Genomic DNA, 72,089 nt, shown 5'->3' on the forward strand with positions numbered 1-72,089 from the left:
ATTTTTCAACCACTGCAGAATTAACCCACAGTTAAAAATAATTAGAAAATATTTTCAACATTAATAAAAACACAGAATATCAAAACTTGGAAAAATGCAGCTAAATCTCAGGGAAATGTCTTAAACATACATATTGGGGTGGGGGCAAGTTGAAAAGTAGTGATTTAATTCGTATTTCAAGAAGCTAGCAACAGAGGACAGCTTTAAACTCAGAAAAATAAGGGACACCTGGGGACTCCATCTGTTAAGCCTCTGCCTTTAGCTCAGGTCACATAATCCCAGGGTCCTAGAATCGAGCCCCACTTTAGGCTTCCTACTTGGTGGAGAGCCTGCTTCTCCCTCTCCTTCTGCTCCTTTCCCTTGCTCTTGTATTCAGTCTCTCTCTATCTCAAATAAATAAAATCTTAAAAAAATAGACGCAGAAAAACAAAAGAAGAAAATCATCAAAATAAGAGGAGAAACCACCCACGTCTACATGGCTTAACTGGTAAAATCTTCTGAGTATCTGAGAAAGAATAACATCAATCTTACACAAAGTTATCCAGAAACTACAAGAGAAGAAACACTCTACAAATACTTTTCCGAGTCCATCATAGTCTTGATAAAAACTGACAAGAATGTCATAGGAAAAAAAAATTATAGATTCTTTCATCAATTACATATAAATATTCTAAACAACATATAAGCTCATTAATTCTGGCGATATATAAAATAATGAAATGCCTTCATCAAGGAGGATTTGTTACAGAAATGCAAGAAGAGGAGAAGTTTAATATTCTAATGTTAATAAACAATATGGATCGTCATATTTATAGGAAAAAACAAGATGAGTTTAAATAGATAGAAAAAAACTAACAAAATTTAACACCTATTTGTGATACATGGCAAATCCTTAACAAATGAGAAACAGAAGATAATTCACAAAACTGTATGAAAAATAACTACAGAAACCTCATAACAAACATCATACTTAATGTTGAAATACTGAACACTTTTCCTTAAGATGATAAATGAGAAAAGGATGCCCCTTCTATTAAACACATACTAGAGGTCCAACACAATATAATAAGAGAAGAATATTCTTTTAAAATCACAGAATTGCAAAAAAAATAAAATAAAATCACAAGATTGCAATAAAAAGAATAAAACAGTGCATACAAAGAATATCAAAAGCAAATCTATAAATACCCCTGTTGGGATATTACAATGTGAATATGTTCAATTCTTTGAATGGTCAGAGCTTTCAGAGCAAAAATCACTGGCTTTAAAGGAAGACTGAATGGCAAATAAGCCTTGGAAATTAGAAATACTGAATGAACCCAGAGGGATTTGCAGGTTTATCTCCCTGGAGACATTTATTTACTTTCAAACTATGATTGTATAAAGGACATCCGCCTCCTTGGGGTGCCTGGGTGGCTCAGTGGGTTAAAGCTTCTGCCTTTGGCTTAGGTCATGATCCCAGGTTCCTCAGATAGAGCCCCGCATCGGGCTCTCTGCTCAGTGGGGAGCCTGCTTCCTTCTCTCTCTCTCTGCCTGCCTCTCTATTTGTGCTCTCCATCTGTCAAATAAATAAATAAGATCTTAAAAAAAAAAAAAAGGACATCTCCCTCCTCATCCTGGAGAGATTCCATAAACTCTATATACTCTCTATAGAGATCCTGTAAATTCTATAAAGATAAATGCCCATGTTCCCTTGAAGGCTCAGTCTCTCCCAATCTCTGTCTCCCTCTCCTTCTTTGTTCCTTCTCCCATGTCCCCCTTTCCTTTTCTCTTGAGGAAAGGAGGTATAGCTATACAAACTGCCTTATATAAGCTCCAAGATTCATAATTCTGGAGTTTCTCTCCCATATAGCAGACCCACACCCATACATGCAGAGTCTATTCAATGCTTGCCGGGTTACCTTTGGGGGGAAATGTGGTATAAAAAATTGTCACTAAAATATTCTGCAAGTAAATAATTACTTACTTCTGATCGAGAAACCTCATATTTACTGCCAGGAATAATAAAAAAAAAAAAAAAAGAAGGAAGGAAAGAAAGGAGGGAGGGAGGGAAAGAAAGAGGAGAGGGGAGGGAAGGAGAGGGGAGGAGAGAGGAGAGGAGAGGAAAGGAGAAGAGAGGAGGAAAGGAAAAGAAGAAGGAAGGGAGAGAGAGAGGGAAAGAAAGAAAGGGGGAAGGGAGGGAGAAAGGAAGGAAGGATTTTATCTGAATAACTGAATTTAACAAGATTGTTGAATATATCATCAATATCCAAAAAACAATTGGCATTTCTACATAATAATAGTAATGTGATATACGGCAAAGTGATATACAGTAAAGTGAAAGTTAAGAAAATATAGCATCAAAATTATTGAAAACAAAATATATGCAAGATATCTATACTTATATACAGATATAACAAAAGATATGCAAGAATTCTATATTGAAGACAATAAAACAATTTTAAGAGAAATATTGTAAGATCCAAATGAATGAAACAGGAATAGAGCATGCTCATGTTCTAAAAGATTCAATATAGTAGTTATCTAAACTCTTTTCAAATTAATGTATGGATTCATTGCAATCCTAGCCAAAATTCAAGTTCTGGCCAAATCTGATAAATGGATTCTTAAATTTACATGGAAATTCAGAGGGCCAAATAGTCTAGGTAACCCTGAAGAGCTAGAACAAAACTAGAGTAACTTTACTACAATGTATGCTAATATATTGTAGTAAATATAAATAATAGATACAATATACTAAACACATAAAATATATTAAATATATGTGCTATATTAAATATATACACTGTACTAAATATATATATGTTAAAAATAAAAATTGCAAGAATGCAATGTAGAACTGCAAGGATCTGAAAAATAAATATAAAATGGAATATAGTATAGAGTACAAGTGAAGAATGCAGGCTTTGGGACACAATGCCCAGCCTTTGAATTTAGATTCTATCATTTACTAATTTTGTGACACCAGACAAATTATTAACCCCTCCAGGACTTAAATTCATTTCACATAAAGTGATGTTAAAAATAGTAGCTCTTTCTTAGGATGGATTACATAAATTCAATCATGTAGAGTGTTTTGAGCAGTGTTTGTAACATATTTAGCACCCAATAATTAGATATCAATACTCTAGAGGAAATAAGATACACGGGAAATAAAGGGAGTGGAGGAGGCTAATGTAATTGGAAGACTGATCACAGGAGAGAGTGCTACAAAATGATGCAGTGGAGGAGGCAGACAAATGATAATGACTAGTCCTGCTAACCATGATGAATATTTAGGAATTCAATATAATTGTAATTGGAAACAGAAACAATGGTATGCATATGTTCTCTGGGGGCACCTGGTTGGCTCAGTTGGTTAAGTGCCCCACCCTTCATTTCAGCTCAGGTCATGATCTGAGGGTCGTGAGATGGAACCCCATTTAGGGCTCCGTACTTAGCATGGAGTCTGCTTAGGATTCTCTCTTTCCTTTGCCCTCTGCCCATCCCCACTGGCACTCCTGTACAGACTCTCTCTATAAAAATGAATAAGCAAATAAAAAAAAAATCTCTGGCTTCTGTGTGGAAACAAAATGTGGTTGTGAATCAGAGAGAAGAGCATCAATTATGGAATTGTTTAGGTTGATACAAAAGAGACTGGATTAGTGTTTTTCAGTTGAAATGGTGAGAACTAGATTGATACAAGTTATAGTTTGGAAACAGAGCTAATAGGATTTGCTAACACTGCATCTGAATGATGAAAAGAAGAAAAAGATCAAGGACAGATCTGAAGTTTTTGGACTCAGCAACATGTGGAATGGTGGTACTGTTCAGCAAAATGGGAAGAAGGATCTCCTCCTCAGCAGATTAGGCAGAAGTGGTAATTTAACGCTTTAGATATACTTAATATGAATTGTATATTTTGTACACAAGTGGGCATTTTGAAAAGATAGCTGGACACTGAAGTCTATATATAGCTCAAGGGAAAGATTAGGTATAAAGATTTGTGTGTGCAATTAATAGTATTTAAAATAATGGGGTGCCTGGAGGGCTCAGCCAGTTAAGTGTCTGATCCCCCCCTGGGATCAGGCCCCATGTCAGGCTCCCTGCTCAGCAGAGAGCCTGGATCTCCCTCTCCCTCTGCCTGCTGCTCCCCCTGCTTGTGCACTCTCTCTCTCCCTCTGTCAAATAAATAAAATCTTTAAAAATGATAATAACATAATGACAATAATTATTATAAATGTTTAGCTATTTATATCTTCTTGCCAGATTCTGTGCCAGAAGCATTTTATGTATCATCTCATTTATCTCCCAGAAATGACGCTAAGGGAATGTATCCTCTTTAAATAAGAAAATTAAACCTAGAGCTAGAGTAATTTGCACATGATCACGAATAGGAAGTAATAGAGCTATGACCTGAACAAATGACAGTCTGACTAAAAGCTTTCTTTTCCAATTATGTTACATTTTTTTAAAATCAAGTTACTTCCTTAAGTTAGAGAATAAAAATGTGGCTAAAAGCATATAATTGTTTGTCACTATGTTGTCTCTCATACATTTATGCTTCATCTTACAGAAATTGTAAATCTTTATCTGAATTATTTTGTATTAAGAGAGCAATAGTTCCTTCTCATATGTTTTTATATTTTAATTTAAAACTGGTATTTTATAGCCTTGTAATGCAGTAACCATGATCTGTCCTTAAAGAAGAAATGTGAAATGGAACTACGTCTTTTTTTAAAGAGTCTAAAATAAGGAGGCAAAGCACCATCACTGGGGAAAAACAAAAATCATATTACACTTACTAGAAGTTTTTTTTTTCTTTTTCCTTTTTTTTTTTTTTTTTTACATTATAAAATACTTAAGATTTGAGCCAATTGTATACTGAATATAAATTACTTCCTGTGAATCCATCAGCTTCCCATTTCAAACAATCTTCCATATATTCCCTTAGCAGATTCTCTTTTGTGGTCTCTTTGATACACAAGTTTCTTTCTTTCTTTTTCTTTTCTTTTTTTTTTTTTTTTTGAAGTTTTTATTTTAGAGAGAGAGGGAGAGAGAACATGCACAAGAGGAGGAGAGGCAGAGAGAGAAAGAGAATCTTCAAGCAGACTCCTGGCTGAGTGTGGAGCCTGATGCAGGGCTAATATCATGAGACACTCAACTGACTGAGACACCCAGGTGCCCCAACACACATACTTACTATAGCTTAATCTCCCCTAAATCTGATATTTTTCCTCTGCATAACCAAACTTCTCAACTGTACCTAATTAAATAGCTGAATTTATATGTTCCACCAAAAATACTGACCAACCCTTACAAGCTGCTAAGTGTTTGAGGAGAAATAAACTTCACACAACACAGCTAAAAGATAGACATTTTTCTCTATCTTGCTCCTTTACCCCCGTCCTCTTTCCCCTGATTTTTGTTTATTTTTTCCCTTTCCTTAATTGTTCAGTAAAAAAGAATTTATCTATGTCTTGGAGGTAATAGCATGTAGCCAGGGCAAGTTATGGTGAATAATTAGCATCTGGGCAGAGTTTCCTTTTACTGAAAGATCCCACTGGGAGCAGTGGGATATAAGCCGACATGGTTCTGCTAACCTGGAGGAATGATTGCAACCTGGCTACAAGGCTGCAGTTCTAAATCTTAAATCCTTTAGATAAATGCTGCTGTAAGGAGAAGTAGCCAGGATACAGAGCCTTGTAAACATAATGCTTTTCTTTTGAAACCTGAAGGACCCCTGAGTCTTTCAGATTTGGGAGCTCTTATCTAAGTGGGAGTATTGCTTTTTTTAGGATATTTTCTTGTATATTTTGATGGGTCTAATGTAGCCATTTCTTGGCAGTTCTTATACATACTAAGCTGAATAAATGAAACATCTCCTAAAGTACAAAGTGCTTAAATACAAAATATTGTGCAATTAATTATCTTTCCATTCTGAGATTTTTTTTTATTAATGAAAGATTTCATGGAATGAGTGAATATTTCTTTTGAGAATAAGGTACACACTTTCAAACAGCAAGATAAACAATATGATGTCAAAAATGGTTTCCATTTATCATATTGCAAAGAAATTACCTTTATTTCAGTTTATTTAGGAAAAAGTATTTCAGCTCTAGCTTTAGAATTTCATCATGCAATTCACTTGTATAAGACTTTTATAAGCAATGCATAGGTCATTAAGTTATTTTTCAGAAAGATATTGTCATACAGTTTGTTAAATGTAGAAAAAGAAAATTTAAAAATCACCACCCATTTGGAGTATGAAAAACCAGCACAGTATTAGGAAAATATTGTAGGCTTATAGCTAGACATACCTGAGTTGAAATTTTATCTCTGTCATTTATAACTAGTTCTAGGTGAATCCCTTAACACCTCAGTTTCCTTAATTCTAAATTATAAGAACACATATATCTAAACATCAGGAGATAATAATGGTAAATGTTATAGACTGAATGCTTGTTTCCACCTCAAAATTCGTGTGTTGAAATCTTCCCTACTGTGTTGGTATTTGAAGATAAGGCCTTTGGAAAAGAGGGCAAAGTCCTCAGGAAAAAGATTATAGAGTTCTTACACTGAGGCTCCAAGGAGCTCACTTGTTCCTTCCACTATGTGAAGAACCAGAAAAAACCTTTCATCTGCTGGTGCCCTGGTCTTAAACTCCCCAGCCTCCAGAACTATGAAACATGAATGTTTGTTTTTTTTATAAGCCACCCAGTCTACGGTGGTTTGTTATAACAACCTAAGTAGACTAAGGCAGAAATTGGTACCAGAAGAGAGGTGCTACTCAGACAAATACCTAGAAATGTGGAAGAAGATTTGGAACTGGGTAACAGGTAAAGCCTGGAAGAATCTGGAGGTACATGCTAGTAAACCCCTACATTGTCAAGAATACCATTAAGGAGTGATTCTGCTAAGGGGCACCTGGCTGACTCAGTTGGTTGGACGTACAACTCTTGATTTCGAGGTTGTGGGTTCAAGCTCCACCATAGGTGTAGGAATTATTTAAAAATAAAATCTTAACAAGAGAAAAGATTACAAGAGTGATTCTGGTGACAGCTTAGAAAAAAAAGAAAGAAAGAAAGAAAGAGATACAGAGAAAGTTTCAATTGTTTCAGAGAATACCTAAGTAGTCCTGAACATAATATTGGTAGGAGTATGGATGGTAAAGGCTATTCTGATTAAGTCAAAGGTGAATTTGAGGAATATGTTTTTGCACAATGGAGGAAAGGTCAACCTTGTTATAAAGTAACAAAGAGCTTGGATGAATTCTCATGTTCTAGTGTTTTATAGATTGCAGAATTTGAGATCAATGAACCTGGATATTTAGGATATTTAGCTGAAGCAATTTCTAAGCAAAGATGTGAAAGCACAGCCTGTTTCTTCCTTATGGCTTACAGTAAATTTTGAGAAAAGAAATGACTTAAGGTAGTACTGTTAACCAAAAAGGAAGCAGAATGTGCAGATTTTAGAAATTCTTAGCCTATGCACATTATAAAATACAAGGATGTGACCAAACATCCATTTGATAAGATTAGTCGACCAACTCCATTAAAGCCATCAGAATTGTTCAAGTCATTTTTTTTGTAATTTAATACTAATTTATTAACATGATCTTTATTTTTTTAACATTTCAAGTTTTTGTTTAAATTCTAGTTAGTTAATGTTCAGCACAGTACTGGTTTCAGAAGAATTCAATGGTTCATCACTTACACAAAATACCTAGCGCTTATCATAACAAGTGGCCTTCCTAATACCTATCACCCATTTGGCCCATCCTCCACCCACCTCCCCTCCGGCAACCCTAAGTTTGATCTCTGTAGCTTAACAGTGTCTTTTATGGGTTGCCTCCCTTTCTTTTTTCCCCCATAATCATCTGTTTTGTTTCCTAAATTCCACATATGACTGAAATCACATGGTATTTATCTTTCTCTGACTGACTGATTTCCCTTAGAATAATGCACGCTAGTTCCATCCAAATCATTGCAAATGGCACAATGTCATTCTTTTTGGTGGCTGAGCAATATTCTACTGTGTGTGTGTGTGTGTGTGTGTGTGTGCATGCGCGCATACACACATGTGTATATATGTATACACACACCATTTATATACCACATATACACATATATATGCCACATATGTACACATATGAATACCATCTATATGTGTGTTATTATAGTTTATTATAATATAATATTTAAATATAAATATATAATAATACATAAAATATAATAATAAATAATAAACATAAATCAAAGAAAATATAAAACACAGCAATAGAAAAAAGTAAACATCTATGAAACATTTCACAATGGAGGAAACTTTATTCTCTTAAATTAGTAGGTTTATTGTTTTGCTTCTTTACATATTCGATGTTTACACACTTCGCAGTTTCAATTAAATTCATTTTCTTATGTTTATTAGTCAACATGAAGTATATTCACTATTGAAATCATTATAATGACAAACCAATTATTTCTAATAAACTTCCTTCATAAGTGACTAGAATAGTAGCAATTTGCCCCATATGTCCAAAATGAGGTTTTACTTAAATACCAGCCATTTGGGACTGACAAAATTCTCTACTCAACAGCTTTACCTTCAAACATTATTTGAAATAGTTACGACTTTTTTTTTTCTTCCCATCTCAACTATTCATCAGAACATACTAAACCATTCATAGATGGTTTATTACATATAGGACTTTGCTTGACAATACTTTAGAAATTGAATATGTGTACTAATTTAATTTCAAGAACTTGAATTTTGAAGGAAGGGCAAGAGAAAAAAAAGAGCCAATATCAAATATTTTATCTGACCCTATTTAGCCTTTTGGATAAATTAAAATAATTCACCAAATAATTTCAACTTACATTTTATCATCATCAATATCATTATCATTGTCATCATTATCATAGTATTTCCTTTTGTCTATATAGCTCTTAAGGAATAATAATTTTTAAAAAATACCCTTTCATTTAACCTTAAAATGACACTGTAAAAATAATTATCTTACAAAGCAACTAAACCCAAGAAAGTTCTTTAAAAAAGCAATTGTGCAAGATAATATAAGTAGGAAGTAATAATGTTGTTTCAAGACCACAATTTCTAATTTTAATGCAGAGAATATTTGTCACACTAGGTGTTAGCTTTTTATTTTTATTTATTTATTTATTTTTAAGTAGGCTCCACACTCAGCGTGGAGCTCAACACAGGGCTTGAATTCAAGACCGTAAGATGAAGAACTGAGCTGAGATCAAGAATCAGACACCTAACCCTAACCAACTGAGCCCACCTAGGTGCCCTTAGGTGTTAGCTTTATAATATGTGCATTTATTATTATTATCCTAGATATGTGCATAAAGTTTCTTGAGCACAGTAGATTATTATTACTTACATCTAACAAATAATAACTGACTCTTCTGTACCCCAATTTTTACTACTGATGTGGTACAATGAAAACCAGATGTCACCATATACACACAGGGTATATATTGTAAGTGAGGGACCAAGAAAAAAAAAATCTGAACTTTATATAGGAAGAGACCACAAAAAGGTATATCTGGATATTTACATAGGAAAGTTCCCCTATCCCCTTCAGAGGGTTTGGTTTTTTGTGTGTGCATTTATTTTATTTTGTTTTGTTTTGTTTTTTATTTTTTTAATATAAGGGGGAGGATCCTGGATCCTCACTCTTTGGAATCCAAGTGTACCTCTTCAGCAAAGTTGTAATACCAGTGTTTCTAACTTCATAAGCCAGGGAATGGCTTCTGTTCCAGGTTCATATCCCCCTTGAAATACAGATTCATATTTTTGAATAAGTAAATACCTCTATATTTCTTATTAGCTAATGAGTTATAAATTAACTTCTATGCCTTATCGTCTAGCATAGGTCTGAAGTTTCAGTAAGACTTGCTCAAAAAGTCCTACTGTTCATAAACATATTTCCTAAACCACTTCACAGTAGGAGTATTTTTGAACCTTTATGGTAAAAGTGTACCATGTATTAAAAAGAGTAGCAATTTCACAGGGTTAAGTCTCTTACATCTTGCACAAGAAAATGTCTTTTTTAAAATTTTAAATAGAGCAACTGAATTTGCTATTTTTAATTGATATTAAATTATTGACTTATAATTAATATAATTATACATAAATGAATGATAAGTAAGGACAAGGTTGGAGGAAAAACAGAATAGGAAAGATACACATGGGATGTATCAACAAGTTTCCAAACATTTATTCTCTCCAAGGTATCTTTTTTCTCTTAGAGACCAAAGCTACCGAAGGGGATAATGTCATGCGGAGAGGAAAATGAGACACTAATAAATAACTTAAGAAAAAGTAGTCCTCATGATTTGAACAACTATAAGAATTTCATCAGATTGTTCGTCCTGAAAAATAACCTCTTAGGTTGAAAAGTCATCTAGCATTATTTCTTGATAATAATTATCTGATCTCTTGTTACTGGGATTAGTTCTTACATTCATTAGATTTTCCATGTGAGCATAAACTCAAATCACATGGTTTAACTTAATGTGAAATTAAGTGCTGACGTAAGCATCTTCTCTTTTAGGTGTAAACTTTTTACTCTCTGTGAACAAAAATAAGCAGCAATAATAAAACAGTAACTTCTAACATTTCAATAGAAATCATTTAAAAGTAATGTTGAAAGCATTTCAAACTGTATTTTATAAAATTTCTGTATCCTCATATATAATCTGATGAATACATTTTGTTATAATACCTCATTATTATTTTTAAAAATAACATCTAGATTTCCATAAACATTTCTTGATTTCAAAGTGAATGACTGTTGAATATCTACTGTTCTTATATTATAAAGAATTATGTTCAGAAAGACACATTTAAGTTTTCAGGGAATTAATTTTAAGATACTGTAGAAAAAATTTTTATTTTACTAAAACTACAACTCTACTAACAAATTATTCATTATATTTTTTTTCTTTAATTCATCTGTTACATGAGATATGCCATTCACTTACTAGGCAGTTTCACCTCTACAGGAGGGAAAAAAAAAAAAACAAACTACTGCTTTATATTGACTCAGGATTTCCTTTATAGAGTACAGTACTATCTAAACAGTTAGTATCTCAGCCACTCTTGCTTTATCCCAAAATATTACCTGTTTCTTTTTTCTTTTTTGAAGAAAGGCAGACTGCCATATGCAGCACTTTATCTGGTTGTGTCTGGAGACTTGGAAGCTCCACTACCCTACATTCTCCTACAGATCAATCTTGCAAGTTTGTCTGGAGGTTCTAGTAGGAAGCACAGCCACTTGTATACCCTTGACAGAAGAATAGTCTTCCTTTATCAGGGAAGGTTGTCCTCTTCGAAAGGGGTACAGCTTGGAGGGGGAAACAAATGGAGTTGTGGGGGAAGAAGGGGACTCCCACCTAACCAGCCAGATCAACCAAATCATTGGGGTGACAGATGTGGCGACTAGATTGCCTCACATCCCAAAATACTACCTATTTTATAAAGTCTTTTTTAGTAAATACTCAAAACAGTTTTACCTAGTCTAATTCCTTTTCTTCCTGTTTTTTAAAAGATTTATTTATTTGAGAGAGAGAGAGTACAAGCAGTGAGGGACAAAGGCAGAGGGAGAGTCTTAAGGGGACCGGGAGCTGAGCATGGGGCTCCATGTCAAAACTTTGAGAATATTACCTGAGCTGAAACCAAGAGTCTGATGCTTAATCAACTGAACCACCCAGGTGCTCCTAATCTAATTCCTTTTCATATTAAGTAGGAAAGTAACAGTTTGTTCATGTTAATAGAGAATGGGGTATTTTCTTGTCAGTAGCAAAATGAATTATTCACTTTTTTTTTTTTTTTTCTAACTTTCTTCCCCCTTTCTTCTCCCCCTGGTTTTGGATCTCTTCTGATTTTGTTAGTGTACATTTTCCTGGGCTCTTCGCCACCCTTTTAGTATTTTTTTTTTTAAGATTCTATTTATTTAATTGACAGAGATCACAAGTAGGCAGAGAGGCAGGCACAGAGAGAGAGAGAGGAGGAAGCAGGCTCCCTGCTGAGAAGAAAGCCTGAGTGGGCTCAATCCCAGGACCCTGGGATCATGACCTGAGCCAAAGGCAGAGGCTTTAACCCACTGAGCCGCCCAGGAGCCCCTCCACCCTTTTTAGTATTTGATTCTTTTGTTCATATATTCTTATTTAGATGAAATGACAAGGCAGAAAAACTCACCACAAAAACAAACAAACAAACAAAACCAAGTGGCAGGGATCTAATCAATATGGGCTTTAGTAATATGTCAGAACTAGAGTTCAGAATGAAGATTATCACGGTACTAGCTGGGCTCGAAAAAAACCATGGAATATATTAGAGAATCCTTTTCTGGAGAAATAAAAGAACTAAAATCTAACCAAGTTGAAATAAAAAAAGATATTAATGAGGTGCAATAAAAAATGGAGGCCATTATTGCTAGGATAAATGAGGCAGAAGAGAGAATAAGTGATACAGAAGACTAAATTATGGTGAATAAAGAAGCTGAGTGGGGCACCAGGGTGGCTCAGTGGGTTAAGCCTCTGCCTTCAGCTCAGGTCATAGTCTCAGGGTCCTGAGATTGACCCACGCATGAGGCTCTACTCAGCAGGGAGCCTGCTTTTCCCTGTTCCTCTGCCTGACTCTCTGCCTACTTGTGATCTCTCTGTCAAATAAATAAATGAATAAATAAAACTTTAAAAATAAATAAATAAATAAATAAGCTAAGCAAAAGAGAAACAAACAACTACTGGACCACAAGGGGAGAAATAAAGAGATAAGTGATACCATAAGACGAAATAATATTAGAATAATTGGGATCCCAGAAGAAGAAGAAAGAGAGAGGGGGACAGAGGTATATTGAGCAAATTTTAGCACAGAATTTCCCTAATTGGCAAAAGGAACAAGCAACAAAATCCAGGAAGCACAGAGAATCTCCTCAAAATCAATAAAAATAGGCCCACACATCGTCATGCAATAGTAAAACTTACAAGTCTCAGTGACAAAGAGAAAATCCTGAAAGCAGTTTGGCACAAGAGGTCTGTAACATATAATGGTAGAAACATGAGATTGGCAGCAGACCTATCCACATAAACCTGGCATGCCAGAAAGGACCAGCACGATATATTCAGAGCACTTAATGAGAAAAATATGCAACCAAGAATACTATATCCAGGTAGGCTGTCATTGAAAATAGAAGGAGAGATAAAACGCTTCTAGGAAAAACAAAAAGGAAAGGAATTTGCAAACATCAAACCAGCTCTATAGAAAATATTAAAAGGGGTTCTCTAAGCAAAGAGAAAGCCTTAAAATAACAGACCAGAAAGGAACAGAGATAATATACAATAACAGTCACCTTACAGGCAATACAATGGCACTAAATTCATATTGTTCAATAGTTACCCTGAATGTAGATGGGCTAACAAAGCAAAAGACACAGGGTATCAGAATGGATTAAAAAAAACAAGACCCATTGATATGCTGTCCTCAAGAAACTCATTTTAAACCCAAAGACATCTCCATATTTAAAGTGATGGGGTGGAATATATTTTCCATGTTAATGGACATCAAAAGAAAACTGGGGTGGCAATTATTTTAACAGATCAATTAGATTTTTTTTTTAGATTTTATTTATTTATTTGACAGAGATAAATCACAAGTAGATGGAGAGGCAGGCAAGAGAGAGAGGGAAGCAGGCTCCCTGCTGAGCAGAGAACCTGATGCGGGACTCGATCCCAGGACCCTGAGATCATGACCCGAGCCGAAGGGAGCGGCTTAACTCACTGAGCCACCCAGGCATCCCAGATCAATTAGATTTTAAGCCTAAGACTATAGGATGCTATATCGTACTTAAAGGGTCTGTCCAACAAGATGATCTAACAATTTTAAATATCTATGCCTCTAATGTGGAGCAGCCAACTATATAAACCAATTAATAACAAAATCAAAGAAACAGATCGACAATAATACAATAATAGTAGGGGACTTTAACACCCTCCCTCACTGTAATGGACAGATCAACAAGGAAATAAAGGCCTTAAATGATACACTGGACCAGCTGGACATCACAGATATATTCAGAACATTCCATCCCAACGCAACAGAATACACATTCTTCTCTAGGGCACATGGAACATTCTTCAGAATAGATCACATCCTGGGTCACAAATCAGGTCTCAACTGGTACCAAAACACTGGGATCATTCCCTGCATATTTTCAGACCACAGTGCTCTGAAGCTAGAACTCAATCACAAGAGAAAAGTTGGAAAGAACTCAAATACATGGAGGCTAAAGAGCCTTTTACTAAAGAATGAACCCGTCAACCAGGAAATTTAAAAAGAATTGAAAAAATGGAAACAAATAAAAATGAAACACAACTGTTCAAAAATCTGTGGGACACAGCAAAGGCAGTCCTGAGAGGCAAGTATATAGTTATACAAGTCTTTTGTATTATTTCCTTCAGTAACTTCACATTCAAAGATTTAGATAAGTAGGTAAGAGAAACACCAAGGGACTTGTATCAGTACCATGACTGAGTGTCTATAAAAATGGATGGGGTACAATAGAGGAGATAGACTTTGGACTCATAGGAAATAAAGAAAATTCACTTTTAATATTTCCTTTGTCATATTTCCCCTTCTATATATCTCCCATTTGTTTCCTAACCACTTCATTAAAAAACAAGCTTATTATTTTTCAAATGAATTCATCAAAATACCAACAAATATTTGACAAGGCAGCCAAGAACACTTAATGCATAAAAGATAGTTTTTCCAATAAATGATATTGCAAAAACTTGGTAGCCACATGAAAAGAATGAAACTGGACCCCTATCTTATACCACTTAGAAAAATTAACTCAAATTAGATTAAAGACTTAAGTGTAAGAGCTGAAACTGTAAAACTTCTAGAAGAAAACATAGGGAAAAGCTCTTTGATATTGAACTTGGTAATGATTATTTTTGATGTGACACCAACAGCACAAGCAACAAAATAAAAAAATAAAGAAATGGGACTACATCTAACTGAAAAATTTCTGTGAAGCAAAAGAAAAAAATTAACAAAATTAAAAGGCAACATATACAGAAAGAACATATTTGCAAACCATATATTTGATAAGTAGTTAATATCTAAAATATGTAAGGAATTCATACAACTCAATAACAAAAACCCATGAATAATTAGATTAAAAAATAAGTAGAAAACCTACAAATCAGAGATATAAATGATCATCAGGTACATCTTTTTATCAATGATCATCAAGGAAATGCAAATACAAACCAAAATGACATATCACTTCATACTTGTTAGAATGGCTATTATCAAGAAGACAAAAGATAACAAAAGTTCACAAGAATAAGGAAAAAAGGGAACCACTGTGTACTGTTAGTGGGAATATAAATTTGTTTAGCCACTTTGAAAAACAGTATGGAAATTCATAAAAAAAAATAGAGAGCTACCATACAATCCAGCAATTCCCCTTGATATATAGCTGAAGGCAACAAAATCACTCTCGAAATATCTGCACCTCCATGTTTACTGCAGCATTTTCACAACAGCTAAGACATGGAAACAACCTAAATGCCCAGCAATGAACCAATGGAAACAAAAAAAAACTAAACAAAACACAAACTGCAGTATATACAAATAATGGAATATAATCCAGCCCGCAAAAAGTAGAAAATTCTGGGGTGCCTGGGTGGCTCAGTCTGTTAAGCACCTGACTCTTGATTTTGGCTCAGGTTGTGATCTCGGTGTTGTGTGTGTGAGCCCCATGCTAAGCTTTGCACTCAGTGTGGAGTCCGCTTGTCCCTCTCCCTCTGCTCACTCCCCAACTCACCCAATTGCTTATGAATTACTGACATTTGTTACAGAGAAGCAAATGCAAGCCCTTTCCTTTAAATAAATAAATAAGTAAATAAAATCTTTTTCTAAAAATGTAGAAAATTCTGCCATATGTGGGAACCCAGATGGACCTTGACGGCATCACGCTAAGTGAAATAAATCAGATAAAGACAAATACCATATAATCTCACTTATTCGTGGAATCTAAAAGATGAACTCATAGAAAACAGATAGCAAAATGATGGTTGCCAAGGTCTAGGGATGGGAGAAATGGAGAGGTTTTGGTCAGTGGGTACAATCTTCAAGTTGTAGGATAAATTAGTTCTCAGTATCTGATGTACAACATGGTGACCAAGTAAATAATACTGTATTATGTACTTGAAAATTGCTAGGAGAGTATATCTTAAATGTTCTCATACCATGCCCCCCTCCTAAAAAAGGTAATTATGTGATATGATAGATGCATTAGCTTACTTTACTGTGGTAATCACTTTAGAATACTTCTGTGTATCAAATCACCACACTGTATACCTTCAACTTACAGAAAGTTATGTCATTTATATCTTGGTAGAGTTGGGAATAAATATACCATGATATTGTGTCACCATTATGAGTAGGAACTAGGAAATGTGTAAGGTACAAAAAAAAAAAAAGATATTTCCAGTTTTCTAGCCAAATAATTTGAGCAGACAAATCACCCAATTGCTTATGAATTACTAACATTTGTTACAGAGAAGCAAATGCAAGCCCATTTAAAACTCTCCAGGAGCTATTTAACTGTGGTTAAGATATTAAAATCTGTTAATGACTGGCTTGTCCAGTCCCTGCATTTCAAAAACAGATAATCATGTATAGAGAAGCAAAGATACAGCTAGAGCCAGGTTCAATGTTCCAATAAGATACCATAGCTTCAGTCTATTTAGGATAAATATTATAATGTTTCCACAGTATATATTGTTTGATTTTTAAAACCAATGTTTGGAAAATTTCTCTCTCATTGAAGCGAACATAAAACCAAAAGATTAATTAAAGTATTTTAGACCTACTGGGTTATTTGACTAAAGCAAACAAATAGCAAGGTGACTGTTCGTTTGTTTGAATTTCACAACCTTGTTATTTTCTTCCAAGACCAAATTTTCCTCATGTTTACTAAGGAAGTTTTGTCACTGTATGCATCTATCCCCAAGATACGAATGCTCACTTCCAGTGTTTCCTGGTTAATGATTAGAACAAAAGGGGTGGGAGAGTATATAAATCTATTTTGAAAATTCAAGATTCCACCTGTACATTCTGGGACATGATGCTTCCTTCCCTTTCTTAACCACAACACCCTGTTTCCATGTCAGCCTGGCCAAACGAAGGCCTAAGGCATCCAAATTTAATTCTTGATTCAGCCATCTAGATTATTTTGTTTGCAAGAGTCCTCGATCACAAGGATAATAGTGACTACTTAGCCAGGTATACTGCTTGCCAAATCTTTCTATAATGGGCCAAAGTAAGATCATATTAGAACTCTGTAAATTTTTTTAAAAAACTAAAATTTTAAACATTTTAAAAAATTTCCTTGTCCTTGAACGTACTATCGCAGATCAAATGTCTTCAGTGAGCAGGGAATTACTGAAGAAAAGGGTGAGGGTATACCTATTGGAATGAGACACACTGAACTTTTACGGTAAAGGAGAAGGAAACACTTCAAGGGGTTGTTTCAGACCCAGAGAAGCATCTGATGGATAGAAGAACACAGTGATCTATCTCTTTGAAGTTTACGATAAAATCTTCCTTAAAAAAAGAAAGTATTCTGGAGCAAGTCTCCTAAACCTTGCAGACACTTTAAATTTAAATCTTGTCATCCCCTGACAGATTTCACTGGCCATGATTTGATCGCCATTCTTTTTTTTTTCTTTCTTTCTTTTTTTTTTTTTTTTTTTTTTTTTTACCAGGGAGCAACTGCGGTTAGGGACCTGGATGTGCGGCTGGATCCCAGGATCCTGGGATCATGACCTGAGCCCAAGGCAAACGCTGAACCCACTGGGCCACCCAGACGCCCCATCATCATTCATCATCATCTCACTGAAACATCTGTCAGAAACAGCCAGGGAGGGTTCCCAGCCCCTGTACTTACCACTCAAAACACGTCAAAACGCCCAGATGACATCTCCACACGATTCTCACAGTCATAACTGAGTAGGTCGGCTAGATGGTGGATGGATTCCACTGGGCTAGAGGCAGCGGCAAATAGGCCGGGCTGGATCACGGAAGGCTGTAGGTTCGCAGCCTGCGCCGGTCTACTTTGTTCCCCGGTGTACCCTTGACAGTCACCAGTGTAGCTTTGACGGTCTCCACAGTGCACGCAGCTTTCAGTCAAGGCCACGGCAGGCAGGTTGCCCACACCTAGGCAACCTGCCTAGCCCTCAGGGCGTGGCGCGGCAGCAGTATGACTGATGGTGGAAGGTCCAACAGAAGGTGTGCGCCAAACGCCTCACTGACGCGTGGAGTTAAGGAGAAGGCATTCCGCGCGGCCTCCATCTTGCCTGAGAGCGTTTCTCTTCCGCGCCCTGCGTGTGGGCCCCTGAAGATCTCTCAGGATCCCGCGAGATCAGGCTTCTTCTGGCCAGTGTAGTAGTAGCCGCAGTGCCTAGAACTAGATTCTGCCTTTCTCTGAGCCTTCGCCGAGGCTCGGTGCGCGATCCAGGCCCTCTGCTCTCACGACCAGTATTTTCAAGTCAATTTGAAGTGTACTATTTCCTTCCAGCAATCACATGGGAGGCCCTGTCACCTCGCGCCCTCAATTGATTCAGGTCGCGCTGGACAGACCCTAACGTGGCCTTCAGGTAACCGGAAAGATCTTTCCGAAATGAGGCTATCTTTGGGTACTTGTCCCTGACTTTAGATGAAAATTTCGGGTGAAAGGTCTTGAGCACCAGAAGGCATTCAGGTCAGCTTCAACCTGTTATACGGGGTTGTTATGAATGATGGACTTGCCCTAAACTTAACCTTGTAAGCCGTGACAGATTCCATGCAATTGCTAAAACAACCTTCTCAATGTGGATTAGTACTTTGGGAAAGGTGGAAAGGAAGGTACAGAAATTTAATGAGAAAGTCACGTGGCTTTTTAAGGTAGACTTTACTACTTTATGGGATTTGTTAAGTTTATTTTGTCCAACACATTAAGGGGATAGTTGAGGTCTGTACTTAAATTGACCTCCTGCGACTTGGAGACCTGTTGACAGTCACCTTAATTAAATGTATGACACAGTTGAACGGTCACAGTCTCTGCAGGACAGATTAATCAGAATCATTGATCAAGTGGCATGTTCATTGGAGAGTACTATGTGTATCTCTTATGTTTCATGTTTAGTTATTTCTTGTAAACAAGACATTAATTTGCCTTCTCAATTTTTTTTTTCAGTCTTTTTCCCCCAAGTTCATCTTTTTAAAGATGTTTGCATAGTGCACAACCTTGGAAGATACAGTGTCCCCTTCAGAGGCAAAGGCAAATGTACTTACCCTCCAGTATGATGAAAATGACACCCTCCTTCAGAAAAAAAGGGTAAGCTTGCTTAATATCCATTAAGAGAACCAGTTTTCCTAAGCTCAATATTCTTTTCCTGTACCACAGTCCATTTTATTTGCTGGAATCCTTCTGTGCCTATCCCCATTGACCCTGCAGAAGTTGGGGTCAAGGTGAACTGATAGGTTGATGTTCGTGTTTCTTTCTGTGCCATAAGTAATAAAGTCCTTGGTCTTAGACTAGGAGTCTCATGTCCAACCAGCATCCATGAAAATGTGGTAGACTAACACATTAGTTTGCAAGTGGGGTAAAATCTGAGGCTTTTCACAACTCTTGGCACCCTGGGGTCACTTAAAGCCTACTTATTTTTCTTGAAAAGTATCATGATTAAATTGTTCATTTACTGAATATTCAAATACATTTCATGCTGAGAGTCTCTTACAGCTATGTGTGTGTAAAAATATATAAAGATTGGTAAGATTATCAGACTATGAGTTATAAAGTTACAGAATACTTTCAAAATCCAAGGCCCATCAGTTAGCGATAACAAAAAGTATGCATCGCCCTTAAATGGTGACACAATATTTAGCTACATTGTTAAAACCAAATGTTGATAATAATCTCTAATCTTTCCTCAGGCAACTTCATTTGATATTAGAAGCTTTCTCTAGTTAAAACAACTTGGTGAAATTCCCAAGAAAGGGATAAAGTTGGTATTTAGACATTTCTATTAAAATGAAGGTCAGGTTTTCAGCCAGTCAGAGATTCATTAGGAGCAAGCTGCTAGCCCCTGGAAACCTTCACTGCGTCAGATCCATTATGGAGCTGATTAGTAGCAGAAATTCTATGTAATAAGTCTGTGCAATAAGTCTCATTACCCCATCTGCAGTACATCCTCCTCCACCTCCTCACAATCCACACATTTTGTTTCATAGAAATTGTCATTTTTCTTGGTTGTCTGCCAATTTGCTACTGTAATGGAAATGTTCCAAATTAAATGCCACTACCAGAACAGGATGCCCATATTAAAAAATAGTGACTATAGACTCTGTCTAGTAGTTGGACATCAGAGCTTATAACAAAGTTTTGTATTTCCAGGATTTCAGTGATTAAATCATTTTATATGTAGCAAAGGTTAAAGATAATTTTAGCCCTTTAGATGTTCTGGAAGGGAAAAGGGTGGGAGGAGGGAGGGAGGTGTTTTGTTGACAAGCTTTTATTTATCTTTATATTTCCTGGAAGACCATGAAACATCAACATACACAATAGTCCTTCTGTATTCTTAAGATTAAAGGTGAAAGGTGACTTCTGTGTATGTTTCTGTAGTGTCCTGTGTCCATCATATAATCCAAAGAAAACACTTTATTGTACTATAAAAATTTATTTACTTATTTCTTTGCTCTACTTGACAGTAATTGGCTTGGAAACAGACAATATGTTCTTTTTACCTTTTTATAACCATTTCAAGAGTTTGGCTTATAACATCTGGAAACCTGAGAACTGGTTTATAAATGAATGAAGTTTTGATTTTAGAGAGCTTTGACTTATTTTGTTCCATGATTCCACTGACATTGTACAGCTTCTGTCCATGAGGCTAGATCAGATAGAGAGGGATGCAACAGGACAAAAGGAAGGAAGACTCTCAGTGGTCATATTGAGATGGAAGCACTGTACCCTAGAAGATTTGCTATGGATACACAAAGCCATAATCAAAGAGAAAGACTGAGAACAACAAGAAAAGACAAAAGGAACCAACCAACTAACAAAAATAACAACAAAATGATAGGCATTCCCTCTCCATCCACAATTTTAAAACCAAAAGCTATAGGAATCAAAATTTAAGCTGAAGGATTAAAGCAGTGTATTCGATCATATTTGAGATAGGAGAGAATGAAAATGATACAAAACAGTTAATACCTATTGAGTACTCATGATTTGAATGCCTGTAAATACAGAAATATCCCTGCCTTTTAGGAAAAGCTTCAGGGGAGACTTTCTTAGAATGGACACAATCAGCCTTGTGTGCTAAGCCAAAGAATAGGAAATAATTATGGCTTCTCCCAGCACATTCAGCAGATGAGATCTATCTTTCCTTTGTTCTTTACAAAGAAAATGTGCTTTGAGGGGAAGTGTTTTTTTTTTTTTAAAGATTTTATTTATTTAGTTGACAGAGAGAGAGAGATCACAAGGAGGCAGAGGCAGGCAGAGAGAGAGAGAGGAGGAAGCAGGCTCCCCGCTGAGCAGAGAGCCCGATGTGGGGCTCGATCTCAGGACCCTGAGATCATGACCTGAGCCGAAGGTAGAGGCTTTAACCCGCTGAGCCACCCAGGCACCCCTTTGAGAGGAACTTTAAGAATATAAAATGACTCCAAGGTAAAGAAAATATCAGTTAAAAGAGAAAGTTGTTTTTAGTAATTAAACATAGTTTATTTAAAACAGGTATTAATTAAGTTACAAAAAACATAGGAACAAAAAATTTCTTCTGGAATTTCAGCTATACACATTAAACATTTTCACTCTTGAAAATTCACCAGAATCTCATTCTCTTTATTCACTTTCCATCTTTTTGTTTCTCTATAATTCAGTGCATCTATTGACCTAATTTTCAGTTTACTAGTTCTTAATAGCTCTCCCTTCTGTCTGCTGTTACACACATCCACTGGGATTTTTATTTCAATCAAAGTATTTCTCAGTTCTAGATTGTTCATTTGGTTTTGTAGTATAGATTCCAGTTTACTGAAGAAAATCTCAAACTAGTCATTTATTTCCTTGAAGATAGTGACCAGTCATCTTAAAATCAATGAAGCCAGGTGTATTTGGGCACCTAAGACCAGACTGTCTCTCTCCAATGCAGATGTATATTTACTTTTTGGCAGGCTGTTAAAATCTTAGAATTCTAACACTACAGAATCAGTCTAATGTACAAGCCTAATATATAAGTTAATGTACAAGTCTAATGTACAATGTCTAATGTACAAGTTAAATCACAGATTAAAAAGATTTAACCCTCAACCTCAGTTCCTGAAAAGCTGATTCATTTCCTGTTCACTGTCACTTCCAGAGTATAACTTCTCGGGGTTAAAATTGAAACCCCATGGATATGTCTGTGGGGTGGGGAGGGCAAGGGGAGAGAGGGAAGAGCAAGGGAGTCATAGGGGAGTGGAAATTATTAGGCCTTTCTTTGGCAGTTCCTCCTAACCTTTGTTAAAATCGAAAACTCTACTCAGCATCTCTGTTTTTCAGTTGCCTCTTTGAAAATTTGCCAATGTGTGTAGTATGAAAATGCCACCCAGGGCACCTGGGTGGCTCAGTGGGTTAAGCCGCTGCCTTCGGCTCAGGTCATTATCTCAGGGTCCTGGGATCGAGTCCCACATCGGGCTCTCTGCTCAGCAGGGAGCCTGCTTCCTCCTCTCTCTCTCTCTCTACCTGCCTCTATGCCTACTTGTGATCTCTCTCTGTCAAATAAATAAATAAAATCTTAAAAAAAAAAATGCCACCCAAATCAGAACTCCTCTCTCTGGATTTCTGTCTTCTAGATTCTGTCTAGTAATTTCTCCATTGGCTTGTAAGGCTTTCCAGAATTGTCAGAAGGATTTTTAATTATTGGTCTGTTCTTTAAGTTTTCCTCATAATTACGTGATTTGTTATAATTTATTATAAGTCCTGAATTACATTTAGAAGCTAAATCATTAGAGAGCAAATTGAAGCATCGTAAATCTTATTTACCATTATAATGGCATTATCTTTGGGATATCATAAATGTTTAGGTAAAACTGGGCCACAAACTATATGAAAGTGTACTAATTTTCACTTGTGTCATAAATTTTTTAAAAAATCAAAAGATTTCACAGAGCCCATAAGAAAGGTAGCTTGGAGCAAGATGAATGGATAAAGCTCCCTTGATTCAATAATAATAGCACTTCTTTTACATGTTCATACACATAAAAGTTCCTTTGAAGAAAGGGTTCATCTGCTTAAAAATATGAAAATCAATGATACTTGCAGAGGTGTTAAGAATTCCTAAGCTGCATAATGACAGGAAAATGTTTGTCTATTTCATCAGTGTTATTCTAATATTTCCCATAGTACCTGGCATATTATAGCTTCTCAAACAATGTTCATTGAGTAAATGAATAAATTACTCATGAAATTTGAAATGTCTATTGTATCCACAAAAATAATTATTGAAATAATTTATGATATTTAATTATTTAATGTTTAATTTTTGTTTAAATTGTAAAACTCATATTTTATAGATTTTATTGATATATAACTTATCAAGTTCAGTTTCTTAAAATGTATAATTCAAAGATTTTTAGTGTATTACCATATAGCTTTTATATTTTTCTAAATTTTAATTTTCATTATAGTTAACACAGGATGTTATATTAATTTCAAGTGCACAATATAGTGATTCAGTACTTCCATACAACACCCAGTGTTCCTCAGGGCAAGTGAACTCCTTAATCCCCTTTGCCTATTTAACCCATACCCTCACCCAACTCCCTCTGATAACCATCAGAGTGTTCTCTACATTTAAGTCTTGGTATTTATGGCTTTTAGCCATCACCATATGGTTTTATAGTTTTTATGGTTTTTAGGCTTCACCATAATCTAATTTTAGAACATTTCATCATGCCAAAAACAAACCGTGTACCCCTTAGCAGTCACTCCTTGTTCCCTCTCATCTATACCCCCTTACTCCCTCAACCCTAGCTAACCACTAACCTAATTTTTGGTACCTAGATTTGCTTATTTGGTGGTTTGATACAAATAAAACCATATAATGTGGGATCTTGTGATTGGCTTTTTTTACTTAGTGTAATTCTTTTGAGGTTCATCCATATTGCAGCATTATTACTTCATTCCTTTTTTATTGCTGAATATCTTCCCATTAGGTGGATATGCTGCATTTTGTTTATTTATCAGCTGATGGACATTTGAGGAGTACATATTAAAACTACAGTTAGAGGGGCATCTGAGTGGCTCAGTCGGTTAAAGCGTCTGTCTTGGGCTTGGGTCATGTTCCCAGGGTTCTGGGATCGAGCCCACTTGCTTAGCGGGGAGCCTGCTTCTCCCTCTTCCTCTGCCTGCCTGATGCTCCCCTTGCTTCTGCGGGTGCGCATGCTCGCTCGCTCGCTCTCTCTCTCTGTCAAATAAATAAATAAAACATTAAAAGAAAAAAAAATTAAAAAAATAAAACTACAATTAGATACTGCCTCAGACCCATCAGACAGACTATTAAAAAAAAAATAAAGACAGTTTTGGTGAAGATGTGGAGAAATTAGAACTCTCATATGTTGCTGGTGGGTATATGAAATGGTGTAGGTACTTCGGGAAATAGTTTGGCAATTTCTCAAAATTATATTAAACGTAGAGTTATTACCATATTACTTAAAAAATTTAATCCTAGGTATCTACTCAATAGAAATAAAAATGTCAATGCAAAAATTGTGCACAAATGTTCATTGCAGCATTATTTATAAGAGACAAAAGAGTTGAGACAAACTATTTTTGTTTTTGTAGCAGTTTTATAAGATTCAAAATCTAAGAATCTATTAGGTCATCTATCAGAATGTAGGTATACAGGAGTCACTTAATGAAATTTATTGAATTCATACATAAATTCATAAATAAATATGTAAGTAAATTCATAAATAAATACATAAGCAGCCCATGTATTTAAGGTCTAAAAGATTTATAAAGGCAACTATAAGTATTACACAAAGGAATACACAGGGTGCTATATAGCAACAGTCATTTTAATCATCCTTTCTTTTCTAAGACTTATGGTATTCCTATCAGTGAATATGCTGTTTCATAGGTTGAGATTCTTTTCCAGTTTCACTGTGATTCATAACTAACTTTCTTATTTTTCATGTTTTACTCCTTAGCTTACTGCTTTACATAAGTGCTCATATGATAAAATCAAATTTGAAGGTTGATAATCAAGTATTTAATTATAACAGAAGTATTTGTGCTTATAACTGATACTATTTTTTATTAAACTGATCTACATTTCTTTTTTAGAACACTATCAATGGGTTATTTTCCCTGTAATTTATCCTTTTTGCTCTTCTTATTTCAGTGTAAACAGTAGCACTGAGTTTTTCCACTATATGACATATATTTTTCAATATGATAATTCAAAACTGCAGTTGGCTGAGAGCTTAATTCAAAATGCAGTTCATTTACAAGGGCCACTTTGGTGGGATGAACTGCATATTTAACTTAGATTTTTAAAAATTATAAAGATAAGACATTCACAAGTTAAGGTCTTATATACTCAACCTATAATGTATTGCATAGAAAATAATCTGCTAATTAAAAATAATTTTGCTGGCATTGTAAAATTTTGAATTATAAACCTGATAACAATAATTAATAGTGTTCCTGTTATTCCAAGCATTGTATTATGTACTATTATATATTAATAGATCATACCATTTCATCCTAACAACACTTTGTGGTGTTACTAGTTTTATTCTACCAATGAAGAAATCAAGGCTTAAAGGACTTATGTAATTTTTCAAGGTGAGTGGCAGAACTGAAGGCTAATGATTTGAATTGCATAGTTATGTTGAGAAGAGATTTGATTTTTTTGTTGGAGTAGTTACAGAATAGATTTTTTCCTATGAATGTATTTCCTTGACTATGCTATTATCAACATCAGTCAAATAAATTAATCTTATTTGAATGCCTGAAGGCAGGGGCTACAACTTCTCACCTGTTTTTAGTCTCAAATTCAAGCACAATGTAGACTTTTTTTTTTTTTGGCTTATAACTATTTGATGAATACCTTTTAGATACACGTCTTTTAATATCTTTTTAATATGGGAATTTGCAACCCATCATAAATATCTCCTTTGAAAAAGAGCTTATAATTACTTGGAAAATAAGGAAAGATCATAAGGGCTTGTTTCCAAATATTTGTTCTTATAAATTCACACATTGTTTAATGGATTCTTAATAATTAATTTTATTTGAGACAAAAGGGTAAGATGAGGAAGTGGCTTATAAGAAGACTATTCTTATCACTGTAATCCACTGCTTCCCAGATACCACATTCTATTACTTCAGATCTTCTAAAGTCTAGATTTATTTTCCAGATTCATAAAAAATTAAGTTGCTTTTGATAGGATCCTTCAGTGCAGGTACTAAAGGTTTTAATTAGCATGGAAATTACTTTAGAAATTAAATTGTAACAATGAACCAAAGGTCTTTAAAATTAACTGGAAGCAAGTGTTTATTGCTTTTAGAGACCTTTACATCACAGCCAAATGCATACTAACTAATTGGCTATCTTAAAACTGTAATTATTGTTTTCTGCTAAAATCATCTTCATTAAAATAATCTTCAAAGAGCGGAAAAATAACCATGATATCCAATATTTTCCTTTTTAGTATTTTTTATACTGTAAGCTAATAGAAGCAATCAAATAGTACCCTTCTTTTTCTCTTTTCATCTAGTCTCTAGGGTAAATTTGATATTTAACATTTCCTTGAATTTCTTCTTACTACTTCTACATCAGATTTTTTTCAAGAAAGTTGTACTGGGATCCCTGGATGTCTCAGTAGTTAAACATCTGACTCTTGATTGTGGCCCAGGTCAAGATCTCAGAATTGAGCCCCTGTCCATCTCTGTGCTCAGTGGGTAGTCTGCTGGAGATTCTTGCTCTCCCTCTGTCCTCTCCCCCCAACCCCATGCTCTGTCTGTTTCTGAAATAGATAAATATTTTTAAAAAATTGTTTTTTGCAGAATACTTATGATTCCTGAGTGTAATTTTCCATTCAACATCATGTTTTTGGAATTTATCTATTCTGACAAATTTTGTATATCACTTAAATGCTGTATATGTTTTACTGTAAAATGTATACTTTATTAATCCATTTTCCTGTTGTACTAAATTATTTACAACTTTTGTTTCAACAAACAATGCTCTAATGATCACATTTATGTATGTTGGTTTGGGCAGGTAAGTGAGAATTTCTCTAGGGTGTTTAAGTAGATATGGTTGTTCATCTTTCAATATTATAAACCTCCGATTTCCTACTCAGATAATTTGTACAAATTCTGAATTCCACTAGTATCATCTAAGCATATCTCAAATACTTAGATTTATTTTACATTTTAAAGATTGCTGAAGATTTGAGGTATATGAAATGATTTTTAGGGTTTTGATTTGCATTTTTCTAATTATTTAATGAAGCTAAGCTTCTTTTCATATAAAGCTATCTCTTGGATGAATCATTTGTTCATTTCCTTTATTCATTAATATTTTTGCTTTTTTTTATTTTCTTTTTTTGGTTATATTAATATGTAGCAAAATAGTTTGTTCCATTCCAAGGCTTATAATTTTACTTTCCTTATGGGGATATTTCTGTAAAGAAAATTAAAAATTATTGTGTTTTAATTAATCCATTCTCACCTCAGTAAGTTGTGTTTTTCTCTATATTTTTATTGGGGACATAAGGTACTCTTCTATATTTCTTGTCAGTTTCAAAGAATCTTTTCCTTCCTAAAAGTTCTTCCTCAAAGTCATTTTCTTTTCTCATTTTACTTACTAGAACATTTAATAATGTGCAAAATAGCAGTGATTGAAGCCATGTGTACCTTTTAATTTTTTATGTGAAAGCTTATAAAATGTCATCATTAAGTATTGTAACTAATCTACTTAAAAAAAAAAAAACTTATGTGGTAAGAACATTTCACATAAGACCTACCCCATTAATAGTTATTTAAGTCTACATTATAGATGACAATAGCTACAATGCTGTTTAGCAGATCTGTAGGACTTACTTATCTTTTTTAAACTGAAACTTTATGTTCATTGGTAGTTCCCCATTTCCCCCATTTCATTTGGTGGAAACCACCATTCCAGTCTTTTATCCTGTGGATTTGACTATTTTAATAACTGTATCAGTGAAATCGTGCAGTATTTTTTGTTTTGTGGACTCACTTATTTTAATATCCTCAATGATGTCATGTATTGCAGAATTTCTTTTTTAAGGCTGAATAATGTTATGTTGTATGTATGTATATATGTATATGTGTATATACCACATTTGCTTCATCCATTCATCTGTTGATGAGCATTTAGGTTGTTTCCATATCCTGACTATTGTGGATAGTGCTTCAGTGAACTTAGCTGTGTGCAAATGTATCTTTGAGATCTGGATTTGAATTCTTTTGGACAAATAATCAGAAGTGCAACTGCTGGGGCATATGATAGTTCAATTTTTAATTTTTTAAGGAATCCCCATACTGTTTTTCATAGTGGCTGCACAATTTTACATTCACACCCATAGCATTTGAGGGCTCACTTTCTCCACATTCTAGCCAATACTTGGGGTCTTCTGTTGTTGTTGTCATAGTTGTTGTAGTTGTTGTTAGCCGTCCTGACAACTTTAAGGTGATATATCATTGTAGTTTTGATTTGCATTTCCCTAACAATTAGTGATTTTGAGCATTTTTGCTGTCTTTTGGCCATTTGTATGTCTTCTTTGGAAAATGTCTATTTAAGTCTTTAGCTCATTTTTTAATCAGTTACTAAATTTTTTGTGCTACATGAGTTATAGAAGTTCTTTATATTTTGGAGATTAACCTCTTCCTAGATGTTTCTGATAATCTGGCAGGTTAAGCAATTCTCTTTTATTCTTAGTATCCTGAGAGATTTTTTTTTTTCCCCTGGAATTTAAGCTCCAGGGTAGCAGGAAGATTTTCTTTTATTTCCCATATATAGTGCCAAAAATTGTGATTTCCTGAGATAAAGTTGACCTATACTATATTGATGTTGATTTATTAACTAAATCTTTAAATGGTATTTAATGTGTCCCCATCTATTAAAATAATCATATATTTTTCTCATCTATTAAACTGTTTTTTTAAGGAATTTCCTTTTTTCAGTTGTTGAACCATCTTTAATCTGAACTACTAAAATATATTACTGGTGTGTGTGTGTGTGTGTGTGTGTGTGTGAGTATGTGTGTGTGTTAGTATTTTATTTAGCTTTTTTTTGCATTGCATTTGATTAGATTGGTTTATGTTCCATTTTCTTATATTGTCTATATTGCGTTTTGGTTATAAAAATTTGTATTAGCCCAAAAGAAAAAAAAATGAATAGGTTTTCATCTTCCCTATTTTTAAAAAGAATTTGTATAAGACTGGAATTATCTCTTTCTAGATTTAGCAGGGACTGTTAATGGTCTCCTAATATGCATTCTCTCCCTTTTCCTCAGCAATATAATTTTACCTAGGTATATGATCACTCAGAGTAGGGAGAGCATTTCCTAATCTCTCCTGCAGGTAGGTCTGGCCATGTGCCTGAAGTCTAGCTATGGGATATAAGCAGAAGTAGCCTTTTCTGGCATATTTCCTTTAATAATGACTGAAGACTCTACTCCCCTGCCCTTTCTTTCATTATGCCCCTTTGAATGTGGATGTGATACCTACAACTGCTTTTAATATATGAAGAAGATTGCCATATCCTTATGGATGAATTCGTAGGAAACTGTAAAGCATTATGGGTCCTTAATGACTGAATATTGCCATACCAAACCTGAACTGCCTACAGTTGGAATTTTATGTCACCCTTTATCTTGCTTAAGGTTTTTTACTTAGGGAGTTTGTTCCACGCTATCAAGTATAATAACCTAACTAACCTGGAAATGAGGGGCAACCCTCATGTCAGAACCTTAAGAAGATACACACATACACACATACACACATACATACACATGAGAAACTGATGTTGTCTTAGCAGTCAAACGTTAGGTTTAAAAAATTCAGTATGGAAGACTAGAAGGCCAATGATTCTTATTAAGTTAAAGTAAAAGATTTGGTAAATTTGACTTATACTATCAGAAACAAATTTGATGTGAATAAGTTGTTTCTTTTTTTTAACATGGGGAATAATAAAAGAAAATATTCAGAATATTGGTATATGTTGTTTGCTTCTTTATAGTTTTAGTAAAGGTCCCTAAAAGAGACAAATTTACATGAGAAATAACTAGTGTGCAAAGCAAGCAACCATGAAAGGGAATACATTTCTTCTTACAATGACAATGTCTGCCTGAGATCTGAAAATTAAGATAATTGAGAACACTATAATTTACAGTCTTAAAGTATTTGAAAACCCAACAGCTTATGATTCTCTAAATTAATTAGTTATAAGAAATATCTTTGTAGCAGCAGCATTCACAGGGTATTAAAATTATGTAATACCTTACAAAAGGTTAAGAGATGGCTAGCAGATTCAAAAATAAGAATACAGGCTTCCAGAAAAGCCAGGAGTTCCATTTAGACTCTTAAGTAGACTCTATTAAATTGAGTAAAATAGGTAGAGTGTAGATGCTTAAAACCAATGTCTAGTGGATGTAATTCCCCATAATTAATAGGCGAGTAGCTGATAAACTCAAAACCATGTATGATATCAAGAAATCTGTACTACTAAAGAAACCACACATCCATTGTGCAAAACCCTTTGTGCCTCCTAAAAACTACTGGGCCCTCAAATTGTATATGCTTATGTAGACTCACAGACTTTATGATCCCCAAAATGGGCATTGAGTATATAACCAAAGAGGATGATCCACAGAGCTGTTAAATGGACTATTGTTGAAAATCAGTCTAGCCATTTTGTTTCCAATTATGCCTTGTCACAAAGTCAACTAGTTCTGTGCTACAGAATGAGGAACTATAATCATGAGGTGTTCATAGCAGAGAAGTACCAAGATGTGAAACTCAAAGCACTCTGTTGACCAGAAATCATCCTCAATTCTGCTGTTGTTTACCAGAGGCTTCTCCATTTTCTTATACTCCGTCATCTAGGGGAAAAAAGTCTATAATATTTAACTGAGGCTTATGTTTGTAGCAAGGATGATCCATAAGAATCATAAGAATCATAGCATAAGAATATTAATCAAAACATGCTCTGAACTATATGAAAAGTTTTAAGACATTTGTGGACTATAGGATGTTCAGGAAGAATAAGATAATTCATTCATATATAAATAGTAGTTGAATTTTAAATGACAAAATATGGATATTACTTATCCATCAGTTTATATAAATGTGGTCATCATTAACATGATAGAGTAAGGTGACTGAAAGGGAATATTATTTGAAAAACAAATTATACCTTCAAGAAGATAATACAAGAGAAGCAGAGGATTGAGTAAAAGGATATATAAATATTAAAATAGCCAGAAAGATTGTCATTGTTGAGTTTTATAAGAAACTGTTGTAAGAAGATGTTGTTTGTTTACATGCTCAGCATTACACGTAGCATAGAACACATGCTAGGCAGAGTTAAAACTTTGGGGAAAAAAATGCAGAGTTACAAATTTTTAAAGATCCAGTCTTGGTATACTTCCTTTGTAATGAAAATATATCTTAGGTACATATGAAGTTAGAGTCCTTAAAAAGTGTCTCCAAGGATAAGTGTAGTAAAAAGTCACATACATTTCTGGAAGGCTGTTGAGTTCTTAATGAGTTAATGGGAGAAAATAATAATAATAATTTAAGCTTTTGTGAAAATATGACCTTGTTAAGTTTTTCCATATCTACATTTACTCATTTATTCTGACAGGAACTATATCTCTCAATCAGAAAAAACGTATTTACTTACAGAGCATCTTAGCATTACTGGTTCCTTTTGCCCCAGGTCTCCACTGGGTGACATGATGTAGGCTGGATGTGCCTAAACTGATGGTGAAGCTTGCACCACAGAAGATGAGGAAATTATAAGACTTGGAGGTTAAATAGAACAGCTGTCAGATCTGCTGTTCTTTTACCATCATGAAAAGAGTAGACTTTATTTTCTAAAATAAACACATTTCTAGGGAGGGATGGGGAAGTTCTTTATCCTGGAATATAAAAGATGACTCTGAGAAAGATAAATTTGCATGTGGGTTTCTTATGTTAGTATATAAAGACATGTCATGTCTGACATTCAATAATAAAGCCTGGACCTTGCAGAAATTTGAAAATTTTTTTGGCCAAACAGAACTCATTCATTTACAAAGTTTCATGAAGCCTGATAAATTCTGTTTAAATACAAATGAGCATTTAACTTTGAAAAGAGAAATGAAATTCATTTGAAACAGGAATAAATGAAAATAGGATTAATAGTGTTAGAAATAGAGACATTGTTGAAATGTAAGCATGAGCCTCTGAACTATAGGAAACAAAATGAGGGTTGCTGGAGGGGAGGTGGATGGGGGGATGGGGATGCTGGAAGATAGGCATTAAGGAGAGCACATGATGTAATGAGCACTGGGTATTGTATACAACTGATGATTAGCTGAACTTTACATTTGAAACTAAAGATATGCTATATGTTAACTAATTGAGTTTAAGTAAAATAAGCTTAAAAAAAGAAACCTAAGTAGAGTAGAAGAGGAGAAGACTCTTTAGCATGTCCACATTTAAGTACTCTCTCTAGGATGATATCTTAGCCAAAGTCAAATGGTGAGTGCGAAATAATTCCTCTTACTTAAGAATTGAAGAGCAGTTATTTTACTTCGTTGCATTGGGAAACAATGTCCACTGATAATGAGTAGAGGAATTTTTGAGTATTGCTTTGTTATTACTGAAACAAATTGAGTCCAATTATAACTGAAAAAAATGTTTATTTGTAGGTATCTAACAGCAAGTCAGACTGTTACTTCTGTGTGTTTGAATTAATTTTATTATCAGGTAGATTGAATTCAGTTCAATTAAATTAGAAAAGTAAAAAGAATATATCCATCTTCTGAGAGGTATATGCTAATCTAGTTCTCTATACTATAAACATCTTGAGTGATAAGATAATCTACCTACATGATCAGTACAGGTTGACTGAAGGAAACAGTAATTACTCTAGGTATTTAGAGTAAGAGAATTTCTAGATAATTAGATACTAACAAAACTATTCAAGTATCTGTAAGAGCAGCCAAAGCTGAGTCTTCAGGATGAGTCCTGGAAAATGAGAGCAGACTATAAGAATTTACTATTGTGAGACTGTGACACAAGTCATAATGTCAAGAACATACACTTTTAGCTGCAATTTCAAAGCTAGAATAAAAAAATCTTTTCTTCTGTTGCTATTGTAATTGCCTCTCAGCATCCAATAGAAAAACTTCTCATTTGTTCTGCTTACAGAAGAAAAGAAGCTGAAAAGGGCAGAAAATACTTTCTCTTTCATTTTTATTCCAAATCTCTTGAGAGTTCATTGAAGAAGTACACATTCATTTGAGCTAGAATGCTAGTTACAGAGAGTCTAGCATTCAGTTTTTAATAGCTTTTGTGCTATGTGAAGACACTTTGGAAAATTACTGAATTAAAAATCTGCAAAATATAATTACCCACCAGAATATAAATGTCATAAGGGCAGGAATGCCTGTTTTGCTCATTACATATCTTTATCCTTGAGAATACCAATTCATAGTAGACAATAAGTATTTGTTGAATTAGTGCTTATTTTGAATACCAACGTTTAGTAAATTGTATGGTGCATGTGAACTATTTAGTATTGCTACTTTTTTTTTTAATTATTTATTTGTCAGAGAGAAAGAGAACGAGAGGGTGTGAGTGAGCATAAGCAGGTACAGCAGCAGGGAGAGGGAAAAGCAGGCTACTAGTCGAGCAAGGAGTCCAAAGCACTCGATCATGAAAGATCATCATCTGAACTGAAGCAGATGCTTAATGGACTGTGCCACCCAGGTGTCGCTAGTATTGGTACTTTTTTTTAAAAGATTTTATTTATTTATTTGACACAGAGTGAGTGATCACAAGTAGGCAGAGAGGCAGGCAGAGAGAGAGGGGGAAGCGGGCTCCCCATTGAGCAGAGAGCCTGATGTGGGGCTTGATCCCAGGACCCTGAGATGATGACCTGGGCTTAAGCCTGAGGCTTAATCCTCTGGTCCATCCAGGAATCCCCATAGTATTGTTACTTTTTAACAAAATTATACTTTCTCATAATACATAGCAAATACACACACAATACATACATAAAATTTTAAAAGTAAGTTGAGAATGTCATTCTCTTATCTATGTTCATGTATTTATGTGATCATTTAATACCCATGATGGCTCAAAACCAGTTTATCATATCTTTTATGTTCCTAGTGCCTTTATCAAATTATTTCCCTTCTGCTGATAATGTCCCTTGAACCTTTAATATGATCTTCCACTGCTAAATTTTCTCTTAAGTGTTCATCTCCCCCTCTAAATTCTTCATATGTTTCATAACCTACTTCTACCCCTTATAGCTACCATTTCCAGCAACCACCCCACCTTGTGATACATTGCTACCTTATACCACCTCATTATCTCACATCTCCAATGAGGCTCCTATATGCAACCTATCACTAAGTCTTGACATTTCATTAAAGTGATAACAATCAGCTAGTCTCTGCTCTAGAAAGAGGTACCATGTGGTTGTAGCCTCCCATTGTCCTATCCTAGGAGTTGACACTGCATTAAGGGAACAATTCATATTCTAAAGTCTACTTTACTGTTCAATATGATTTGCAATATATGGGTGTATTGTACATTCTTTTGTCTTATATCTTCAGTGTGGTAATTTTATACTTAAAACCTCTTCACTAATTTGGAGTAGTTCTTCAGATACCAAAGTGCTCCAGAAAGTTCATAAGAAGCAACAAAGCCATATTTCCATTTTCTGATCCCAGGAATCCATCTCTATGCTATTATATTAAATTTTGAAATGCAAATTCTCTAGGAGGAATTTTATTAGGGAGTGTGCCCTTGGGAGAGTGAGTGTATAATAGAAAAAAGGAAGCAGATCTGGGCAGATGAAGTTGGTCTGTAATACAGTCTAGACTAAGAACTCACACAACCCCATGGAGTATTCTTATTACAAAATAATCCTGATGCATTGTTCTACTTTACAGTGAGGGTCAAATATATATCCATTTTATAACCTTTATTTGCTTTGGTGTAGTTTTCTATACCCTGATACTGTATCTTTGTTAATTGATGCACCCAGTTGAGTTGCTTTTCTGACTTTTCCAGTTTTCTTATTTAAAGCTATGTAATGGATACTGTTACATGCCACCTAAACCTCTATTCAGAACTGGAAGATTTAATTCCCCAGTTGCTTAGACTGTCAGCGGGCAACTCTCAGTTTTTAGTCCTCTTTATAAATTGCTTTTGGGGTGCCCTGGTGGCTCAGTTGGTTAAGCCGCTGCCTTTCCCTCAGGTCATCATCCCATGGTGCCGCTTCCTGATGGTGCACGGGAGAAGAATGAGGCACAAACAAGGAAGCTGCAAGAGAAAGGGAGCAAGGGTAGATTGTAGAAAAGACTGTCACCCCAAACAAGTCCTCAGTCCCATATTTATTAGATATTAGACAGTAATCAGCAAAGGAGCCAAAGAATCATATGCTTTGTAGATAAATAAGAAGGAAGGCAAAGTATACCTGGTCAAGCAGTATAAAGTTTATAGTTGAGCAAGCACATTCAAAGGGATCATCTAATTAGCCACAGGTGCTCTCGGGGAAGGGGAGATAATGGAAAAATGAAGCAGGCAGCGTTCTGCCCTGAGTGGCTTGGTGTTCCCAGCTGCTCGGCTTCAAAGATGTATATCATCCTCCCCCCTAGAGGCCTGTTGCCAGTACTTTTTCTTAAGGCTATATCTAAACATGCTTGGTAACTAGTATAATTTCTCATGAGTTATATTTAAGTAATACATTGTTCTGAGGGACAGTTACACCTGGGATTGAGGCCCACCCCTGCCTCAGAGGTGGGGAACGGGGAGGTGAGTCTGCTCTCCTTCTTCCTCTTCCCCTCCTCTCACTAGTGCGCTCTCTCTCTCTCTGTCAAATAAATAAATAAAATATTAATAAATAAATTTATTTTAATTAAAAAGAGTTGTCTCACCCACCTTCCCCGGATGTGCTGTTTCTAGTGACTGTTACGTGAGAGAATCTGAAGACTTAACTTCATTGTTTCAATGTAGGAATCTGAAGAGCCATCCCAGTTTCAGAGCTCCCCGTGGAGTCATCTGAGATCGTTGTGAAACTAAATCACAACACTACTTCTCTTTTTTTTTCCCAATCACTCTTCCCTATCTTCCACAGATGTTTATCCCAAAATAAATATCTTCCTAATAAATGTCCTGCATAATAATCTCTGGTCTCTAGGTTTGTTTTCCAGGAAATACTACCTACAAAAGATCAAATGTTTTCAGATTTGAGAAGCTCCCATAATTTGGTATATAGTGCTAAGTAGAAGTAGTTAGTAAAGAATTATGTGAAACAGGATTGTAGCACTAAAAATAGAATTTCAAAACAAAACCGTGTAATGAAATGCTAAACAAGATCATGTGGACTAAAATAACCATAGACATTCAGAAAAGGAGGAAATTACTGAAGCCTGTCATATTTAGAGAGATTTTTATGAAAGAAATATTGAGCTCAGCCTTGGTAAGTGGACAGGATTTTGATAGATGAAAGGAATGAAGAGCATTCCAGACAAGGTGTACATTGCTGAAATGAACAGTGAGTCTGGTGAATTTCTGGTATTCATTATCCATCAATCTGAGAGTGGCTTGGTGGTACTTGGAAAGGTGGCAATCAAATAGCTCTTATTCAGTTGTTTTAAAGTATACTTTTATGATTTTTTTTCCCTGAAAAGCCCTTAAGTTGATTGTGTCTCTTATCACAGTTTCTATGAAATCTTTAGATTTAATGAGCTTATTACTGGTTTAAGTAAGCTGCCACTGGAGAGCTGTCAACCTAAAATAATCTTACATGTTCTCATTTGGAGAACTCTCCCAGGAAATGGATGATCAAGGAAATGATTACCCTTAAAATAAAAGTATTTAGTGAAATTCTAAAGAGAATGTGTGTCCATACTCAGACTAGACTGTCTTGAGCATAGCTAAATATATTCAGATTGACATTACAACATGGATAACATGCAGAATCAGTTTTGACATGCTCTTTATATATCAAGCTCCGGTATCTTAGGGAGTCCATATTTCCAAATGAAAATTAGTGAAGTTATGTGTCCTATCTCTAGGTACAGAAAAGGGGATCTAATGGGGCAATTCAATTATTTGACATTTTTATTTTTTCTTATTCTTTTTCCACTAGTTGCTCTAAGATTTATAAAACAATAGTCACTATTGTTAAGCTCTGCTTATTTTAGGACATACATAAAAACAGAGAAACTTCTAATCAGTAATAGTTGCTCACTATGGTTGGCATTCTTGAAAAAGACATAGAAAAACAGAGTCTGCTGTAACATAGATAAGGCCTTCTTATATGATGCTTAAGATCCAATTCATTTACTCAGTGTTTCTCTTGAACAAATAGCTAAAGCACAGAAGCCATGATCCAGAATAAGTCATTACTGCCTCATCTATTGCCAGCCAAATACACTTAAACAATTAAGACAATCTTATCCAGAGACTACAAGGCAAAGAATGGCAGCCATTTCCACTACATTCCTCTTTGTCAACTCCATTGAAATAGGCTTTTGTATTTTGTATCTGGTTGTGAAAGAGTTCGGTTAGTAGTAGATAATTTTATTCCATATTATCTGATTTATCTAACTTAGAGACAGTTTCAGAATCCCTGTATACTTTGTCAAAATGCATAAATCGAATCCTCAGCTACTTGATATAGAAACTTTCAACTGAAATAAATGCAATACAATACACAGTAGTAAGTATTCACAGTATGAATACTATTTGCACAGCATTCTCTAGATACGGAGGGCAAAAAAAGTAAAAAATAAATGGAACTTAACATTAATTAGACATTCTAAAATTCACTTACATGATTCTATATCTAGGCTTTCTGAAATAGAAAAAAAAAGCACTAAGTATGCATTGGTCTACTTCTATTAAAGAACATCAAAAATTGCCTTAAATAATTATTTAAGATAAAAACCATTTTTTTAAGTAACCCTTAATAATGTGGGGAAATGCATGTGGTAATAGAAACAACACTCAGCACAAACTCCAGTAGGATATATTATTTTCTATTTACATCAACACTGTGAGTTAAGTACTCTTATTATTACTAATTCACAGGTGGAAAAACTCTAAGATACAGGTTAAATAACTTTCTCAAGATAGTAGAGCTAATAAGTATCAGAGCTGGGATTCAAACCTAGTTGCCTCACTTCCCCTTCTGTGCTGTTAACCTCTACTCTGTGTTGTCCTTTTAATGCCTCTATATCAACACAACACAACATAAATGAAGCTGCAATATTGCGCTCACTTTGGCAGCACATATACTAAAAAAATAAATAAATAAAAAGTAAAAAATAAATAAAACCTGCAATATTAAGAAGGAAAGCTTTAACTATTTTGTTAAATATGATTCATTTGATATTGCATAAAATGCATTTAAATTAATCAGTTGACCTAGATGTAGGTACTTCAAATTATTAATTTTTGCATAACAATTATTTAGTATGTATATATTATAAATTATCTGGTAAGAGAGTCAGGAGTCTATAAAATAATATTTTTTTTTGTATAAGCCAATCCTTTTGTAGTCTGTCTCAAGGGATTAGGTGAGTTACCGTAAACTATAAGCTATAGTGCTGATTAGAAGAAGCACTGACAGTTACTTGGTCTCATGTGTCATAATCCAGTGATTTATTGTTTTCTGTGGTATTCCTATAATATATCAAGCGATAGAAATTCAGAATCCTATCCCACACATGTGTAAATAGGCATTTAATAATGTTTGTGGTGATGAAGAAGTGATAAACTCAGTGTTTCATGTGTTCTCTAATTTGTTTTTTGGAAGTCTGTCTCACTGTTGGAATTTTAAAGAAATTCTGAATACAAATCACTGCTACTGATGGCTTATTTTCCACTTGAATGGGTTATATTGATATGCTCAAGAAATGGGGCATCACTATGGAAATATGAGAAGAACAATTTTGATTATCTTGGCACAGTGGCCATTAATCTTTTATATTAACATAAATCAAGTAACTGTGTAGTTGTATATTATGTAACTTATTATTTCAGGAATACAGTGATTTCTAAACTATGGGAAAATTCCCACAAATTAATAGAAGATCATTATCACTTATGTATGTGTTATGAATAAAAACTTTCTTGCAGTGTCCTAATATCAGCTTTACCTAGAGAAACATAAAGCTCATGTCTGAGTTTTCAAAATGAATTTAGATAGGTTTCCTGTCCTTTCAAAATTAGCTTAAACAAACCCCCTCTGTAAAATATTGTGTAGTATTTGACAAACTTAGAATTCCCTTACTCCAAATTAAAATTCCAAATATGAGTTGAATTTTTGAAACTATGTGTATTTTTTGATAAATTCATTTTTATCTACATTCAATCCATAAATTCTAATTTATTATGTAATATAGTACAATGCCACTTTTATTAGAATTAAACTTTTTTTTTTTTAATTTTCAAAAGCAAAAATTATCGTCTGTCCTCAATTCCTTTAAATATCATTCCTGGTCTTGTATATAAGCTTTTTTCATCTTCCCTTTGTAGTCATGCTCCAGAAAATATCATCTGTCACATTCTCCATTTTGTCTGAAATAGCTAAGGGCTATTGTATTTATTCTTACAGTTTAAATGAGAAATAAATGTTGGGCTACCTTTTGATAAAAAAATTCTTTCTTAGGCAAGCAGAGAGATCCATATGCATATTTGAGTTTGGTAGATAAACATTATTTTTGAAATTGCAGGTGATAAAATCACTTTGGGTTAGTTTCATTTCTGACAATTGATCAAAAGGGATGGTAAAAAACAAGCACTGTGGGGTTTTTAAAGATGGTAACTGATGTCTCAAATTAAACTCCATGTCAAAATATCCTTCTAGAAGGTGATAGATGACATGTGATCTGCAAGTTACTGCTCAGCAATCTCTACTTCACAGCAAAGTTCAGTTTTCTTGGTGCCTTTCTTTAAAAAGGTAGTCTTGGATATATGAATAACATTTACAAATATCCCTAAACTTGATTGAATATAATTTCTTTCATATCTCTTATATTCTTACAAGATCATTTCTTTTTCATAGAACAACAGAATAATTATAAAAATATTTTTTAAATGTGTAACTTTTACAACTAAATTTTTTAACATTTCTAACATAAAAATATGTACATTTGCACATGTACAGTACCTTAAGATTATTATATAGTAGCATAGTAGCATTGTCATTAGCAATACGTATATATTTTTGCTTTTTTTTTAAGATTTTATTTATTTGACAGAGAATACAAGCAGGGGGAGTGGCAGACAGAGGGGGAGGGGAAGCAAGCTCCCTGCTGAGCCAGGATCTTGATGCTGAGCTCCATCCCAGGATCCTGGGATCATGATTTGGTGGAAGACAGTTGCTTAACCAACTGGGCTACCCAGGTGCCTCTGTATTTTTTTTTCCTTTTTGAGGATTTTTTTTTTTTTTTTTACTCTCAATCAAGATTATGGTCTTCTAAAATGAAATTTAAATTTTTTATTAAATTTTCCTAAATATACTGACTTTACCATCTGTAAAATAGTGAAACATTATTTTTTTTTCAAAATTACTGTTGAAATTGTTCTCCAAATGATTTCTTAACAAAGAAATATATTTTCTTAAATATATTGGGTACATTTTTTAAATTATATTACTTGTAGCTCATAACATCTTGCCAAATTTAACATTTATATTTTTGTAATAGTTTTTTCTTCCAAGTTTTGGTATATGAGTTGTTTAGCTTGCTGTACTTTCAAGACAGGTTTCCCTATCATTCTGAGGTCATAAGAATCCCTTATATTTCATATGCATTTGTCACTGTGAGATTATGAATCTATGAAGAGTCTATGAAGGCTGTTCGGACTTATGTGTCTTAAAGCAACTTGTTTGTTTGTTTTTTAGTTCAAACTTGTGTTCATCTTTTTTTTAACCTCTTCTTGCATCTCAAAGGCCAATTACAGTCATTGTTTACAAAAATAAATTTACCTTTCATCTTTATCTACAACTGCTTTTTCTCTTTCATAAATTAACCACTGTGGCAAACATTTCTAGCCTTCACCAACAATCCATGTACTCATCTACATTTCCCAGACTCCTTGCTTTGGAGCTGATTCCATAAGACCAAGTTTTGGTTCATTTGATTTGGGTAGGAATAATTAATGTCATGCCCAGTCATAGCTCTTAAAAATCATTCCATGGGATTATCTGTGCTTCCCCTGCTAGAGAGATCTTGAAAGCAACTTACTCCAGAAGACATAGGTAGAAGAAAAAGAAGAACCTGCCTTAAACTTTATATTAGTGACAATCTTTGGGGGGGGGGGCATAAAAAACTGAGAATTAGGGGCTTTTTTCTTCGTTACTGCTAGCATTCCTTACCTCAAAACACAAGTTGGTATCAAAAGACAGGTATACTTATATAAAAACCCTAAAAAATATTTGTTACTTAATTAAAAGTGAGGTCATAGGGAATAATTAAAACAATATCAAAGACTGGAAAGACCAGGGTACATGTTGTATAGTGGCAACACATATGATAAAAGGGGCAGCTGCAATCACTTCAAGGCACATGCTGATTTTAGCTTTAGAGGAAATGTTTCAAAGACATTTTAGTAGTGTTTTACTTATTAGTGGCTATGCTTAGCAGGGTTTGTGAGATGGAAATGAACTAGTCTGCAAGCAAAAATGCACAAAAAATACCACTACATAAATTCAGAATTTTTCAAATTTCGGAAATTTCACTGCTTTTTGTTAGACTTTAAAAAATATATTTAATGATGAAGGCCATGTAAAATTTTCAGTTAGAAGAAGTGACAGAAGTCAAAGAAGATAGTAAGGTATAACCTTCCCACATAAGACTCTTGGACCCAGGGTAGCCACATCAGGATAGTTGCGAAGCATGAGGATGTGAAAGAAAGGAATCAGATGGATTTAAGAACCATATTAAGAAGAAAAACTTTGAGAACAAATACTTGTGCAAGGAACTGACTAGAAGTGAATAAATCAAAAACCTATTAAATAATTATTTTTTTTTAATTTTTTTATTTTTTATAAACATATATTTTTATCCCCAGGGGTACAGGTCTGTGAATCACCAGGTTTACACACTTCACAGTACTCACCAAAGCACATACCCTCCCCAATGTCCATAATCCCACCCCCTTCTCCCAAACCCCCTCCCCCCGGCAACCCTCAGTTTGTTTTGTGAGATTAAGAGTCACTTATGGTTTGTCTCCCTCCCAATCCCATCTTGTTTCATTTATTCTTCTTCTACCCACTTAAGCCTCCATGTTGCATCACCACTTCCTCATATCAGGGAGATCATATGATAGTTGTCTTTCTCTGCTTGACTTATTTCGCTAAGCATGATACGCTCTAGTTCCATCCATGTTGTTGCAAATGGCAAGATTTCATTTCTTTTGATGGCTGCATAGTATTCCATTGTGTATATATACCACATCTTCTTGATCCATTCATCTGTTGATGGACATCTAGGTTCTTTCCATAGTTTGGCTATTGTGGACATTGCTGCTATAAACATTCGGGTGCACGTGTCCCTTTGGATCACTACATTTGTATCTTTAGGGTAAATACCCAATAGTGCAATTGCTGGGTCATAGGGCAGTTCTATTTTCAACATTTTGAGGAACCTCCATGCTGTTTTCCAGAGAGGTTGCACCAGCTTGCATTCCCACCAACAGTGTAGGAGGGTTCCCCTTTCTCCGCATCCTCGCCAGCATCTGTCATTTCCTGACTTGTTGATTTTAGCCATTCTGACTGGTGTGAGGTGATATCTCATTGTGGTTTTGATTTGTATTTCCCTGATGCCGAGTGATATGGAGCACTTTTTCATGTGTCTGTTCGCCATCTGGATGTCTTCTTTGCAGAAATGTCTGTTCATGTCTTCTCCCCATTTCTTGATTGGATTATTTGTTCTTTGGGTGTTGAGTTTGCTAAGTTCTTTATAGATTCTGGACACTAGTCCTTTATCTGATATGTCGTTTGCAAATATCTTCTCCCATTCTGTCAGTTGTCTTTTGATTTTGTTAACTGTTTCCTTTGCTGTGCAAAAGCTTTTGATCTTGATGAAATCCCAGTAGTTCATTTTTTCCCTTGCTTCCCTTGCCTTTGGTGTTGTTCCTAGGAAGATATTGCTGCGGCAGAGGTCGAAGAGGTTGCTGCCCGTGTTCTCCTCAAGGATTTTGATGGATTCCTTTCGTACCTTGAGGTCCTTCATCCATTTTGAGTCTATTTTTGTGTGTGGTGTAAGGAAATGGTCCAATTTCATTTTTCTGCATGTGGCTGTCCAATTTTCCCAGCACCATTTATTGAAAAGGCTGTCTTTTTTCCATTGGACATTCTTTCCTGCTTTGTCAAAGATAAGTTGACCATAGATTTGAGGGTCTATTTCTGGGCTCTCTATTCTGTTCCATTGATCTATGTGTCTGTTTTTGTGCCAGTACCATGCTGTCTTGATGATGACAGCTTTGTAATAGAGCTTGAAGTCCGGAATTGTGATGACACCAACGTTGGCTTTCTTTTTCAATATCCCTTTGGCTATTCGAGGTCTTTTCTGGTTCCATATAAATTTTAGAATTATTTGTTCCATTTCTTTGAAAAAGATGGATGGTACTTTAATAGGAATTGCATTAAATGTGTAGATTGCTTTAGGTAGCATAGACATTTTCACAATATTTATTCTTCCAATCCAGGAGCATGGAACATTTTTCCATTTCTTTGTGTCTTCCTCAATTTCTTTCATGAGTACTTTATAGTTTTCTGAGTATAGATTCTGTGTCTCTTTGGTTAGGTTTATTCCTAGGTATCTTATGGTTTTGGGTGCAATTGTAAATGGGATTGACTCCTTAATATCTCTTTCTTCTGTCTTGCTGTTGGTGTAGAGAAATGCAACTGATTTCTGTGCATTGATTTTATATCCTGACACTTTACTGAATTCCTGTATAAGTTCTAGCAGTTTTGGAGTGGAGTCTTTTGGGTTTTCCACATATAGTATCATATCATCTGCGAAGAGTGATAATTTGACTTCTTCTTTGCCGATTTGGATGCCTTTAATTTCCTTTTGTTGTCTGATTGCTGAGGCTAGGACCTCTAGTACGATGTTGAATAGCAGTGGTGATAATGGACATCCCTGCCGTGTTCCTGACCTTAGCGGAAAAGCTTTCAGTTTTTCTCCATTGAGAATGATATTTGCGGTGGGTTTTTCATAGATGGCTTTGATGATATTGAGGTATGTGCCCTCTATCCCTACACTTTGAAGAGTTTTGATCAGGAAGGGATGTTGTACTTTGTCAAATGCTTTTTCAGCATCTATTGAGAGTATCATATGGTTCTTGTTCTTTCTTTTATTGATGTGTTGTATCACATTGACTGATTTGCGGATGTTGAACCAACCTTGCAGCCCTGGAATAAATCCCACTTGGTCGTGGTGAATAATCTTTTTTTAATGTACTGTTGAATCCTATTGGCTAGTATTTTGTTGAGTATTTTCGCATCTGTGTTCATCAAGGATATCGGTCTATAGCTCTCTTTTTTGGTGGGATCCTTGTCTGGTTTTGGGATCAAGGTGATGCTGGCCTCATAAAATGAGTTTGGAAGTTTTCCTTCCATTTCTATTTTTTGGAACAGTTTTCAGGAGAATAGGAATTAGTTCTTCTTTAAATGTTTGGTAGAATTCCCCCGGGAAGCCGTCTGGCCCTGGGCTTTTGTTTGTTTGGAGATTTTTAATGACTGTTTCAATCTCCTTACTGGTTATGGGTCTGTTCAGGCTTTCTATTTCTTCCTGGTTCAGTTGTGGTAGTTTATATGTTTCTAGGAATGCATCCATTTCTTCCAGATTGTCAAATTTATTGCCGTAGAGTTGCTCATAGTATGTTCTTATAATAGTTTGTATTTCTTTGGTGTTAGTTGTGATCTCTCCTCTTTCATTCATGATTTTATTTATTTGGGTCCTTTCTCTTTTCTTTTTGATAAGTCGGGCCAGGGGTTTATCAATTTTATTAATTCTTTCAAAGAACCAGCTCCTAGTTTCGTTGATTTGTTCTATTGTTTTTTTGGTTTCTATTTCATTGATTTCTGCTCTGATCTTTATGATTTCTCTTCTCCTGCTGGGCTTAGGGTTTCTTTCTTGTTCTTTCTCCAGCTCCTTTAGGTGTAGGGTTAGGTTGTGTACCTGAGACCTTTCTTGTTTCTTGAGAAAGGCTTGTACCGCTATATATTTTCCTCTCAGGACTGCCTTTGTTGTGTCCCACAGATTTTGAACCGTTGTATTTTCATTATCATTTGTTTCCATGATTTTTTTCAATTCTTCTTTAATTTCCCGGTTGACCCATTCATTCTTTAGAAGGATACTGTTTAGTCTCCATGTATTTGGGTTCTTTCCAAACTTCCTTTTGTGGTTGAGTTCTAGCTTTAGAGCATTGTGGTCTGAAAATATGCAGGGAATGATCCCAATCTTTTGATACCGGTTGGTCCTGATTAGGACCGAGGATGTGATCTATTCTGGAGAATGTTCCATGTGCACTAGAGAAGAATGTGTATTCTGTTGCTTTGGGATGAAATATTCTGAATATATCTGTGATGTCCATCTGGTCCAGTGTGTCATTTAAGGCCTTTATTTCCTTGCTGATCTTTTGCTTGGATGACCTGTCCATTTCAGTGAGGGGAGTGTTAAAGTCCCCTACTATCATTGTATTATTGTTGATGTGTTTCTTTGATTTTGTTATTAATTGGTTTATATAGTTGGCTGCTCCCACATTGGGGGCATAGATATTTAAAATTGTTAAATCTTCTTGTTGGACAGACCCTTTGAGTATGATATAGTGTCCTTCCTCATCTCTTATTATGATACAATGAGCAGAGGCTAAAAAATACCTTTAAATCTTTGAGCTATAAATGAGCTTTCAGGCCATCAAACCATGAGAAAGAGATCATCTTCAAAGTCAGATTGGCCAATGAAAGCATATTTTCCAGCATCATTTCAGATGAGCCCAAGTAGGATAATGACAAAGGAAAAATTTCTGAGAGAGTTGAGCCAAGGCCAACAGGGAAAACCTGACATGTTTCTGTAAGAGAGAAGAATCGGGATCTGCTCAAGAAAATTTCTCACTACAAGTCTGGTTTTTTTTTTTTTTTTTTTGGTTTTGATTTTAGATTACAATTTCCAGTGAAAAATTAAGGCTTAAATAATTTTAAGCTTTTATTTCGTTTTATTGAATCAATATTCTATGTATCCCCACAATTCTATGAAAACTATAAAGGAGGGGCGCCTGGGTGGCTCAGTGGGTTAAGCCGCTGCCTTCGGCTCAGGTCATTATCTCAGGGTCCTGGGAACGAGTCCCGCATCGGGCTCTCTGCTCAGCAGGGAGCCTGCTTCCTCCTCTCTATCTCTGCCTGCCTCTCTGCCTACTTGTAATCTCTCTCTGTCAAATAAATAAATAAAATCTTTAAAAAAAGAAAACTATAAAGGAGTAGCCATAATTATTTTATGAAGAAAATACAAAATATTATTTCTCATCCTGGGCAGGTTTCAGGGGAAATACACTAAGCCTTAAGTATATGTCTCACCACAGTCACATTTTTTGAGAAATGAAGTCCTAATCTGTATAAGAAGCTAAGTTGTTATGTATATGGATATGAATTGAATACCTGTTTCTAATTATAACAGGGATGATAAAATGGACTAACAGTTATTTAAAAGGTTCTTGTCACAAGACCACCCAGGTTTTTTTCCCCTCGACCAATTTTGAGGTAGCATTCTATATTAGGGCAGTGAGAATGACACCATAATTTCTGGAAAGTGCAAATAAAGATAGAAAAGAGTTTTCATTCAGGCTCACCCTGATTTTATTCTGCTTCCCCATGAGATTAGCTGTGCATACCAGTCTTTGTAGCATCCAGTATGATGACATGACTCAGGGGACATCCCTTGATATCCCAGGTTCATATTAAAATTGGACGTAAATCTGCCAGAACTGTGTGGTAGACCCCTGTTTTTTACAGACACAATACATTATCAGTATTACTACACAGGTGTGTAGGCATTTTTGAAGGTCTTGAGAATGCAGTTAATGGTGAAAAATTGACATAACTTGATTCTTAAACACCATCAAAAGTTGTCTTTCTTTATACAAATGTATGCCATTTGGGAGGAAATGAGATATAAAGATATTCTAAATAAAACCTGTCACAGTTTCCTCTGTGGCTAGGGGAGTAGGAATAGAAAATGGATTCATTACTGTAGAACCATCTAGAGGCCAGTAGAAGAAGCAGAAGACACAATTTCCTCTATACTGCTTCTTTGTCATAGATGGCACAGGTTTTGAGTTAACCTTATAAATCACATGACTTTTCAAGGAATAAATATATATCCTTGAATGTTCCTTTGTGTCCTAATCAGGATCCATTTATAATGTACTGCTTAGAAGCACATCTGTAGCATACTGAAAATAGTCACAGGGGAAGTGGTCATCTACTAAAACACTCTCTGGAATCACATAGTAGTTTACTGAATATTCTGAAGACAAAAGTTATGGGTATAGAATAATAGTTTTTAGTAATGTGTGGATAGAGAATACTTTTTGAAAAAAATATTTCTTTACATAAATACATAGTTGGGTTTCTCTTCTGAGAATTCCTGTATTCAGGGATTAAATTGCTTTCAAAGTTGGTAGAAGTTAAGAAACTGCCCTAACTTGCCTATTTTCCTTTAAAAGTAGTTAATAAATCTAATAGTTATGAAATTCCATCATTAAGCAATGATCACTGTCATTCATTCAACAAATTGATTCATTGAGTGGTTTAATAATTATCATATACTGGGCATCATTCCATGTGCTACAGAAACATAAACGAATAATACGGACAGAATTCTTGTGTTAAGTGGTAATGAAGTCAGACAAAACTAATATATAAGTCACATTAGTATTGTTTTGAAAGAATTCCTCTGGCTGCTTTGTTTGGGAATACACTAGAGAAGAGTGGGAACAAGAACCTGTAAAACGGTTATGAAGCTATTAAATAATTCGGACTAAGAATAACAGTGGTTGGAGCAGGATTGCGGCAGGGCAAGTGGTGGTAAGACATCAGAGTCTGGATGTGTTTTGACACATAGTCATAATTTTCTTGGTAATATAAATGTATACTATTTAAAAAATATTTTTAGAATTATATTCCTTATAAACTAAAACCCATTTTTCTGTGTTCTGTTCAGAAAAATTAGGGAGGTTATGTCATCCATGGAAGGAAGAATATGTGACGTAGGAGCACAATCACTTCTCCAGGACCAGTGGAGAAAAATATACAAGTAGGTGGAGGTAATATGTTGTGTGACTAGATGTCTTCACTCTGAAGCATTGATGAATAAATTTGCATTTCTCAATCTCAGTATATAGGAAGTTATTCCATTAAAAATATCCCAACAATTGTTTGTCATTCATTTCTGGGTCATGTGTATATTATAACTTCCAAGTAGTATAATTATATGATTCCACAGTTTTTTAGAAATACATTCCCAATCTAATGTAACATGGACTGTATCTGGGAGATTCATTAATTCATCATGCATCCAAAATCTCACAAAGCTGTGGTACCATGAATTACATCATCCAGGTTCCCTTACATGTGTGTGTTCAGAATGTCAGAGATCAGTTACTGTGGGGCAGTCTTGGACTCAGAAAACACTGATATGTTAGAACTCACAAGAGATTCATAGATCCTTTGCTTTTGTTACAGTTTGAACCACAGAGTTGCCAAATATAAAGAAGAGTATATGATCCTTAAAAATTCCTAGGAAAATCTCAAGAGAGGGACAGGACTTGTAGTAGGCAAAACAAGAAGTGATATAGACATTTATTTAGAAAGGGCCTACACCACTGGGTAATGGTGCTAATTCTGTGTTCTGGAGAAACAAAGCTTCAGGTAATACTCAAATCAAATTACCAGCTTGGCTACATACAGTAAAAATGAAGTTTGGTCTTTAGCTAAGTGATATTGGATTTAATACTAGAAGGTATGCTTCTCACATGCTAATCAAATATATATAGCTATATCAGCACACTCTCTGAAATCAGTCTCATTGGACAATATTGCTATAGCAAGATAATGACTCAGAGTTATACCTAAGATATTAGCATTGCCTCCACCAAGGTGCATGAATTATGAGGTTAGGGCAATTATTTATTATTTATATGAAGGGAAGAGCATTTCAAGAGAATTATCAAACTTTTTTTCAGGAACAGTAAGTGGTAGCTGTTGATTTGTTTTAGTCATATTCTGAGCTGGTAGAAAGAAGGTGCTACTTCTTCTTAGATTGATTCCTGGCCCCATAATATAATTGTGGTTTGTAATTATATGTCTCAAATAATGTAGGAGTTTCTAAAACCTTGTTATATTTCTCCCATGACTGTTTCATACTGATCTAAGGGAACTTCAGTTCTTTCATCCTTTGTATGGCCTAACCCACTTCTTTGCCTGGCTTGTCAGCTGGCTTAGTAAAAAAATGTTATCAAGTCAGTCTCAGGGATGTATATGAAGTATTGCCTTATCCCTAACAGTTCTTACCACATCATGTGTAATAGGGAATTCTAAGATTTTTACTTGGACTGTTAATAGAGGGATAAAAATCATAAATGATAAAAAAGAATCAGAACTGAGACACTGAATAAGTTTTCAGGGGTGAAGATAAAATGTAACTTCCATTGAACTATTAGAATTAAATTGTAAGGCAAGGGCTCAGATACAGAAAAACTTCCTCACCTTTTTGTTAACTCATTTAACCAATTTTAGCATTTTTTAAAGGTATTATTTATTTATTTGTCAGAAAGAGAGAGAGTACAAGTAGAGGGAGTGGCAGGCAGAGGGAGAAGCAGGCTCCCCGCTGAGCAGGGAGTCTAATGCAGGACTTGATCCCAGGGCCCTGGGATCTTTTTTTTTTTTTTTTTTTTTTTTTAAAGATTTTATTTATCTATTTGACAGAGAGAAATCACAAGTAGATGGAGAGACAGGCAGAGAGAAAGAGAGGGAAGCAGGCTCCCTGCGGAGCAGAGAGCCCGATGCGGAACTCGATCCCAGGACCCTGAGATCATGACCTGAGCCGAAGGCAGCGGCTTAACCCACTGAGCCACCCAGGTGCCCCAGGGCCCTGGGATCTTGACCTGAGCCGAAGGCAGATGTTAACTGACTAAGCCACCCAGACGTCCAAATTTAAGTATTATTAATTGAGAAACGGATAGTAATAATTTTGGGTATTGGTTATACAAAGATAAACAGGACATACTTCTCTGAAGAAATGATAATCATTTGGAGACACAAAAATGTAGTGGAGCCTGGTATATATATTATAACTGAAGTCTTCTCAAAGTATAAGATGACACAAAGAGAATGTTGAGTGTGTTAACAAGAGACACAGAGAGAGCTTCAGAGATGTTTTAAACCTTTAGTCTTAACATGAATTGCAAGGCTTCTCTTAAAATGGCTATAGTTGAGTTATTTGGGAAGAATGCTTAAAGGGTGAAAATATTATGTTCAAAGACATAAAAGAATGAAAAGTATTGGTACTTTCTGGAAATGGCATAACTGTTTATGACTAAAGAAAACTATCTAAGGGATAAAGTGGCAAGGGCTGAGCCTGGGGCAATAGGGCCATGACCAGATTAAGAAGCACCTTTTGTACAGAAATAAAGCCACAGTGTCCATCTGTGACATGGAAGGTCCTGAAAGTTATCACAGTAGTGGTAACAAGGGACTAATGTCACATTTTAGAACATTAGTTTGGAGCCAGGAAAGATTAGTGTGGTAGAAAGAATGGAGACAGTTAAACAAGTTAAGAAAATATTAATAAATTCAAAGACAGAGATCATGAGGAATTGAATAAATGTGTTGGCTGACTCAGTGAAGAGAAATGAGTGTAGTAGAAATGTCTTTGAACACCTTAATTATAAGACTTCATTGACTATCATGGTTGAGAGAAAATAATTAGTGACCACACCTAGAATTCTGAGTTTTATGATTTTGTAGGTGGTACCATCATTCGCTGTCTTAGCACTCTGCTCCGAGGTGGAAGAAGAGATTTCCAAGAGAAATAATGACTCACTTAAGGATTTCTACTATTGTTATAGCTGCATCTGTGGAAAAGCACTGGACATATCAGCCTAAAGTCTGGTTGATATCAATGTGATATATCCATGAAGAATGTGAGCCTGGAAATGGAGAGCTAATATGCGGAAGTTCTAGAGCAATCAATAAAAATAAAGGTCATCATGTAATTTCAATTTTTTACAATCAAAATTGAAAAGAATTTGTGTTTCTATCCTGAAAAACACAACTACTTGTCTGTCAATGTTCTGATCTTTATCATAAAACCTTTTTTAGTAGGGTCTGACTTTTTACTTTTAGGAAGAGTTAAAATATAATGATTAGCCTATGATTCATCTTGTTTGCTTCTCACATGACTTTTAGTTCTACCAAGAACTGATTTACTCTGAAAGGTTTGTAGTAAGTGGAAATTGGCATGCTTATTTGCTCATCTGGAAGTGAAGCCCAAACTATAAAGGATAGATTTCTGGAAATGGCCTTTTAAGAAAGTCATAGACAGTCTTTAAAGAAAATTAGCTAATAGCCATGATTTTAGTCTCTAATATATGAACTTTTTGTGATCTTCTTTCTTTGGTTCTGCTTTACTAATAGCATATATATGTTTAATCATGTGAAGTAATTAGAATATTCAGTATCATGGGGTGACAAAGCTTTTCAGGCATATGTGATCAATTTATGCTGATCACATTTATGAAAACCAATCAATTTATGAAAACCAATACTGATTATTTTGTTATATTGTAAACTTGTCCAACCACAGATAATAATAGCCAACAGTTCTGGGTTGTAAATATCAGTGATGATAGGAAGAGGAACTACCACTCCCTTAATGTGGAGATTCTTGGCAAAGATTACTACCACCATTATATAATGTATACAAACACATACACACACACACACACACACGGATTTTGTTTATTTATTTGACAGTGAGAGACATACCAAGAGATGGAACACAAACATTGGCAGAGACAGAGGGAGAAGCAGGCTTCCTGCTGAGCAGTGAACCCAGTACAGGGCTCAATCCCAGGACCCCGCAACCATGACCTGAGCCGAAGACAGAAACTTAACGACTGAGCCACTCAGTCACCCAATTACAGATATTTATAAATGCTAATTTTGGATAATCTGGAAATTGGCAGGAAAGAGAACAAAGTTGATTGGAGAAACTATGAGTTGCAATGGTAGGAAAAGTTTTGATGAAGAACTACATGCCAAAAATATCTAAGAAAATAAAACTGAAACAACTAAGAGGTTATTCAGATGTGGAATTCAGGAAAACTTTGAGGGGACTCTATTTTACTGAGAACAGCAATTCTCTTTATAGGAAATAGATGGGAGAGAATGTTCACTTTATGCTATCACAGACCTTCTGGAAAGAGCAGTTCCAGTGAAAATGTGAGTTCTTCTCTGAAAACCAGGAATAGCAAAACAAAACAAAATAAATAAGTAAATACATAAAATATTGTATCTTGTTAGTGGTAAAGGATCTTACAGAGAACCTTCATTATTTTTGAAGCAGAAGTAGGGGAAAAATAATTCAGTAAATCAAGCTTCTCATTTACATATTATAAAGCAATCTCAACTGACTATCCTTTATCAGAAGTTTGTCTGAGGATGTTTAAAACTGTCCAGAAGAAATGCCTGTACACCAAGTGACTAAAGTATCTGTAACTGTACTATGGCTTCTCATGAGAACCATTTTGTTTCTACTTCTTTTGCACCTGTTGCAGTATCAGAAGTTCCTCATACTGAATTTGATTTGTCCGTTTAATCCCTGCTCTCATATTGTCTTTATCTTTGATCATTCCTGACTTAAATCACATTATTTTTTTTTAATTCATCCTTTCTCTGAAGACCTTATTTGATGTCTGAACAATTTCAGCTTCTGTGTTTCCATCACCTACCCTAATTCTGCATTTGATCTAAGCTTGGGAAATCTCCAGTTTTACTTGACTTTACCACAAACAGAAAGTCCCCATTTATGACATGTTTTATAGCAACTGATGGGATTTCATTTTGGCACAGATAGGGTGCTTATCCAGACATTGCAAGTCAAATCACTATTAGCTGCTTTTGTACTATCTGCTAACTGTTCTGAAGCCAAGGATGAAAAATTTAAAAAAGTAAAGATGTTCTAATAATAATTAGAGTATTATTTACCATTACTAAAAATGCAAGGACAGAGATCATGGGGAATTGAATAAATGTGTTGACTCAGTGAAGAGAAATGAGCGTAGGAGAAATGTCTTTGAACACATTGAACACATTGAACATTGATTATAAGACTTCATTGACTATCATGGCTGAGAGAAAAGAATTAACGACCACACCTAGATTTCTGAGTTTTACGATTTGTGGGTGTCTTAGCACTTTACACCAAGGTGGAAGGAGAAATTTTCTAGGGAAATAATGACTCACTTAAGAATTTCTACTATTGTTATACCTGTACCTGTGGAATGCAATGAACGTATCAACCTAAAGTCCGCAGCTTTATTTTTGTGTAACAGGTGCTTCTCAATCTGGTCATGACCCTATCTCCCCAGGCTCAGCCCTTGCCACTTTATCCCTCACATAGTTTTCTTTAGTCATAACCAGAAAGTACCAATACTTTTCATACTTTTATGTCTTTGACCATAATATTTTCACCCTTTAAGCATTCTTCCCAAATAACTCAACTATAGCCATTTTAAGAGAAGCCTTGCAATTCATGTTAAGACTAAAGGTTTAAAACATCTCTGAAGATCTCTCTGTGTCTCTTGTTAACAAACTCAACATTCTCTTTGTGTCATCTTATACTTTGAGAAGACTTCAGTTATAATATATATCACACTGCACTACTTTTGTGTCTCCACATGATTATCATTTCTTCAGAGAAGTATGTCTTGTTTATCTTTGTATACCCATTACCCAAAATTATTACCATCAGTTTCTCCATTAATACATAAATTGGTTGAAAGAGTTAACGAAAAGGTGAGAAAGTTTTTCTGTATCTGAGCCCTTGCCTTTTAATTTCGTTTTAATAGTTGGATCACTGTACTTTTTATTCCATATCCAAGTTTCTTCCTTGTAACTTGTTTAATATTCCTGTTTCTCCAACTCTGGAGCTCTAATTTATACCCTGATATTCCTTGTTACTAAAGTTGTATTTTGCACTCTGCAGTCTCTGTAAACAGATCATGTCTGCTTATATTTACATAATGGCCTAGAACTACCTCTGGTGACATTTTGTTTTTCTATTGGATGTCACTGACATGCAACCATGCACCTGTTTGAATCTGCTCATTGGGCCTTCAGTGGAGGTTGTATTTTATCTTCACCCTGAAAACTTATCCATCGTCTCAGTTCCGATTTTTTTTTTTATCATTTATTATGTTCAGCCCTCTATAAATCCAAGAGGTACATATACCTACTGGGTTGTGAAAAGGATATGCAAGTAAGTAATTTGGAGTGTATTTACATATATGTGCAAAAATAAAAATCCAAATACCATACAACTAGGTTGTTGAAAAGTTGTGAAGTATTGAGCTCTTTTAAAAGAAACTTATTATCCACAACAAGATGGTAATTCTTAAATAGTAGGGAATTTATTTTATTTAAATCATTTTAGAATTACTTAAAAGTGTCATGTTTTTTTTCAATGTTAGTTCATACCTGTATATTTTAATTTATGTCTTCAGTTTATATTGGAAGATGAAGAACAACAAACAATGTTATTTGTTTGTAAAATAGCACATTTCATGCCTCAAATTATAGGGGATATATAAAGATTAAACAAATAGTTTAAAACATTGTGCTGGAGAAAATTAGGTAACTGAGAATTTTTATTTTTATTCATGACATAGTTAATATGGTTACACCAGCTTGTGAAAATTCGTCAGTATTGGCTGAAGAGGTATCTCTTTTCTTGTTCAAATAGACAATGCTAGATATACATAAAAATGACATTATCTTTAAATTAATTAGGGGCATCTGGGTGGCTCAAATGGTTGAGTGTCTGCCTTCGGTTCAGGTCATGATCTTCGGATCCTGGGATCAAGCTCCACATCAGGCTCCCAGCTCAGCAGGGAGTCTGCTTCTCTCTCTCCCTCGGTCTCTCCCCCTGCTTATGTGCACTTTCTCTCTCATGAATAAATAAAATCTTAAAAATATAAATTAATTAGAACATCTTCACACAATTACCAGGGAAATTTTTTATTATATAATTTATCTGTTCATGAAATTTTGCTTCAACTATAAGAGTCATAATATTTAAGTCCACCAACAAGATAATTCTTTTTTGAGATATAAGGGAAAGATAAGAGTAGAAACTTTTTTTTTGAATTTCAAAAAATGGGTAGATTTTGTCTGTTTTCTTTTTTCATTTCATTTTATTTTATTTCTTTTCAGTGTTCCAGAATTGATTGTTTATGCACCACACCCAGTGCCCTATGCATACGTGGCCTCCATAATACCCATGACCAGGATGACCCAACCCCTTCCCTCCTTCCCTCCCCTCCAAAACCCTCAGTTTGTTTCTCAGAGTCCACAGTCTCTCATGGTTTGTCTCCCCCTCCAATTTCCCCCAACTCATTTCTCCTCTCCATCTCCCAATGTCCTCCATGTTATTCCTTATGCTCCACAAATAAGTGAAAACATATGATAAGAGTAGAAACTTTTAAAACTTTATTGGATTATTATTATTTATACAGTACTATTACATTATATATTCATTTAATATTTATTAATTAAACTTAAGTGACTGAAAACATTTTATCATAGAATCTTTTTTGTAATCATAGAATCTTAGACTTGGAAGGAGTTTTAGTGATCATGATCCTTTAGATACAAAAAAGTTTATGAATTTGCCTTAATTTATAAAGGTTATAATCCAAAATACTCCATGTGAAAGTTTGAAACAACAACAATAAAAATGTACCCTCTTTGTAAAGGCTGAGATGTTTAAGTCTCATAGACATCTACAGCTTATGAGGGACGCTAAAGAGGAAATCTCTGAACGACACTTGTTCTAATAATGAATGACTCAGTTTTGCCATGGTGGAGGGATCACAGCTTCATTCTCCAGGATATTTACCTTTCCTGCCAGAGACATGCACACAAATGTACCTTAGAGATTTCTGAAAATCAACATAACACCACCATAGTTCCTTTCTTAACTAAAACAATTAGATTAAATATAAGTTATATATTATAAGATCAAATCAATATAAGTCTTTGATGATGGTGATTGAGGTTGTTCCTCTAGTTTAAGGATCTTATAAGAATTCTACTAGCCACCTTCTATTCAAAAGATTTCAAGTCCTGAACAAGTCCGCAACTAGCTAAGTATCCTTGATTCATTTTGTTAGGATTTTAGTTCATCAGACAATCCTGACCCTTTAGTTCCCATTTTGTTGTGTCAAGTCTTCTTTTTACACTCAAATCAGAAAAGCTCACTATCTCTGCAGCAGTATCCCTCCTTGCTTAGTTGTGAGTTGGGAAATTTGCCACTGATGAACAGCAGAGATATCGTCAGTTACAAAAATGCATCTGACATGGTTGCTTGAGACCATGGAGTGTTCAAAAACAGCGCTATAAATAATAAAGAAGAGAGATTGGAATAGGGTAAAAGTAGTTCTGCAATAATTGCAATTTGTCATAGACAACAAGAGGACATTAGGAATTAAAGCACATGAGGTGATTGTCAAGCCAGCCCAAAGAAGCACCTCATTAGTCTACAGATATAAGATATCATAGACAGGAAAAATGGGTTTGCCTCTTCAAACCATGTTTAGTGGTTTCTATTAGGATTTATTCTTAAGAAGAAAAATGTCTCTTTGTCCATGCATGGGAATGGCAAAGAACAGTATTCAGAAAAATACTCAAATGACAGGCAAATGATCAGATGAAGAATCTCTTATTCTTGAAGTCTTATACCTCTTTCACAAATATGAGTTAATGCATATGTATACTTTGATTAAACAGTACAATCCACATCATGATTGGTATGTGGAAAACATCTGTGAAGGCAAAGAAGTAGCAATAGCTAAACCTGCATGAAATAGAGTCTTGTAGAGGAGTTTACACTTAATTCTGAAAGGTGTTTTATTTTGGTTTGTATTATTTCTAAACAGGCAGAGATATCTCAGTATTATTCCAGGAAGTAAAAATAATGTGTTCAGGTATTAGGTGGAAAAGCATTGTGTGAACAGAAAACAATGGTAGTGTAGCATAGAGTGTATAGAATTGAATGGTTAAAACTCAGATTTGAAGGACTACATTCTGGTTCATAAAATAATTGCTCAGCTGTACTATGGAGTTTAAATTTTATCTTGTAGGTGGTAGGAGCCAATGAAGGCATTTTAGTAAAAGAAGTAGTATAAAGGTACTAGAAATGGAGAAGATAGAGGCAATAAGGCAAGTTACAATGTTCTCAAAGAAAAGTGATAAAAAGTTCATACTAATAGTCAGTTGTAGAGAAGAACTTAATTTTTATCCATGTTTAAAGAACCTACTTCTTCTTAGTTTTGGTTTTCTCATATGCGTAATCTGTGTTTTGAACTCAGTGATTCTGAATATTTTTCTAGTTAATCAAATTTATTTTCCCTCTACTCTATTGAACAGACAAAAAGTTGTATTTTGGCTGAGATGATAGAGTGGAAATCCAAAAATCAGTCTCCTTTTCCCAGAGCAGTTCTTGTGGCATCTCTGAGAGAACATAATTCTTATAGATCCAGTTATAAAACTGCTGGATTAGATAATTACTAAAATCCTTCCAGCTCTATTGTGTTATTATTCCCTGAGGATATGATTACTGCAGTGATTGATTTCTGTTTTTACACAAGGTGAATATTCTCAGCAATAATGTCATTCACTAACAGTGAAGTATGGTAACTTACATGAGTGGGTGGAAAAAAACAATATATAGTCATTTCCTTTTAAAGTTCTGATTACACTTCTTTGTAATATGTCAGTGAAAATACTTCTAGTTAAAACTAAAACTGAGTTGTTTTACTGATTATACCATTTAAAATTGTAGAGTAAGCTAGTTTAGTCAAGTAAGGATTAAGTGACCAGTACTTTTTCTGATAGGCAAGAATGTATATGAAAGAGGAAAGAAAACTACTACAGAGCCATTCTTTCAGGTAATTACTATGTATTAAGACCTGTTGTTTATTAAAGTCTCTCCTAGTTTAGGTCAAACAAAGTTATATCATTATCAAAGGCAAGGCTCCCTGTTCTGTTCTCTGAGGAAGATGGCAAATGGTTTCAAGTGATAAGAAAATAAATATAGGGAAACAGCACATAGTTCAATTTCTTCCCACTTGAAATTGCTCAATTTGGTGTTTTGAATCCCGTTAATTTTGGTGTTTCTTGAGGCTTTAAAATACAAGCTTTATATAAGCTTTTATTAAATTATTAAAATATGTTTAAAACATATTTTAATATACCTTTTTAATTATCAAAGAGATGTTCAGGATACATAAAGAAGAAATGAATCATGATAACTTTATAGGATAAATTTAACTTTAGTTTCTGTTTTGGAAAACATAATTTTTTTACATGTACGTTAAGCAAAATGATGTAAGCAGGCATAAAAAAATGTTTAATATGAGTAGTCATTTTGTTGAACAAGTATAATCCATAGAAAGTAATCAGAAAACAACCTAATACTTTTATAGCACTCTCCATTTATCTTACTCTTCAAGACTAATTCTTCTCTGTCTTTCTAGAGCAAAACTAGAATTGATCCTTTATTCTGATCATTTTCACATGATAAAAAGAGCTTGGTTTCTGTTTTAGGCACTTATAGTCATAAGGACAACTTTAGTTCAATAATTAATGTGCATCTTTATCCTGGTTTGTTGCTTTCAACTCTTTTGTTGATATCTAGTTATCTGGAGGTGTACACCTCTAGGTTTTTTCTGTTGAAGTCTTCTAATCCCCTTAGTAAGCTGAATCCAGCAAACACATATAGCAAACCCATGCTAGCTACCTTTTGTTCATTGTTATTATCTGGTTCATGGGGTATATGTTCCAAGCATTCTTTTGCTCTGACAAACTATGGGATATGGGGCCAACCCTAACCCAGCCACCTCTCCCCCTTCCATAGCCTTCTCATTTATAAAACATTCATGTTGTTTAGATGTATTAGCTCAGAGGAAGACCCTGACATTCCATATTTTTATAGAGTTCCCAATGGGGTTGACTGGTTTTGCAGTTCCTACATTGCAGAATGACTTCTACCCAATCCTGCTTCATTTCCCTTTCTTTTCTGTAAGAGTTATCATGAATAAATATCCCATACACTAAACTTTATCAGATCAGTAACTGCCAAAAAACCAAACCCGAGACATTTTATGTGATAGAATTGTTCAAGTCAGGGTTGTCCTGCAGTGGCTCAAAATGGCTGCATCTTCACTGTTGGTGGGAATGCAAACTGGTGCAGCCATTCTTGAAAATGGTATGGAGGTTTTCAAAAAAGTTGAAAATAGAGCTACTGAATGACCCAGCTATTACACTACTGGGTATTTACGCTAAAGATACAAATGTAGTGATCCAAAGGGGCACATGCACCCAAATGTTTGTAGCAACAATGCCCATAATAGCCAAATTAAGGAAAGAGCCTAAATGCCCTTCAACAGATGAATGGATAAAGAAGCTGTGATATATATATATGCAATGGAATACTATGTGGCCATCAACAAATGAAATCTTGCCATTTGCAAAGACATGGATGAAACTAGAGGGTATTATGCTAAGCTAAATAAGTTAATCAGAGAAAGACAATTATATGATCTCACTCATATGAGGAATTTGAGAAACAAAATAGGGGAAGGGAAGGAAAAATTAAACAAGATGAAACAAAAGAGGGAGACAAACCATAAGAGACATTTACTCTCAGGAAACAAGCTGAGGATTGTTGGCAGGAGGGACGGGGTGACTGAGTTATGGACCCTGGGTTGGGGGGTGTATGTGCTATGGTGAGTGGCATGAATTGTGTAAGACTGTTGAAGCACAGACCTGTACTCCTGAAACAAATAATACATTATATGTTAATTAAAAACAAACAAACAAACTGGGATTACATGGGCTTTTTTTTTTTTCAACTTCTTTTTTAATTTTCTATACCACTTTAAAAAGAAAAACCTGGCAATCTTATTATCAAAATCTAAAGGCCTATTTTTTTTTATAAACATATATTTTTATCCCCAGGGGTACAGGTCTGTGAATCACCAGGTCTACACACTTCACAGCACTCACCAAAGCACATACCCTCCCCAATGTCCATAATCACACCCCCTTCTCCCAACCCCCCTCCCCCCACCAACCCTCAGTTTGTTTTGTGAGATTAAGAGTCACTTATGGTTTGTCTCCCTCCCAATTCCATCTTGTTTCATTGATTCTTCTTCTACCCACTTAAGCCCCCATGTTGCATCACCACTTCCTCATATCAGGGAGATAGGCCTATTTAAAAATTGATACATCAATATAGTTCACCACTAAAAAATTGGCTGCATCTTTATACTTAGGACTCCTGCAGGCCATTCAGGGGGGTGCACCCCCTTGGTAAAAGTGGTTCCATGAAGTGGAGACAAACCATGAAATATACATCAGCTGGAAACTGTGTATTGACAGTTGGGGCAAGAAATCTGTCCTTTAACAGTTAGCTGGGACGTACGTAGCCATGTTCCCTGAAACTTGAAAGTAGGTCTTCCTCTGAGCTATTTGACTGCTGAGGTCTTAATAGCTTGAATTTAGCTCTATGTAGTACTAAACCCTTTGTATTATAATTGCTATTTAATTTTTTTTTATTTTTCCTAATAGACTGTGTGATAAGTGATCAGTAATTTGCTTATAGTGTTTGTTCAATAAAATATTTTGAGTAAATGAAAAATATAAAGTAAATGTCATATAAGCTATTATTATGCTTTACTAGTGTCATTTTACCCCTAAAACTCAATAGGTTGTGTGCAATGAACATGAACTTTTTATTATTTTATAAGAAAAACTTAGTTATGCATTCATAATACAATAATTTGATCATGCAGTTTTATTATCCTAACTATTGTGACACTACATCTTTATTAACAAAATGTCTTTTTTTAATATTTAACATTTACCTTGCATTACCTAGTTCTATATCTTGGCAGATATTATGAAATTTGTAAATAATGTAATATGCTATCAGTATGATTATAGATTAATACTTAATATTGTCTCTAAATATATCTAACACTTAATTCAGTTTTGTTTTGAGAGAACCATACACAATAAATTCTCACTAAGTTATTAGGGTAGCCTAAACTGCTATAAAAAAAAGTCTCAAAAGTATAGTGGCTCAAACACAAAAGTAGTTTATTTCTTGTTCACATAACTACTGAACATTTTTTGTTTTTTTAAGACTTGTAGGTGACTCTTTTGCAATTGTTAAAACCCCGCCTTTCTTTTGGAGGCTCCAGCAACCTCTGAGGGTGTTGCTCTGGCCAGTTTTATAAGCTTGGATTGATTCTTGTATTCTTACAAAGACACATTTGCAGTGTTCAGTAAACTGATGTTAAGAATCCCACAGTGGGGTGCCTGGGTGGGTCAGTGGTTAAGCGTCTGCCTTCGGCTAAGGTCATAATACCAGAGTCCTGGGATCAAGTCCAACATTGGGCTCCCTGCTCAGCAGAGAGGCTGCTAGCTCTCCCTCTCCCACTCTCCCTGCTTGTGTCCTCTCTCTCACTGTGTCTCTCTCTGTCTGTCAAATAAATAAATAAAATCTTAAAAAAAAAAAAAAAGAATTTCACAGGGAAGCTGTAAGAAAAACAGGTTCCCAGGTTCTAATTCTGGACATTTGTTTCTATGTCTGAGTTATGGTCTGGGAATCATTAGTTATAAAAAGTATGTAGTTGATTCTTACATTAATTTAGGAAACATATAGATAATAAGAAAAGAGTGGTAAGCAAAATTCTAAGCCTAGTGATGGGTATTAAGGAGGGCATGTATTGCATGGAGCACTGAGTGTTCTCTGCAAGCAACGAATCATGGAACACTACCTCAGAAACTAATGACATACAGTATGGTGACTAACATAACATAATAAAAAAATTCCACAGTCAAGTAAATTTGCAATGTTGTATGAAAAAAATAAATAAAAATATGGAATTCTACAATCTTAGGCAACCTGAGTTGTGTACACACAACTTATTTCTTATTCAGCCAAACACTAGAAACCCTTGTGAAGAGATTTTGCAGAATAATTAAAGTTGCAAACCAGTTGACCATAAGATAACTGGTGGGCCTGACCTAATTGCTTGAGTCCTTAAATTCAGAAAGTTTTCTCCAACTGGTTGTAGAATAGAAAGTCAAAAAGGCATTCTGTATAGTCTGAAAGAAAATAAACTTCCATGTTGTAAACTTCTATGGAGACCACATGGAAAGGAAATGTGACTAACGTCTAAAAGCTGAGTGGTCCACACTAAGAATAATAAGGAAAACGGTGACCTCAGTTCCCACAACTAAAATGATATGAAAACTGCTAAACAAGTAATTACAAACTAGGTGGCTTAAAACAACATAATTTATCTCAGAGTTCTAGAAGCCAGTAGTTTAAAATCAGTATCACTAGGCCAAAAATCAAGTTTATATCAAAACCTAACTTTCTCCAGCATAGAGGGGACAATTTGCTCTTTACCTCTTCCAGCTTCTTGTGGCAGCCAGCATTCTTTGGCTTGTGGCCAAATCCCCAGTTCTCAAAGCCAGCATCTTAAATTCTCTTTCTACTCTATCTTTACCTGTCCTTCTCCTCTCTGTGTGTGGCTCTTATGTCTCTATGTTTCTCTTGATTGAAATAGGGACCACCTGAATAACCTGAAGATCTTTAACTTAATCTCATCTACAAAGACTGCCAGATAAGGTAACATCCCCAGATTTCAGTGATTAGGATGTGGCTAACTGAGGGAGCCATTTTTTAACTTAACCACACCTAGTGAGTTTAGAAGAGCCCAAGGTCCAGGGAGAAGCTGCAGCCCAGCCAACACTTTGGTTTCAGCCTCTTGAGACTTAAGCAGAGAATCTAGTCATACCACGTCTGGACTTCTCATCTCTGACTTTATGTTGTTTTAAGTTGCTAAATTTGTGGGGTTTTGTCATACGGTAATAGAAAACATTAGAGATGATGGGGCTTTATTGAAGTATTTAGGCTGTGATATTTCTTTCCCCCTTCTCCAAAACTTCTTCTTCTTCTTCTTCTTTTTTTTTTTTTTTAGATTTTATTTATTTATTTGAGAAGGGGAGCAAGCAAGAGTAAGAACAAGCAGGGTGAAAGGCAATGAGAGAAGCAGGCTCCCATGGGACCCTGAGAGCCCAACATGGGACTTAATCCTGGGACCCTGGGATCATGACATGAGCCGAAGGCAGATGCTTAACCAACTGAACCACCCAGGGGCCCTCCAAAACTTCTTTTACGTTACTTAGTTCAATAAAGAGTAACTTCTTTCACTCAGAAGTGCAATTCAGAAACCTGCGAGTTTTCAGGGATTCCTTCTTCTGTCAATCTTTGCCCAAATAGTCCTCAAACACAGTGCATCATATTTCCCTAATCATCAAATCTCTACTCTTCTCTTCATTACTATCGCCACAACCTTCATTCACATTCTTACCGTTTTTACCTCTGTTGTTTAAATAGCTTCTTAACATCAACGTGTATCCCATCTGACTTACTTGTTCTTAGCAAGGCTGACAAAATGATGCATCTGAATATCAACTATAATCATGTCACTTTCAATCCAAATGCTCTCTGCTACCTCCCTATCAAATTTAGAAAACAAAACAAACACAACAACAAAAAAACCGAAGTGTTTTTTCATGAATATAGACAATTTGCATGTATATTTAAAGAGCAATGGAGAAATTTAGTTTACTAGTACAAAACCACTTTGAGCTCCTGAGCATATGAGCCATTATTCTTTGTAGTTAAAAGTACTTCCACACAATGGAATACTATGCAGCCATCAAAAGAAATGAAATCTTGCCATTTGCAACAACATGGATGGAACTAGAGTGTATCATTCTTAGCGAAATAAGTCAAGCAGAGAAAGACAACTATCATATGATCTCCCTGGTATGAGGAACTGGTGATGCAACATGGGGGCTTAAGTGGGTAGAAGAAGAATCAATGAAACAAGATGGAATTGGAAGGGAGACAAACCATAAGTGACTCTTAATCTCACAAAACAAACTGAGGGTTGCTGGGGGTAGGGGGGCTGGGAGAAGGAGGTGGGATTATGGACATTGGGGAGGGTGTGTGCTTTGGTGAGTGCTGTGAAGTGTGTAAACCTGGTGATTCACAGACCTGTAACCCTGGGGATAAAAATATATGTTTATAAAAAATAAAAAATTAAAAAAAAAAAAGTACTTCCATGAAAAAAGGTGAGAAACATGTGCACAAGGCCCCCTCTTGCTATCACACTTTTCTCCACCACTCTGTAGACTCACCTGGTTAACTGTCAGGATTTGCATGTTTATGCCACAAATAACCTATTCCCTTGAGTCTTCCTGTGCTACATCCAGGCTGGAATAGTCACCTCCCCTTTGCCTCCATAGTTACTACATCACTTTCACTAAATACTTACCTCCCAAGGGTTACGTCGTCATTTCATTCTACTACCTATACTCACGGCTTAATCCAATGGTCAGCATATAGTTAGTTGTTCTCAGTGTTTATAAAGTGGAAGAAATAAAATATATGGTGGATGTTTGGTTTTTTTCTCGTTGATTTTTAAAGAATGTTTAACTTATGAACTATCAGTCCTTTTATTTTCATTTATTTCTCAATTTCTTTCATTGGAAAAAAATTTATTAGCACAGTATATTGTAATAGTTATTGTTATATTGTTGTAATAGTTATTATTGGCCAGATTTCCTTAACTCTGATGTATAGGACGGTCTTTCCTTTGGCTAAATGTTGTCCGTATCTAACAGAAGTTCTGTGCATAATATTTATTATATATGTTTTATTTAATAAATAATAATGAAAGGGAGGAATTTAGGAAGGAACCAAGGGAAGAATAAAAGAGAGAGAGAAAGAGCTAATGAGGGATTTGGGGAGAACTTGATGTTTAAAGAAAAATAATATGTGATGTGATTTGAAGTTGGGGATGTGAGCACTTTTGTTGTTTTTTGTTTGTTTCTTTTCATTTTTTTTTTAAATGTATGCTTATGGGAGGAAACAGGACTCACTGGATGGGAGGAGGTTGGAAATAAAATAAAGAAACTTTTAACTAAATGATCAGGTCTTTCTGATAAAAAAAATGATCTTGCAAAAAGATGCAAGAAGGTATAATCAAGTGCGTAGGTGATTCTTTCCTCTCAAGGAAAGTTTAAAGGTGGAAAAGAAAAAAAAAAGTTGAGAGAAGTTTCAAAAGATGGTCTCATTTTCTCTGCAATAAGAAGCAAGGTTGTCTGCTGAGAGTAGAAAATGTTGTGGGATTCCTTGCTTAAGGAAGGGTGTTTGGGAAAGATACAAAATGGTTTCTTTGGACTGAATGAAAGCAAAATCTGGTGATTAAGGACAAAAGAATAGAGCCATTTTTGCTCTAAATCTCTGCATTTAGTCTTTCTTCTGACAAATCCTTTCTGTTCATGTATGCCAGATGAAGCATAATAAAATACAGTTTTCCTCTTATCATTTCTTAAGATAAGGCCTGTGCATTTCTGATATTACAATAAAAATATATAAGGTGTTTACTTAATAAATATTCTAAAATAGATAATAAGCAAAATAAAATATATTTAGATATCTTAATAGTTGGATTTACATAAAACCAAAAAGACTGTTCATAATGCACACAGCCATACTTTCATTACCATGTGTTACAAAGTAATAATAAATTATATGCTAATTAAGAGATGATATTTAATATAAAGATAAACATAGTAGGGCAAATTAGAAAAATAAACATGAAGATTATGGTAATCAGCCAAAACCACATGGGAAATACATTTATCAGTGTATTTTTCTCATAACTGGTGTCCAGATGTATCATTATATAGGTTCCATTGGGTTCTCCACAATCAAATTTGGCAAAAAGTTTTATGAAAGAATAGGACTGAAGGAAGATAGGAAAGTATTGGAGCGTGAAACTTGACAAATTCAAGGTATGGTCTTTGAATTAATGAAGTTATCTTTACCAATGGGCATCAATGCTATGTCTCACTGCACCGACTTGAGATATTAAAAAATGTATGAGGGACACCTGGGTGGCTCAGTCAGTTAAACATCTGCCTTCAGTTAAGCATCTGCTTTCAGTTCAGGTTCTGATCCTGAGTTAAAGGCCTGTGTTGGCCTCCTTGTTCAGTGGAAACCCTGCCTCTGCCTGCTGCTCCCTCTGTTTGTTCTCTCTTTGCCAAATAAATAAATAAAATCCTTAAAAAAATAAAATAAATAAAATAAAAAGCATTTGAGCCCAATATGTTGATTAGATTATAAGTGATATTAGAACATAAGAATTATTGGGAGTACATTAAATTAATGTATGTATATTCAATCATATTTCAATAAATTTTTGTCATTTGCATTTTACTTTTTGGTATTTGACTATTGTAGGGTATATATTTTATGCCTACTCTACAGTGATAGTTATTCCCATCACAAAAAGCAAAACTTTTATCAAGAACATTGTTAACAGACTAACAAACTGCTATTTTTCACTTAAGGAAAGTTTCTCATTAAAAAAAATCAACATTTTCTCATAATTTTAAAATCAACTCATTATTAAGTGTACCAAATTATTGAAGAAATGTTATTACAGTTAATATTCAAAAATATTATCCTAGGACCCCTAGAAATTTTAAAAGGATAGGATTTAGCAAACCTGTCTCATAAGCCTGACTTTGTCAATCACACAATTCAAAACATCTTGCTGAACTGAATGCTCCAATACTGTAGAATTTAAATCCGTAAGTAAATAGGTGATAGTTAGGGAAAAGCATGCAGAAAATAAAGATTGGATGAAAACATTTTAGGCACAAAAAACCTAAAAACCTTTAAATTTGTTTAAAAGATAAGCCAGTTATTAATTTTTCAAAAAATATTTATGTAGTAAAAACTATGAATGACAACCTGTTTTTTAATTTCTTCAACAAATATTTATTCCCCCATTCTACTCATTGTTGGGGAAACAACAATGGAGAAAACACAGTCCTTGCCTTTGCTGTCAATAATTGTGGTGTAGTTATAATATTTCAGAAATTACAAATATTTCATTGTTTCTAAATCATAAATAGTAAAGGGTTGTGGTGGGTGCTGGGACTGGATAGATGAACAAGACTTTCTAATAAAAGGTCTTACAAAAAATGAAAAGATCTGGATGTGCTGATTATTTCTATAGATAATGTACACTTGATCATAAGAAAAACATATGTCAGAATTAAGATATTTACTCTAAGAGCCAAAAAGAGATATGCACTTTGAATGTATCCTAGTATAGTAGGACTTAAGGCAGTTATTTAAAGAAAACAAGTTAATATATGTGTAATATGTAATATAAATAGAATTAATAACATTAATATAAATAGTATAACTTTATGTATACACATATGTAGTATATAATATATATGACCAGCAGAATTGGGAAGATTAATCAAACATTCACATGGAAATGATAAGCTTGGGCGCCTGGGTGGCTCAGTGGGTTAAGCCGATGCCTTTGGCTCAGGTCATGATCTCAGGGTCCTGGGATCGAGTCCCGTATCCGGCTCTTTGCTCAGGAGGGAGCCTGCTTCCCTCTCTCTCTCTCTCTGCCTGTCTCTCCATCTGCTTGTGATATCTCTCTGTCAAATAAATAAATAAAATCTTAAAAAAGAAAAAAAGAAATGATAAGCTTTATTTAAATAGTGCCAGAGACTTAGCAAATGCCAACAGCTTTTGTCATAGAACTAGAAAAAAAAAGCCTAAAATTTGTATAGAACTACAAAAGACACCAAAGCCAATTTTGAAAAAGAAAAAACTAGAGATATCACAATCCCAGATTTTGAGATATATTACAAAGCTAGAGTATTAAAACACTATGACACTGGCACAAAAATAGACACATAGAACAGACTAGAGAGCCCAGAAATAAACTCATGTTTATATGGTCAATTATTCTTCAACAGAGGAGGCAAGAATATGCAGTGGGAATAAGTCTTTTCAACAAGTGGTGTTGGGAAAACTGGAGAGCTCTATACAAAAGAGTGAAAAGCGGACCACTTCCTTATACCATACACAAAAATAAACTCAAAATGGATTAAAGACCTAAATATGAGCCCTGAAACCATAAAAATCCTAGAGGAGAACACAGGCAGTAATTTCTTGGACATTAACAGTAGCAATATTTTTCTAGAGAGAAACAAAAACAAAAATAAACTCTTGGAACTGTGCCAGAATAAGAGGCTGCTGCACAGTGAAGGAAATAGTCAACAAAACTAAAAGACAATATACTGAATAGGAAGAGGTATTTGTAAGTGATGTATCTGATAAAGGGCTAGTGTCCAAAATATATAAAGAACTTCTACAACTCAACACCATAAAAACAAATAATCCAATGATAAAAATGGGTATAAGATACAAACATTTCTCCAAAGAAACATACAGATGGCCAACAGATGCATGAAAAGATGATCATCATCACTAATCACCAGGGAAATGCAAATAAAACCACACACACACACACACACACACACACACACACACACACAGGAAGAAGAAGAAGAAGAAGAATGAAAGAAAAGAAGAGGAGGAAGAGGAGACAGAAAACAGACTCCTTACTATAGAGAACAAACTGAGGGCTTCTGGAGGGGTTGTGGGTGGGAGGTTGAGTTAAATGGGTGATGGGTATTAAGGAGAGCACTTGTTAAGATGAGTACTAGGTGTTATATGTAAGTGGTGAGTCACTAAATTCTATACCTGAAAACTAATATTACACTGTATATTAACTAACTGGAATTTAAATTAAAACTTGAAAAAAAATCCAAAATAATTTTTTCATTTAAAAAAGTTGAAAAAAAAAATGGACAGTCATGAAGAGACATTTCTCCAAAGAAGGCATACAGATGGCCAAACATACACATGAAAGTATGCTCAGCATCACTATTGTCAGGGAAATGCTAATCAAAATCACAATGAAATATCACCTTATACCTGTCAGAATGGCTAAATTCGGCTCAGGTCATGATCCCAGCATCCTGGGATCGAGTCCCACATCGGGCTCCTTGCTCAGCAGGGAGCCTGCTTCTCCCTCTGTCTCTGCCTGCCATTCTGTCTGCCTGTGCTCACTCTCTTCCCCCCCCCTCTCTCTGATAAATAAATAAAATTAAAAAAAAAAAACACAGGAAACATATTGGTGAGGATGTAGAGAAGAAGGAACCCTCATGCACTATTGGTGGGAATGCAACTGGTACAGCCACTGTGGAAAATTGTTTGGAGACTATCAAAAAATTAAAAAATAGAGCTTCTATATGATGCAGTAATTCCATTATTGGGTATTTACCCAGAGAACGTAAAAACACTAATTCAAAAAGATCTGTACATCCCTATGTCTATTGCAGCATTATTTACAATGGTCAAATTATAGAAGCAGCCCAAGTGTCCATAAATAGATGAATGGACAAAGAAGAGGTGGGGTGTGTGTGTGTAATATGTATATATAGTATATCTATATAGGTATACATAGTGTGTATATATATATATATACACAAACACACGCATTGTATATACTATGCATATACTATGTTTATAGTATATATATAATATATAAAAACACATAAATTATATAGTATACATCCACTGTGTGTGTATGTATATATGTTTGTGTATATATGTGTGTATATATATATATACACACATATATAACACAAACACACATTTCTCCAAAGTAAAAACTTCAAAATTTAACTGTAGAAAGAAAGTATTGATTACATTGAAGACTGTATCACAAATGTATATACAAATGTAAATACATACATACATATATATACACAAGCATACAAACATAGACACACAGTGGAATATTACTCAGCCATAAAAAAGAATGAACTCTTCCCATTTGCAACAATATGGATGGATTTAGAAAGTATGATCCTAAGTGAGATGAGTTAGTCAGAGAAGGACAAATACCACACATTTTATTAATGTGGAATTTAAGAAACAAAATGAATAAACAAAGAAAAATAAAGATAAACCAAAAACCTGACTTTTAACTATAGAGAACAAAATGATGGTTACCAAAGCGGAGGTGGGTGGGGGAAGGGTAAATTAGGTGAATAAGTTTAAAAGTACACTAATGTATGGAATTATTGAGTCACTATATTGTATACCTGAAACTAACATAACACTATACGATAGCTATACTGGAATTAAAAAACAATGGTGTGGAGCACCTCGGTGGCTCAATCTGTTAAGCATCTGCCTTTGACTCAGGTAATGATCCCAGGGTCCAGGGATTGAGCCCTGCATTGGCTCCCTGATCATCCAGGAGTCTGCTTTCTCCTCTCCCTAGCCTCCCCCCGCCCCACTTGTGCATGTACTCTCTCTCTCTCAAATAAATAAAATCTTTAAAAAAATATAAAAAACAATGGCATTAGAAATATATGCTATCCAAGTTTAAAAAATAAAGACTAGATGGGGTGCCTGGGTTGCTCAGTTGCTTAAGTGTCCAACTCTTGGTTTTAGCTCATGTTGTGATCTCAGGGTTTTGAGATTGAGCCCCATGTCCAGCTCTACTGAGCTTGGAATAAACTTGGGATTTTTTTCCCTTTCTCTCCCTCCCCATCTGACCCCCCCCCACCCCCCACACACAGACACACACTCTCTTGTTCTCTCTCTCACATAAACAAACTATTTAAAAAATTTAAACTAGATCATGTAGAATTATTATTGTCCACTTTGTAATGAAATAAAAACCAATAATAAAACCAATATAATATAAAGATGACAAGAATAAAACTAAAATGTAGAAGTAGGAAGACACTTAGAAGCTTACTAGAGAAAAAATGCTCCACAGCAGTTGTCATCAGGGAAATAGAAATCAAAGCCACAATGAGATACCACCTTATACCAGTTAGAATGGCTAAAATTAACAAGAAGGAAACAACAATGTTGGCAAGGATGTGAAGAAAGGGGAACTCTCTAACATTGTTGGTGGAAATGCAGGATGGTACAATCACTCTAGAAAACAGTATGGAGATTCCTCAAGAAGTCAAACAAAAATAGAGCTATGCTTCAACCTAGCAATTGCACTACTAGGTATTTACCTCAAAGATACAAATGTAGTGATCCAAAGGGGACCTGCATCCTAATGTTCATAGCAGCAATGTCCATAATAGCCAAACCGTGGAAGGAGCCGAAAGAAGAATGTATAAAGAAGATGTGATTTGTATATGCAATGGAGTATTACTTAGCCATAAGAAAGGATGAATACCTAGCATTCAGGTATGGATGCAACTGGAGCGTATTATGCTCAGTGAAATAAGTCAATCAGAGAAAAGACAAATATATGGTTTCACTCATATGTGGAGTATAAAAATTAGCATAGAGGAGCATAGGGAAAGGGAGGGAAAACTGGGAAGAAATCAGAGAGGGAGACAAATCATGAAAGACTCTTGACTATGGGAAATAAACTGGGGGTCATGGAAGGGGAGATGGATGGGGAGATGTGGGGAACT

The 72,089-nt window shown here is 34.9% G+C and overlaps 1 long non-coding RNA gene across 1 annotated transcript; it reads left to right on the forward strand.

Annotated features, from left to right (window-relative positions):
* The first annotated feature begins 18,342 nt into the window (after positions 1-18,342).
* Positions 18,343-48,824, forward strand: LOC101692980. Its single transcript, XR_200657.2, has 3 exons — positions 18,343-18,674; positions 19,253-19,393; positions 48,541-48,824. It is a non-coding gene; the product is annotated as an uncharacterized LOC101692980 (long non-coding RNA).
* The last annotated feature ends 23,265 nt before the right edge of the window (positions 48,825-72,089 follow it).

Source organism: Mustela putorius, unplaced genomic scaffold (assembly GCF_011764305.1).
Source record: "Mustela putorius furo isolate JIRA1106 unplaced genomic scaffold, ASM1176430v1.1 tig00000480_pilon_pilon_pilon, whole genome shotgun sequence".
Lineage (NCBI taxonomy): Eukaryota > Metazoa > Chordata > Mammalia > Carnivora > Mustelidae > Mustela > Mustela putorius.